This window comes from Bombina bombina, chromosome 6 (genome assembly GCF_027579735.1).
Source record: "Bombina bombina isolate aBomBom1 chromosome 6, aBomBom1.pri, whole genome shotgun sequence".
NCBI classification, from domain to species: Eukaryota; Metazoa; Chordata; class Amphibia; order Anura; family Bombinatoridae; genus Bombina; species Bombina bombina.
The window spans coordinates 201,139,549-201,211,637 of record NC_069504.1 but is presented as its reverse complement, the minus strand read 5'-3'; positions in this window follow the sequence as shown (position 1 = coordinate 201,211,637).

The window sequence follows — 72,089 nt, the reverse complement described above, 5'->3', positions numbered from 1 at the left end:
TTCAAGCAGTGGTACAGGAAGAAGTCTGCATCCTTCAAGAAAAACATGATTTTCATACAGGACAATGCTCCATCACACGCGTCCAAGTACTCCACAGCGTGGCTGGCAAGAAAGGGTATAAAAGAAGAAAATCTAATGACATGGCCTCCTTGTTCACCTGATCTGAACCCCATTGAGAACCTGTGGTCCATCATCAAATGTGAGATTTACAAGGAGGGAAAACAGTACACCTCTCTGAACAGTGTCTGGGAGGCTGTGGTTGCTGCTGCACGCAATGTTGATGGTGAACAGATCAAAACACTGACAGAATCCATGGATGGCAGGCTTTTGAGTGTCCTTGCAAAGAAAGGTGGCTATATTGGTCACTGATTTGTTTTTGTTTAGTTTTTGAATGTCAGAAATGTATATTTGTGAATGTTGAGATGTTATATTGGTTTCACTGGTAAAAAGAAATAATTGAAATGGGTATATATTTGTTTTTTGTTAAGTTGCCTAATAATTATGCACAGTAATAGTCACCTGCACACACAGATATCCCCCTAAAATAGCTAAAACTAAAAACAAACTAAAAACTACTTCCAAAAATATTCAGCTTTAATATGAATGAGTTTTTTGGGTTCATTGAGAACATGGTTGTTGTTCAATAATAAAATGAATCCTCAAAAATATAACTTGCCTAATAATTCTGCACTCCCTGTATATATATATACAGTGGGGCAAAAAAGTATTTAGTCAGCCACTTATTGTGCAAGTTCTCCAACTTAAGAAGATGAGAGAGGCCTGCAATTTTCACCATAGGTATACCTCAACTATGAGAGACAAAATGTGGAAACAAATCCAGAAAAACACATTGTCTGATTTGGAAAGAATTTATTTGCAAATTATGGTGGAAAAAAAGTATTTGGTCACCTACAAACAAGCAAGATTTCTGGCTCTCACAGACCTGTATCTTCTTCTTTAAGAGGCTCCTCTGTCCTCCACTCATTACCTGTATTAATGGAACCTGTTTGAACTTATCAGTATAAAAGACACCTATCCACAACCTCAAACAGTCACACTCCAAACTCCACTATGGTGAAGACCAAAGAGCTGTCGAAGGACACCAGAAACAAAATTGTAGACCTGCACCAGGCTGGGAAGACTGAATCTGCAATAGGCAAGCAGCTTGGTGTGAAGAAATCAACTGAGGAGCAATAATTAGAAAATGGAAGACATACAAGACCACTGATAATCTCCCTCGATCTGGGACTCCACACAAGATCTCAACCCGTGGGGTCAAAATGATTACAAGAATGGTGAGCAAACATACCAGAACCACATTGGGGGACCTAGTGAATGACCGGCAGAGCTGGACCAACATAACAAAGGCTACCATCAGTAACACACTACGCCGCCAGGGACTCAGATCCTGCAGTGCCAGAAATGTCCCCCTGCTTAAGCCAGTACATGTGCGGGCCTGTCTGAAGTATGCTAGAGAGCATTTGGATGATCCAGAAGCGGATTGGGAGAATGTCATATGGTCAGATGAAACCAAAGTAGAACTGTTTGGTAGAAACACAACTTGTCATGTTTGGAGAAGAGAGAACACCATACCTACTGTGAAGCATGGGGGTGGCAACATCATGCTTTGGGGCTGTTTCTGTGCAAAGGGAACAGGATGACTGATCCATTTACATGAAAGAATGAATGGGGCCATGTATTGTGAGATTTTGAGTGCAAACCTCCTTCCATCAGCAAGGGCATTGAAGATGAAATGTGGCTGGGTCTTTCAGCATGACAATGATCCCAAACACACTACCCAGGCAGTGAAGGAGTGGCTTCATAAGAAGCATTTCAAGGTCCTGGAGTGACCTAGCCAGTCTCCAGATCTCAACCCCATAGAAAACCTTTGGAGGTAGTTGAAAGTCCATGTTGCCCAGCGACAGCCCCAAAACATCACTGCTCTAGAGGAGATCTGCATGCAGGAATGGGCCAACATACCAACAACAGTGTGTGACAACCTTGTGAAGACTTACAGAAAATGTTTGACCTCTGTCATTGCCAACAAAGGAATATAAGTATTGAGATGAACTTTTGATATTGACCAAATACTTATTTTCAACCATAATTTGAAAATAAATTCTTTCCAAATCAGACAATGTGATTGTCTGGATTTGTTTCCACATTTTGTCTCTCATAGTTGAGGTATACCTATCTCTCTCTCGTCTTCTTAAGTGGGAGAACTTGCACAATTGGTGGCTGACTAAATACTTTTTTCCCCACTGTATAAGTGCATTGCAGTTAAGTAGATTAAAATATTTAAGATCATATTCATGCATTTATTTATTTTTATGTTGAGTTAGCACACTTAAAAAGTTGTGTTCGAGTTTGGCGAAACTGGTATGTTTTTTCCACTTATTTTCTCCATTGAGTTCTATGGGGGAATAGGTTATCGCACATGCAATATTCTAAGTTCAGGTTTATGCGGATGTCGCGTTTGTGACAGCGTGATAACTTTTTACTTTCAACTCATTTTACCAGCGCAAGCAAAAAGTTTACTTCTAGCGCAATTAGCGCTCTAGCAAAAGCATTGCAACATTGTTCAAAAATAAGAAGGCCAATACTTGCCACACTGCATATCAATAGGTCTCAATTAAATGATTTTCCTTTGTTCTTTGTGCATCTAAACAGTGTTATAATTCATATTTAAAGAATACATTGATCCAAAATGTGTCCTGGTGTAAATATGTAATTGAACTTTTAAAAAGTGATAGATTTTCTTATTTTTGTGCACTTAAGTACAATGGAAACTATAAACTAAAAATGTTAACCCACAGCGAAGAAAAAAACAAAACTATACACATTTACTCCCCACATAAAGACCTATAAGAGAATCATCAGGAGAAATAACTGCAATATTTACAATAAAGAGGACCAATAGTGCCCCAAGCATGCTTGTAAGCATCCCTGTTGAAACCCTAGTATATATAGTAAAGGTAAAGTAAGTTATAGGTAAGTATCAATTAATATATGATGTCAGGGGAGAGTACAAATTTATATTAATGAAATAGTATAAAGAAATGTTCAGTTCTTTGTAAAGGTCTGCAAACCTCATCTGACTTTTGTGGTATGCTAATCTTTTAATTGAGGATTGTGTCTTTCAAAAACAGGCTGTGGTAGTTCATCATGTTATGTGTTGATCTTATGAATTGGCCAGAAGCAAGGGCGGAACTACCAGGGGTGCAGCTGTCGGTCGTGGCCGGGCTCTGCAGGTCCCCTTTAAGGGTTGAGCCTGGGACTAGCAACATAGCAACACTGGCCCTGGTGAGTGCTGCAGCTAGGAGCAGATGACGATTAGAGGGCAGATGTTATGGTGCTGGAGTAGTTACAGGCCAAGGAGGGAAATCATGCTGGGTCCTAGGCAGCAGAGAACATACTGGTCTGTACAGATTTGTGTTTAGGGATTAGGTGGGTGAAGGTGTTGTACAGGTATTGTCACTTAAAGTACTATTTGTATATGTTTTAAACTGTGCTGGCTGCCATTCCATTTCCTCCTTATAACTAATTCCCACCATCACCCCTTCCTCGCTACCACTCTGCATTCCACGGCCACACAATGCCCAGTCCTGCTGATCATGCCGCTCTCAGACTAAGCATTAGCAGAAGAATGATACATGTGATTAAGGCCCCATAAAATCTTGTGTACATACAGTCAAAGAGACAGTGTTTTAACTTTAATAGAGACTTCTTTTTTTTTTTTTTTTTTTTTTTTTTTTTAATTTTTTATTTCAGTTTGTAACATACATAAGTCAGAAATGAAATAAACAGTAACATATCTGGAAACATGGTTATTGTTCACATAAGGGATATAAAGTCCATTTGCAGCATATAAGTCTGAGTCCATATGAAAATTCAAAAGAATGCTGGTTTTAGGGCTTCACCCTCCAGTAAGAATGTAAAGTCCCTTACAGTCTGGACCATCCATTTCCAGAAAAGAAGATTTTTTTTTCTTTTACAATAAACAAAACTAATAACAATAAACAGTGAACAAATATGGTTTCCATATTTTTTGGTCAAAATCTAAGTATGTACACATAGCTTTAGCTAAACAATATGTCTAGTGTTCGTGAGATATTGTCCCTTTTTTCTCTCTCTTCTTTTCCCTTCCTTTTTGTTCTTCTTTCATCGAAAAACATACAGCTACCAAGAATGCACAATACCAGCAATTACTTAGCAATTTGTTACATTAATTGGTTACTTAGAGTCTTCTATACAAACTCAAGTATACATATCCTATGCTACCAACAAAAAATGGATATGTATTTTAAAAAAAAAAGAAAAGACGAAACAAAAAGAAAAAGAAAAAGGATCAACAGGAAACAGCCACCAAAAAGTAGGTAAAAGTAAAATAGATAAGAAACCTAATCTCCATTGGTACTCTAGCATACATGAAATTTTTCCTTTCCCTTTCTTCTCACCTTTCTTGATTCTGCTTATCTTAATATACCCCTTGTCTCTTTCTTCTCCAGAAATTGTGTGGTGAGTTCGCTAACTTAGAGGATAGAAAACTTGGAATAAAAATCCGATCTGATATCTGGGTGGCGACTTGTGGGAAGCGAGGGGGGCCGGAAGAGAAAAAAAAAAAAAAAAAAAAAAGACTAATAGAAGGAGTTGGGGAGGACGACTCCCCTTATTCGTTCCTAAACCACGATCTAGGAAATATACCACGGTCTATTTGCTATTGTACCCAAATAGATGATTGATGTTGGAGGACCGCCTGTCTCTGCATCTCAACAGGGAGAGCAAGAATATAGTTCTTCCATTTGTTATAGAATCTAATAATCTGTTTCGGATTGGTAGCTCTTAAGTTACATTGTTCCATCACCATTTGATGTTGTGTTTCTTTCAGGAAGTCTGTAAATTTAGGGGGATTATGGTTTCTCCAATTTTTCAATATTAAATTCCGACCTGTCAATATGAGCAAATTAATGAATCTGTTGTTGGGAACAGCCACAGTATAATTACATAGGAAGAATATCTGATTTAGAGTCAGCTTAAACTTTACCCCCATTGTCTTGTTAGCCCAAAAATTAATCTTCTGCCAGAATTGGGTTATTTTCGGGCAATCCCAGAAACAATGTGTTAAGTCTGCCTTTTCCTTGGAACACTTAGGGCAATTACTTTTAGCCTGACTCCATTTTGCCAGCCTAGCTGGCGTGAGATAAACCCTATTTAATATTTTCAAATGCGATTCTTTCCATGCACTCATACATGTGGCTCCAGTAACAAGTTTAATACTTTGCTTTAAGGTCTCACTCTCTACCCTCAGATTTGCTTCGAGCCACTTATTCGTCAGAGCCTCGATATTCTTAATACCCAAAGACTTCATAATCATATCATAGAATTGGGAGATAGTGTTCACCCCCTCACGATAATGTGTTATGGCTTGCTTAACCTCGCTGTTGTTTATCTCAGGACCTGTTTCTTGTCTCAATTCCTCAAGCCAATGCCTGAGTTGCAAATATGCGTAAAAGCTTGACCTTGGGAGTCCAAACTGTTGAGAGATACTTTCAAACGAACGGAGCCTGAAATTATCATTTTCGCATAGCTGTGATACATAAATCACTCCTCTTTCCGCCCAAGCCCCAAATGTCGAAGGAATCAAGGCCGCTGGAAAACTTGGATTGCCTAAAATTGGTAGAACTTCTGATTTCCGATATTCTATTGCCAACTCCTTACAAATATTCTGCCAAGCCTGTATAATAAATTTAAAGGTAATTAACTGATTAATTTTGTCAGGTAATTTGCTAGCTGTATGATGTATGATAGCCTTTAGTGTGAAGGGTTTTATTAGGCAATTTTCCATCTCATAAAATGAGACGAGATTCTTTTCAGTGATCCAATCTAGAGCGAACTTAGCTACTGCTGCATAGTTATAAAACTTCAGATTGGGACAGGCCATCCCTCCAAAAGCTTTTGGTAGGGTTAACTTAAGTAAGGACATCCGAGGTTTCTTACGTTGCCAAATAAATTGATTGAAAGACTGGTTGAGGAAGATCAAGTCTTTCTTGTATAAGAGCAGTGGGAGATTCTGCAAAAAATACAAGAGTTTGGGAAATAATACCACTTTAATCAGCATAATTCGTGCTGTAAGTGAGAGTGGGAGGTTACTCCAACTCTGTAGTTTGGTAGCTAGGGCCTTGATGCATTGTTTGAAATTAAGCCCATACCAGAGATTAGGATCCCTAGTGAGCTTAATTCCTAAATAGGAAATCTGAGTGGATTCTATAAAAGGAAAGTTGTTTAGACTTGTAGGTTTACGTATCCATAGAATTTCTGATTTTGCATAGTTTATTTTGTACCCTGAAAATGAACTAAACAAGTTGCAAATATTTAATAATCGCGGGATAGACATTGCCGTATTACTAAAAAATAATAGAAGGTCGTCAGCAAAAAGAGATAGAACTAACTTATGCCTTCCTAACTGAATGCCCTGCAATTCTTGCCTTAGGTAAATTGCTAGTGGTTCAAGAGATAAATTAAAAAGAAAGGGCGACAAGGGACACCCTTGCCGGGTACCACGACCCAACGTTATCTTCTCGGTAGCTTCTCCATTAACTATAATTGAGGAAGATGGCTTATCGTATAGCTGCCTGATGAATTGATGGAAAGCGCCTGATATACCAAATTTACCCAATGCCGTGAGAAGATGGTCCCAAATAATGGAATCAAACGCTTTCTCAGCGTCGATTGTGAGAAGTGCAAGATCTGGCTTGGGAGAGTGTCTCTGTCTTTCAAAATTGTTCCAATAATAATCGAGGACCAACTGGACTTTCCTTAAATTTTTAACCGGATTTCTAGCCATCATGAACCCGGTTTGGTCAGGATGCACCATATATCCTAGAGGGACTTTCAATCTACTAGCCAGAATATATGTAAGAATTTTATAGTCCTGATTCAAAAGTGAGATAGGCCTATATGATAGAGGGAGTTCCAAGTCTTTGCCTTTCTTGGGTATCAGAACTACGCTAGATACTGCGAATATGGGGGATTGGGACTTGCTCCCAATAAAGTATTCATTAAATAAATTAACTAGAACTGTTGGAATCTGTTCAAGCAGGAGCTTATAAAACTCTGCGGGCAAGGAGTCTGGTCCAGGTGCTTTCCCCAGTTTTAATCTTTTTATAGCATTGACAACTTCTTGTACTGAAATCGGTTCGTTAAGCCTACGTAGATCTTCTGTCTCGATTTGGGGTAAAGTCACCCCTTGCCAAAACTGTTGCTTCGAAGAGAGATTGATCTGCTTAGCTGCATATAATTCTTGATATGTCTGAAAAAAAGCCTCTCTTATTTCTAGGGGGTCTGTTACTCTAGTATCTCGAAATTTGACCACTGGAATATAATTTTTCTGCTTCCTAATCTTAACAATTCTAGCTAAATATTTAGCTGAGACCCCTTGTGCTCCTGAATAGAGGGCCTTCAGTTTGGTTTCTTCTGAAACCGAGTGTTGTTTTAAGAATGTGTCATATACTGACTTACTGTCCTTGTAGATTTGCCATCGTTTGACCGAAGGGTTATTGAGATATCTCCTATAGTTATTAGCTAGGGTATTTGAGAGCTGCTCCTCTCTTTTCCCCCAAATAACCCGCATTTTTGCCATGTAGGCCTTAATTTCCCCTCTAAAAACTGCTTTGGCCGTTTCCCAGAAAATTTCTGGTTTGTTTAGATGTTCCTTATTATCTGCTTTAAATTGAAACCATCTATTTTGGATCCATTTTTTGAAGTGGAGATTGTTAAAAAGATGTTGGGGGAAATGTACTCTATGATTCCCTGAAGGGGTTCTATCGCTCAAACCTATCTCCAATGTAATCACTGCGTGGTCCGAGATCACAATGTCACAAATGTCTGCGCGTACCTTCATCTTCAACATATGTTTAGCTATTAAGAAGTAATCAATTCTAGAAAAAGAAGAATACACGCGGGAAACGCATGTGTATTCCCGGCGGTCCGGATTATGTGCCCGCCATACATCTTGTAGTGCTAATTTCTTACAAAATTTTTGGAGAATATCTGTTTCCCTAGCTTTCCTGGGTGCGTACCTGGATCTTGACCTATCTAGAACATATGAATAGGCCATATTGAAATCGCCAGCTACCACTAAATTTTTCCCTTCGTAAAGAAATAGTTTCAAACTAATATCTTCCCAGAATTTTTTATCTATCCGGTTTGGTCCATAGATATTACAAAGTACAAAGTTGAAACCATTGATTTCAATCTCAAGAATTTGATATCTCCCATTGAGGTCGTTATCCACTGTAATTATATTATAGCTCAGATGCTTGCTAATCAAGATAGCCAGTCCTCTTTTAGCTTTATCATATGGGGTAAACACTACCTCCCCCACCCACTTACTTTTGAGTTTAGCGGCTTCTTTAGGTTTAAGATGGGTCTCCTGTATAAGTGCTACATCTGGTTTTTGAAGACCAAGATGTCTAATTATCTGCTTCCTTTTACTTGGGCATGATATCCCACCAGTATTCCAGGAGAGAAATTTTAACTTAACCATTCAAACCAAGGAAAAATTAAAACATGGGGTAATCCAACCTTCATGGGAGAAGAAAAAAAAAAAAAAAAAAAAAAAAGAAAGAAAAAATGAATATTTATTACTGCTAAAAAATGGGCCTCCCGACCCCTCACCACATATTCCCACTCCTCTACCTTTCCCTCTCAACAGATCATGTGTTTCTTTAATCCTTTTCAGGGAGTCAAATGGGACTTTGTTATCTATCTTAGTTCCCAGTATCAAAGACAAAATAATTTCTGTTATTTTAATTTTTTTTTTTGAGATTGTTTTTGAGGCTATTTTGCCAACTATTGTGTATGTTGTTAAAGGCCTAAACTGTGGCAATATGTCTTTATCTCCTCAAGCTTAGTAAAGCTGTGAGATTCGCCATCTTTATCCAAAATTACCTTTGCCGGGTATACAAGTCTAGCCTTAAAATTGTCTTTTATTAATTGAGAGCAAAATGGGGCCATTTCCCTTCGCTTGTTTTGGGTCTCCATTGAGAAGTCTTGGAAAAGAAGAATTCTATTTGATCCTATAGTAATATTATTATTTTTCCGATAGAGTCTGAGAATGTGAAATTTGTCTTGGAAGTTATGGAATTTAATGATTACTACTCTAGGTCTTGTATGTCCATCTGGATTTCTTCTAGGTGTTCCTAGTCTATGCGCTCTCTCTATTGGTATTCTTATATTTTCAATGTTGCTCCCTACTAATTTCGGGAGCTGGATAGCTGCAAAACTTATCAGATCCTGAAACTCAGGAGTTTCTGGCAACCCAACAACCCTTAGGTTGTTGCATCTGGACCTATCCTCCAACTCTTCTATTTTGGCTTGGAGCTGAGAAAGTTTATCTTCGTGTGTATTACTCTTCTGCTCTTGTGTTACTGTTCTATCTTCAACCTCTGAAATTCGAGATTCTATCTCATTCATACGAGACGAGAATTGTTTTATTTCATTAGTAACTGATGCCATTTCTTGTTTTAGAGCTTCAAATTGTGGCATAATAAGCTCTGAGATCTGTTGTATTAAAATGGTGTTATCTGAAATGCTCGCACCAGATTCATTGTGAATCTGTAATTCTTGGCTATTCTCATTAGGTTTGAGCTTTTTATCCTTTGTTTTAGGTGGCATGTTGGGTGATGAAAGTCTAGAATGTGAGATATATCTTTCCATGTAGTTAATGAAAGAGTGAGAAAGTGAGAAGTGCAAACCCCTTGGTGAATGTTATGAAAGAAAGAAAATTGTCCGTTCACTGCTATTCTGTGTTTAGATCAGCCAAGTTAAAAGTGATTAATTCGAGGCCATAAATGATGCCTCAGAATAAAGTTGTGTAAATAGACACAGCAAGAAAAAGAAAAAAAATAAGGTGAGAGGACCAGCTTTCTATATTGCTGGATTGGAGCTTAATACGTGTAGCAAAATTAAAATGTATCAAATAGTCCACATAGGACTTGAACACAATATATAGTGAAAAACAAAACACTGTATGCAATATAATGAGCCTAAATTCAAACTACAACAAACAAAGTGAATAAACACAAAAAAAAACAAAATTTTACATACACACGCCACCTAAACAATGATACAGTGATCTCAGGTTGTTAACTTTTGAATTGGGGAAAAAAAGAAAAGAAAAAAAGCCCGCTAAATACAGATAGCTTTATCGGCTTCCACCTGGGAAATAGAGTTAGAGTTTTAAACTAAAACCTCTTGCTTTAACCTTCTATGATCTTAACCCTTGTTCAATCTTTCCTCTTCTACTTAAACTTTAAATTTATTATCTGAGATAAAAAAAAGAAGAAAAAATACATCTAAGCAGACTAAGCAGAAAAGAGGGGACTCCCACACGTTTAGGTAACAGAGGTTTTTTCTGACCCAGTATAAGTAACAGTAAGCTTTAATGGCCCCTCTAGGGGGTGAACTTAGGTTTAATTCCCCTCGTAAGGTTTGGGTGATTTGGGAGACCAAGCGGACAGTGTTAAGATTCTATAGCCCTTTTTACCCAGATTTATATGACAGTAACATAGTAAGGGCTAAATAGCAAAACCTACATCCATATGTTTGTCAGTACTCTAGTCAAACTTTTAGGTAGTTTAGTATTTGTTCAAGAAAAAAGTCCTGGGTTGCCCATAATGTCTCTCAAGTTGATCAGAATACAAATGCAGATGTCTCTTAGTTTCTCCCCAGCTTCTTTTAATAGGGTGTCCGAGTTATATTTGGATAAGGGCAATATCAGACCCACATGTAATATACAAGTCTAGGGTAGACTTCGGACCTTGCCCTTTCCTTAGGTGCCACCAATTATTAGACCAAAGTTATCATAGATTCCTTTATGCAGTGGGGTAACAACAGTCAATCCCAAATTATGGAGGAATAAACAGCCTTACCAGCCAGGGACAGCGTTACTCCTACCCCCAAGTCCGGCACAGCTCCGAGCCTCGCTCACTCAAGCAAACAGATCCGTCATTGTTTGGCGGTTCCGGGTCTGGAGTGCACACTTCCTGTGTCGTGGAACGGCAGGGACAGACTGTAGGTCTTCTAAGCGGGAGCTTCTCCAGCCGCGGTAAGTTGAAAGAGCGCCAATCCCGGACACCTCCGTGATCGCCACCCTGAGCTACCGCAGCCCTGTCTCAGTTCCACTTCAGACTGTGGTTGAATAAGATTTGTCTGGTATTCAGAATGGAGTAGATCCGTTTCAGAACGCCTTAGCGTAGCGACTCAGCTCCAGAGTCAATCTGCATAAGGGATACCGGTCTCTGCTGTGAAAGCATCCAGGTCAGGGTGATACCTCACTGGCCAAGGATAAACGCAGACGGGAGATGTATCTTGCCCTTCAAGTTAGAGCTTGGTGCTAGCGTTCAGCATGCTGCTAGCTCCTCCCCTTCCGGCTTCGGCCTAATAGAGACTTCTTATTGGTTCTTCCACTGACCTTAGTAGCTAGAAAAAAACAACTTCTATATTGTTTAACCCAGCTGCTATTTCAAAATTCTTATTACTAAAACGCAGCAAATGTGTGTGTGCATTTGTGTGTATATATATATATATATATATATATATATATATATTTATATATATATATATATATATATATATATATATATATATATATAAACTTATTTGCTGCTATATATATAGGAGAGGAATCACCCTGAGGAAATCTGTCTCCTATCTCACTGATCAGTGTCACTAAAGAGGTCTTGCTAATTGATGCAGTTCCTCCTGCTGTGAGAGTTCATTTGGAGTCTGTCAATAGAAGATCAATGCTTGAATTTCCTGCTGTTTTAGGATCTTACCTCTTCCCTCTAAGCATAATTCCCATGTTTTCTGCTGCAGTTCCAGAAAGCTATAGAGGGAGAGAGAGAAGGAATTGTACCATACCCAGGCAGAATTGAAGCAGGATCACTGATTGATTTGCACAAATACTTGTTGAATCCGTGTGTGGCACTTACCTCATAAGATTAAGGTAAAATTGTAAGTAGGACATCTATATGTGAATATCGTTTTAGAAGCACTCACTGGTCTTCAGTCAACAGTGACAATTCTTTATTTCAAACGTGACGTTTCGGGACTAGCAGCGTCCCTTCCTCTGACAAACAACATGTGTAAAAATGGTGACTTAAAAAGCCTGAGAACCCTCCCCTTCCTCTCAGGGCAACCAATGAAGCACTTCACTGCCACCAATCATTGGTTGCCCTGAGAGGAAGGGGAGGGGTCTCAGGCTTTATAAGTCACCATTTTTACACATGTTGTTTGTCAGAGGAAGGGACGCTGCTAGTCCCGAAATGTCAAGTTTGAAATAAAGAATTGTCACTGTTGACTGAAGACCAGTGAGTGCTTATTCTATTTGAACTTTTATACACCACGTTATAGCATCCTGGCAGATGACACTGATGGTATATATATATATATATATATATTTATATACACACACACAGAAAAGGTAGATCCAAGCATTCTCTGTTATATGAGTTGCCAGGGTACTCTCTATATAAGTTGCATCATATTTTCCAAAAGCGAAGAGGCACTCTCAGGACTTGTATTTGCTCAAAATTACAGTCACTTTACTTTCTTGTTTCAGGTCAATGTTTCAGTCCATACAGTCAGTGACCTTTTTCAAGACCAATTTTATCTCACTTAGATATCATCACTCTGCTGAGTATACTTAAAATTGGTCTTGAAAAAGGTCCCTGTATGGACCGAATAATTGAACTGAAACTGAAGCAAATACAAGTCCTGAGAGTGCCTCTTTATTTTGGGAATATATATATATATATATATTATATATATATATATATATATATATATATATATATATATATATATATATATATATATATATATATATATATATATATATATATAAATATATATTATAACAAAACATTATTTTGCCTCCTATGAAGTTTTATAAAATTAATTTTACAAAGATAAACATGTCTGGCTGGTTGAGAAAGTGAATGATATTAACATTGCTGCTTTTTAACTGCAAAATGTATGTGGCCTTAATACAATAAATACATTTTGATATGTTTTTACACACACACACACATATGTTGGTGTATACAGAACAGTCAGCTATATATATTTGTGTATACAGCGCAGTCAGTTATATATATATGTGTGTATATAGCACAGTCATATATATATATATATATATATATATATATATATATATACTGTGTTTGTATATATATATATATATATATATATATATATATATATATATATATACAGTACCTCAAAGTTTTGTAAATATTTTATTATAGTCTTTCATGTGACAACACTGAAGAAATGACACTGTGTTACAATGTAAAGTAGTGAGTATACAGCCTGTATAATAGTGTAAATTTGCTGTCCCCTCAAAATAACTCAACACACAGCCATTAATGTCTAAACCATTGGCAACAAAAGTGAGTACACCCCTAAGTGGAAATGTCCAAATTGGACCCAAAGTCCACCATTATTTTCCAGCACTGACTTAACCCTCTTGGGCATGGAGTTCACCAGAGCTTCACAGTTTTCCACTGGAGTCCTCTCCCACTCCTCCATGATGACATCACGGAGCTGGTGTATATTAGAGACCTTGCGCTCCCCCACCTTCCATTTGAGGATGCCCCACAGATGATCAATAGGGTTTAGATCTGGAGACATGCTTGGCCAGTCCATCACCTTTACCCTCAGCTTCTTTAACAAAGCAGTGGTCGTCTTCTAGTCGTGTTTGGGGTCGTTATGTTGGCAGTCATGTTGGAATACTGCCCTGCAGCCCAGTTTCCGAAGGGAGGGGGTCATGCTCAGTATGTCACAGTACATTTTGCCATTCATGGTTCCCTCAATGAACTGTAGCTCCCCAGTGCCGGCAGCACTCATGCAGACCCAGACCATGACAAACCCACCACCATGCTTGACTGTAGGCAAGACAACTGGTTGTTGCCACAAACGCTTGACACCATCTGAACCAAATAAGTTTATCTTGGTCTCATCGGACCACAGGACATGGTTCCAGTAATCCATGTCCTTAGTCTGCTTGTCTTCAGCAAACTGTTTGCTGGCTTTCTTGTGCATCATCTTTAGAAGAGATTTCCTTCTGGGATGACAGCCATGCAGACCAATTTGATACAGTGTGCAGCGTATGGTCTGAGAACTGACAGCACTTCACTGCCACCAATCATTGGTTGCCCTGAGAGGAAGGGGAGGGGTCTAAGGTTTTATAAGTCACCATTTTTACACATGTTGTTTGTCAGAGGAAGGGACGCTGCTAGTCCCGAAATGTCACAAGTTTGAAATAAAGAATTGCTTTTTATTGGTTGCTAAACCTCAAATAAAGATTTTTCACCTTTAAAAGAAGATTTTGTACTGTGGTGCTGTTACCTTGTTTTCTACATGGACTGTATATGCTGGAGTTTGGCTGATACTCCTTGGTAACGTGCACACAGGTGGGAAAGAAATCTTAGTAAAACCTATGGTGCTGGATTCAACTCACTTTTTATATATATATATTTTGCCTCCTATGAAGTTTTATAAAATTAATTTTACAAGGTCTTTATGATCCCTTCCCACGTTGCAAAGAACTCTGTCCAGAGAGGGTAATGGGAGATCTTTGTAGGTCTAGCCTTGGACGGCATCCATGCCAGCATACCCATATTATCTATGTGTAGAATTGCTCAGTCCAGCTGTACCCATCTTTTATCTAATGAGTTATGGCACCATTCTATCAAGTGTTGCAGAATTGTGGCCCTTCTATAGAGTTCATGTCAGGTTAGCAAATGTCCAGAAGAAGACCCAAATGCTAGGGCGAACTTAAACAACACCCTTGCACTCTGAGTTTAATCCAGGACGTGACCCCACGACAACCTCCAAAAAACAAAGTACTCACAATATGGAGCAGGGTTAGCCTGTGCCAAAGTAATTCATGATATCAGCCAGATAGACTTCTGAATAAGGAACTGGTTTCAGGAAATGTCTTCCACAGTATCAGGAGAGTAGGGATAGTCCACTTATACTCAGACAGAAGAAGGGTAAAACTGGAAACAGTTAATAATGCAGGAGTAGGTCATTTGTTATCAGGCAATCTGAAGGTTAACACTGTGTAGACAGTCTTTGCAGAGTATGCAACAGGTAATCAGGCAGTTTGAGGGTTAACACTGAGTAGACAGTCTTTGCAGAGTATGCAACAGGTAATCAGGCAGTTTGAGAGTTAACACTGTGTAGACAGTCTTTGCAGAGTATGCAACAGGTAATCAGGCAGTTTGAGGGTAAACACTGTGTAATTAACAACATGTAATCAGGTAGTTTGAAGGTTAACACTGTGTTGTCAGAACTTGCAGAGATAGCAACAGGTAAGCTGGTAGTTTGAAGGTTAACACAGATTAATCAGTACTTGTTGAGATTGGCAACAGGATATCAAGCAGTTTGAAGGTTTACACTGAATAATTGTATTTGCAGAGTTTGGAAACAGGTAAACATGCAGATTGAAGGTTTCACAGAAATAACAGTATTTGAATAGTTCGTCAGTACACAGAATAGTCTGAATATGCAGGGTTTGCAGCAGGTAAACAGGAAGTTTGAAAGTTTCACAAAACAAACAGTACTTGCATTGTTTGGAGACAGGTAATCAGGAGGTTGAAGGTTAATCCAGCATAGTAAATCCTTGAAGAGATTGGCAACAGAAAAGCAGCAGTAGAGAGATTCCTCAGCGAAATCCTATCAGAAGCCACAAAGTTAACAAACAAACTGGCACTGGAGAAACAGGAAGCCAAGAATAAAAAGCCTGGTTGTGACATCATCAGGAAGGGGTGGCTCAGACACCTGTCAATGAAGCACACAGAGAGGACCGCAGAGCTTCCCAGCAGCTGAGCGTGACAGTTCAATGTTAGGGACTCCCAGGCCTCCCCTAAGTCTGGGAAGGTATAATGTGTTTTTCGGGATACAAGGTTTGGTCTTCTGCCATATGTTTTGTCCTATAATATTTTGAAGGCTGGGAATGTATTGTCTTGGTAAGGGTATGGGGAGGGACTGAAATAGGTAAAGGATCCTTGGAAGGATATTCATTTTGACAACCTGTGTCCTACCAATCCAAGAGATTTGTTTATTACTCCAGCTGGAAAGATCTTTGGAGATGTCAACCTTCAGGGGTTCAAAGTTAGATTGAAACAGATCCTGAGGATTTGCAGTGAGGTATATCCCAAGATATTTCATTTTAAAGGGTTGAACCACCAACGATGTGTTAGTCTGCAAGGATGTCATGGCCTCCCGTGGCAAGTTAATGTTTAATATTTCCGATTTGGAAATGTTAAGGTGGAAGTTAGAGAGGACTCCATACTCTGTAAATTCTCTTAAAAGGGCTGTCAATGATTGAGAAGGGTCAGTCAGGGTGAAGATGACGTCATCAGCGTATAGTGCTAATTTGTGTTCGGTGTCTTTAATTATTATACCTGATATCTTAGGGTTAAGCCTAATCTTTTGGGCCAGGGCCTCGATGGAAAGGGCAAAGAGGATGAGAGATAGGGGGAAACCCTGCCTTGATCCGTTCATGATAGCAAAGGAGTCCGAGAGGGTGTCATTAATCCTTATTCTAGCAGTGGGATTCCTCACTGATGTTCATCTGTCTCAAAACTGCACCTAGGAATCTCCAGCTCACCCTATCGAAAACCTTTTTGGCATCTGTAGAGACTAAAATCATGGGGATGTTGTTATTACCTGCATAGGAAGTAAGTTGTAAAATTCTAAGGGTGTTATCCCTCACCTCCCCCCCACGGGACAAAACCAACTTGATCAGGAGCAATTAATTTAGTGAGGATTCTGTTAAGGCTGCCCGCCAAGATTTTGGCGTACAGCTTAACATCCACGTTTAACAGGGATATTGGTCTAAAATTCTCGGCTTTATTGGTGGTTTCCCCAGTTTGGGAAGGACTGTGATGTAAGCTTCCAAAATGTGTTTGAAGAACCCTCCGTTGTCTTCTATATTATTAAATAGTTGTGTAAGGCTAGGAATCAGTAGTGCGGCAAATGTCTTGTAATATTTAATCCCAAAGTCGTCTGGGCCCGGGCTCTTCCCGGATGTGGAGTTTTTAATAGCATGAAGGAGTTCCTCGTGTGTAATGGGATTGTCTAATGCTGTGGAATCAAAGACATCTAACCGTGGTAGGTCTAACTTGGACAGATAGTTATGTAACTCCTTAGGGTCATCGTCAGCACCACCATGCCTGGCAGGGTCTGTCAGGGTATGGAGGTTATATAAGGATTCATAATAGGTACGAAAGATTTCTGCGATAGCTGTGCTATCCGATTTAGAGGTACCCGATTTATCTTGGATTGAGTGAATGAAGGATTTCAAACGTTTATGGCGTAGGGCCCTTGCAAGAAGTTTGCCAGATTTATTACCATGTGTGTAGTAATGTTGTTTTAGCGCAAGAGCCTGTTTCTGATGATCTATTTGTAAAAAATCTCTTAGGTTAGTGCATGCTAAAGTCATTGAGCCCATGAGGATTGTGTCAGTCGGAGTTTGTTTATGTAAGTATTCCGCTTTTGAGAGTGTTGTGAGGAGGTCATCTTATCTCTCCATGTGTTGCTTATTAATTCTGGCCTGGTGTTTGATCATTAACCCCCTAATGACGCATTTGTGCGCTTCCCATACCATTAAGTCTGACGTATCCCCTGTGTCGTTAATGCTGAAGTATTCGGTTATGGCTGCCTCTAGGTCCAATTTGACCAGAGGGTCATCCAAGAGGTGGTCATTTAGTCGCCATTGGAAAGGGACCATAGGGAACTCTGACCATTCCACTAAGCAAACCACAGGAGCATGGTCTGACCATGTGATGGGCAATACTGTGGCCGATTTAATGGAAGACAAAAGTGTGGGGTCAGCGAAAAAATAGTCTAATTGTGAATAAGAGTGATGAGGATGGGAGAAGAAGGTGTAATCTCTCTTAGTCGGGTGCGTCAGGCACCATACGTCACCTCAAGCCCTTTTTCTCTTCGCCATATAGAGAAACATCACTGTACAGACCAGCGCCATCTATTTGCCATTTTTCCACTTGTATAAAACAGTCACAGAGGAGAGACTGTAAGAAGGCTGCGGTCTTATCTAAAAGGAGAGTATCAGTTCTTGTTGTTACATTTAAGTGTTATTTTCCATCTAGCACTGTATATTGTATCTTGTTGTATCTATATTGTTCTATCTCCTACATGTCCAGGAACACTCTTAATGATTGGAGGGCAGCACGACAAAATAGGTATAATAACAATTTTAAGGATAATCAATCTGAAGTTCCAAATTGGGAATCCATTATAAATAAATTACAAAAACTTTATTCTATAGAAACTAAAAAATGGTGGGAAACCACCTTTCTCAGTAGATATTTAAATGAAAATATTGTACCTAGAGGTTTAAGAGTATATAAAGTACCAGCTTTTGGAACCAATGATAAAGAATTTTTGGTTAAATGGAATGCAGCAATACATAAATGTCCTACTGAACTTGTGAGTTTACTTTATGAATATCAAGAGGTTAATTTAAAACATATAGAAAAAGAAATAACAGCTTTGGAAATTGAATTAGAGCCTTATTTGTCAAATAAAGCTTGTTGTGAAAAATTTGAGGATATTAAGAAAAAAGCAAAAGAATTAGATGAACAAATAGGAGATTCAAAATATAACAAATACCTTAGAGATAAGGATGACTTTACTAATGGAGCACAATATGTACAACTTCAACCAGATAATTCTCAAACACATACAATTAATAAACCCTCCAATGGCTTTACAAATAGAGGGAGACCACATTCCAGCATAAAACCATGGGAAAGGTCTAGAACTCAGTCATACACCTATATGCATTCAGGGGGTACACACCAACAAAAAGATAATGGCCCTTACTATGCACAATATAAAGAAGAACCACCACACCATTTCCAAACTAGAGCCAGCTTTACGAACCATTCTCATAACACAAGGGACAATCATAGGAACACAAGGGAAAACTATAGGAGCACCTTTGACTCAAGAAATACTAGAAATCACTTTGAACCATCAAATCAATACCATCGAGATAATAGACATTCCAATAGAGATGATTCAGAACATAGCCATCCTTTTCAAAATCAATCCAATCAAGACAGACACAAAACACAATCTATAAACACTCCGAGACATCAAGATTGCTTTCACCCAAACAGATATTCACCCATCAGACCAGACAGCCCAAACAACTATTATGCACAACAGACAGACAGATCCAATAAAAGAAAAGGGAGCGAACACCAGAACATCCAGGGGAGGGAGAGGAGGCAGGAGAAAGACACAGACAAAGGAGACAGATGGAATAGGGGTATATAATATATCAACTAAAATCATCTCAGAACAAGAAAAACAAATTTTAGCTAAAGGCCTCAAATTTATTCCCACACAAGGGGTTAATACCTTCTAATTGTTCATAGATGTGCAAAAATGTATCAGAAATTTAACAGTGAAACGTTTTTTTGCAAAAAAAGATACTACCAGTTATAATCCACCAGAACCTAGATCGAAATTTAAAAACCCATCTAAATTCTACCCAAGCCATTGCAAGGGATCTAGCATAGATGTTTTTGGTAAACTCATTCTAAAAGATATAGAAAATATAAAAGAACAACCGAAGTCTCATAATCTAACTAAAATAGAAACAGAAATTTTAAAAACACTTAACAAAAGGGAAGACATTGTCATTAAAGAAGCCGACAAGGGCGGAGGAGTAGTTGTGATGGATAAAGAATTTTATTTACAGGAAACATACAACATATTATCAGATAAAATAAAATATAAAATTTTGGATAAGTCTCCTAAAAAAGATTTCTGCCAAGAGCTACAAGAAGTGTTAACTCAGGCTTTAGATAAAAAGATCATATCTGAAAATGAATTTGAATTCATATTCAAAAAGGATTCTAAAACACCCATTTTTTATCTTTTGCCCAAACTACATAAAAATTCCACACATCCCCCAGGACGCCCTATCATCAGTGGTATTGACTCATTAACAGCCAATTTATCTTCCTTTATGGATTTTTTTACTCCAACCCTATGCAAAAAATTCACAATCCTATTTAAAAGACACCACACATGTCTTCAGTGTAATTAACAATATAAAATGGGAAACAGATTACTATTGGGTTACTTTAGACGTCACTTCCCTATACTCTATAAGTGACCACCAAAAAGGTATTGCAGCTATTGAATGGAAATTAAAACAAGACCCCAACCTCTCATCATTACTTTTAGAATTCATCATCACAGCTATAGATTTTATGTTGAATCACAACTTTTTTTGGTTTGATAATAAATATTTTCTACAAACATGCGGAACTGCCATGGGCACCAGGTTTGCCCCAAGTTACGCCAATAGATACATGGACCACTTTGAACATATATATGTTTGGTCCAGTATGGTGCCTGGGGCGAGCCTGGTGTCCTGGCGAAGGTACATAGATGTAATTAGAATGTCTTCCAGCGCCAAACCTAATTCCTTAAAACTCCTGGATAATAGGGTACCTAGCTTACCCTAATTAGAAATACAAATACAACAATAGTCCAAGATCGCCAAAGGCAAAAGGAATAGTCTGATAAATTAAGTAAAAATAAGTTAAAAATGGTCAAACATTTATTAACAAATCATAATTATTAACATGGATCCATGTGTACTACATATATACATATACAAACTAACAAGATTGAATTTTCGAATATAAAAACGATGTAAATGTAAAAGAAATATCATATGAGGTCTCTCCAAAATAGGGAGATCAACAGATACGGAGATCAACAATGGGAGTTAAAAAACTTGCAGTAAAGAAATATTGCATCTACTAAATGTGTCCAATAATTGTATTATATCCAATGGACGTATCCAATAGATGTGTCCTGGTAGTAAGACTTTCAATAAGGTAAATCCATAAGAAAAAATCCAGTACTGAAAACTAGTGAAGTCCAAACGAAAATTATGTGAATTCCGTGATTTTATATATATATATATATATATATATATATATATATATATATATATGGTGAAAAAATTAAAAATGTAAAAATTATGAAAAAAAACTGTAAAAAACAAAAATAAAAATATAAAAAATATATATATATAAAAATATATAAAAAAATATAAAAAATATAAAAAAATTGAAGAAGTGAAAAAATGTGGAAAAAAACAATGTGTTATAAATTTGTGAATAAGTACAATGAAATAAGAAATAGGTGTAATCCAAATTGAAATTGAATGTTAATAAGTGATCCTCCTTATAAGTGTTTCCTTATAGGTGAATGTCTTGTATATATCCGTGTGAGTAGTGGAAGTTTTTCCTTCTGGTATCCTTTCAATAATTTCTTAGTAGTTCATGCTCCAATTTTTCTTTCCTTCTCAGCCAGACGCTTGCACTATAATCCTGATGTTTCACAGTGCTGTAGAAGTTGCCACTTACTCTTGAGAAGCTCTGGGATGGCTCTCTAGGTCTACTCTTCAATTTTATCTGATCAAACCCCTCCTGGGAAAAAGACCAGGACACATCTATTGGATACGTCCATTGGATACGTCCATTGGATATAATACAATTATTGGACACATTTAGTAGATGCAATATTTCTTTACTGCAAGTTTTTTAACTCCCATTGTTGATCTCCGTATCTGTTGATCTCCCTATTTTGGAGAGACCTCATATGATATTTCTTTTACATTTACATCGTTTTTATATTCGAAAATTCAATCTTTTTAGTTTGTATATGTATATATGTAGTACACATGGATCCATGTTAATAATTATGATTTGTTAATAAATGTGTGACCATTTTTAACTTATTTTTACTTAATTTATCAAACTATTCCTTTTGCCTTTGGCGCTCTTGAAGGTACATAGATGATGTGCTATGTATTTGGAAGGGAGATTCACAATCCTTACAGGTCTTTATTGCCCTTTTAAATAATAATAATATGAATATCATACTTACCTCGACAGTAACAGGGAAATCTTTTATAATTAAAAATTTCATTACATGCAAAACTACTAATGTTATCTATCTTTTACAATGTAATCGTAAAATTCAATATTTAGGACAAACCTCCCGATTCCTAAAAACACGTATTTTAGAACATCTGAATAAAATAGAAAAAAAAACACGATAACCATGGGGTACCCATACATTGTAATTCTTGCCCAGTTTTCAACAAAGAGCATTTCCTTTGGTTAGGAATAGAGAAGGTGTCCACACATTGGAGAGGAGGCACAATAGAGAAACAACTAGACAAAAGAGAACTATGGTGGATTCACACCATGAGAACATATAACAATTGGGGTTTAAATAAAGATATCAAAATAGCGGGATTCATTTAATAATATCCCTAGAAATTCCTTCATTTACTCAATTTCAGGTTGTTATATTTTCAAGTCTTCCATATTATCATTCAACATAATTTTAACACACTAATATTTACTATATGTATTTTTCACTTAGCGTCTATATAAGACATTGAGCACTTTTATATTTCTTTCACTCATAAATAACCCTAAGCTATGGATACATTTAGTTTTTAATACGTATCCTCGTAAGAATACTTATGGATTATGTAATTGTTACAAATATCACAACTTCAATTTTCACGAGTCATTTAAATATTAAATTACATTACATTCTTCTAAATTAGACCAAGTGGGCACTATAACTCACAGTCTAAACACATATCCACAATAGTAATTACACACACAGGCCTAGATTTGGAGTTCGGCGGTAAAAGGGCTGTTAACGCTCCGCGGGCTTTTTTCTGGCCGCACCATAAATTTAACTCTGGTATCGAGAGTTAAAACAAATGCTGCGTTAGGCTCCAAAAAAGGAGCGTAGGGCATTTTTACCGCAAATGCAACTCTCGATACCAGAGCTGCTTACGGACGCGGCCAGCCTCAAAAACGTGCTCGTGCACGATTCTCCCATAGGAAACAATGGGACTGTTTGAGCTGAAAAAAAACCTAACACCTGCAAAAAAGCAGCGTTCAGCTCCTAACGCAGCCCCATTGTTTCCTATGGGGAAACACTTCCTACGTCTGCACCTAACACCCTAACATGAACCCCAAGTCTAAACACCCCTAACCTTACACTTATTAACCCCTAATCTGCCGCCCCCGCTATCGCTGACCCCTGCATTACAGTTTTAACCCCTAATCTTCCGCTCCGTAAACCGCCGCAACCTACGTTATCCCTATGTACCCCTAATCTGCTGCCCTAACATCGCCGACCCCTATGTTATATTTATTAACCCCTAATCTGCCCCCCACAACGTCGCCGACACCTGCCTACACTTATTAACCCCTAATCTGCCGAGCGGACCTGAGCGCTACTATAATAAAGTTATTAACCCCTAATCCGTCTCACTAACCCTATCATAAATAGTATTAACCCCTAATCTGCCCTCCCTAACATCGCCGACACCTACCTTCAATTATTAACCCCTAATCTTCCGATCGGAGCTCACCGCTATTCTAATAAATGTATTAACCCCTAAAGCTAAGTCTAACCCTAACACTAACACCCCCCTAACTTAAATATAATTTACATATAACGAAATAAATTAACTCTTATTAAATAAATTAATCCTATTTAAAGCTAAATACTTACCTGTAAAATAAACCCTAATATAGCTACAATATAAATTATAATTATATTTTAGCTATTTTAGGATTAATATTTATTTTACAGGCAACTTGGTATTTATTTTAACCAGGTACAATAGCTATTAAATAGTTAATACCTATTTAATAGTTACCTAGTTAAAATAAATACAAAATTACCTGTAAAATAAATCCTAACCTAAGATATAATTAAACCTAACACTACCCTATCAATAAAATAATTAAATAAACTACCTACAATTACCTACAATTAACCTAACACTACACTATCAATAAATAAATTAAATACAATTGCTACAAATAAATACAATTAAATAAACTAGCTAAAGTACAAAAAATAAAAAAGAACTAAGTTACAGAAAATAAAAAAATATTTACAAACATAAGAAAAATATTACAACAATTTTAAACTAATTACACCTACTCTAAGCCCCCTAATAAAATAACAAAGCCCCCCAAAATAAATAATTCCCTACCCTATTCTAAATTTAAAAAGTTACAAGCTCTTTTACCTTACCAGCCCTGAACAGAGCCCTTTGCGGGGCATGCCCCAAGAAGTTCAGCTCTTTTGCCTGTAAAAGAAAACATACAATACCCCCCCCCCAACATTACAACCCACCACCCACATACCCCTAATCTAACCCAAACCACCCTTAAATAAACCTAACACTAAGCCCCTGAAGATCTTCCTACCTTGTCTTCACCATACCAGGTTCACCGATCCGTCCTGGCTCCGATATCTTCATCCAACCCAAGCGGGGGCTAGACATCCACTGAAGAAGTCCAGAAGAGGGTCCAAAGTCTTCCTCCTATCCGGCAAGAAGAGGACATCCGGACCGGCAAACATCTTCTCCAAGCGGCATCTTCGATCTTCTTCCATCCGGTGCGGAGCGGGTCCATCTTGAAGCAGGCGACGCGGATCCATCCTCTTCTTCCGATGTCTCCCGACGAATGACGGTTCCTTTAAGGGACGTCATCCAAGATGGCGTCCCTCGAATTCCGATTGGCTGATAGGATTCTATCAGCCAATCGGAATTAAGGTAGGAATTTTCTGATTGGCTGATGGAATCAGCCAATCAGAATCAAGTTCAATCCGATTGGCTGATCCAATCAGCCAATCAGATTGAGCTCGCATTCTATTGGCTGTTCCGATCAGCCAATAGAATGCGAGCTCAATCTGATTGGCTGATTGGATCGGCCAATCGGATTGAACTAGATTCTGATTGGCTGATTCCATCAGCCAATCAGAAAATTCCTACCTTAATTCCGATTGGCTGATAGAATCCTATCAGCCAATCGGAATTCGAGGGACGCCATCTTGGATGACGTCCCTTAAAGGAACCGTCATTAGTCGGGAGACATCGGAAGAAGAGGATGGATCCGCGTCGCCTGCTTCAAGATGGACCCGCTCCGCACCGGATGGAAGAAGATAGAAGATGCGGCTTGGAGAAGATGTTTGCCGGTCCGGATGTCCTCTTCTTGCCGGATAGGATGAAGACTTTGGAGCCTCTTCTGGACCTCTTCAGCACCGGATTATGGATCGCCAACCCCCGCTTGGGTTGGATGAAGATCTTGGAGCCAGGACGGATCGGTGATACCTGGATGGTGAAGACAAGGTAGGAAGATCTTCAGGGGATTAGTGTTAGGTTTATTTAAGGGGGGTTTGGGTTAGATTAGGGGTATGTGGGTGGTGGGTTGTAATGTTGGGGGGGGGGTATTGTATGTTTTTTTTAACAGGCAAAAGAGCTGAACTTCTTGGGGCATGCCCCGCAAAGGGCCCTGTTCAGGGCTGGTAAGGTAAAAGAGCTTGTAACTTTTTTAATTTAGAATAGGGTAGGGAATTTATTATTTTGGGGGGCTTTGTTATTTTATTAGGGGGCTTAGAGTAGGTGTAATTAGTTTAAAATTGTTGTAATATTTTTCTTATGTTTGTAAATATTTTTTTATTTTCTGTAACTTAGTTCTTTTTTATTTTTTGTACTTTAGCTAGTTTATTTAATTGTATTTATTTGTAGCAATTGTGTTTATTTAATTTATTGATAGTGTAGTGTTAGGTTAATTGTAGGTAATTGTAGGTAGTTTATTTAATTATTTTATTGATAGGGTAGTGTTAGGTTTAATTATATCTTAGGTTAGGATTTATTTTACAGGTAAATTTGTTATTATTTTAACTAGGTAACTATTAAATAGTTTTTAACTATTTAATAGCTATTGTACCTAGTTAAAATAAATACCAAGTTGCCTGTAAAATAAATATTAATCCTAAAATAGCTATAATATAATTATAATTTATATTGTAGCTATATTAGGATTTATTTTACAGGTAAGTATTTAGCTTTAAATAGGATTAATTTATTTAATAAGAGTTAATTTATTTCGTTAGATTAAAATTATATTTAAGTTAGGGGGGTGTTAGTGTTAGGGTTAGACTTAGCTTTAGGGGTTAATACATTTATTAGAATAGCGGTGAGCTCCGATCGGAAGATTAGGGGTTAATAATTGAAGTTAGGTGTCGGCGATGTTAGGGAGGGCAGATTAGGGGTTAATACTATTTATGATAGGGTTAGTGAGGCGGGTTAGGGGTTAATAACTTTATTATAGTAGCGGTGCGGTCCGCTCGGCAGATTAGGGGTTAATAAGTGTAGGCAGGTGTCGGCGACGTTGAGGGGGGCAGATTAGGGGATAATAAATATAATATAGGGGTCGGCGGTGTTAGGGGTAGCAGATTAGGGGTACATAGGGATAACGTAGGTGGCGGCGCTTTGCGGTCGGAAGATTAGGGGTTAATTATTTTAAGTAGCTGGCGGCGATGTTGTGGGGGGCAGATTAGGGGTTATTAAATGTAATATAGGGGTCGGCGGGGTTAGGGGCAGCAGATTAGGGGTACATAAGTATAACGTAGGTGGCGGTCGGAAGATTAGGGGTTAAAATTTTTAATCGAGTGGCGGCGATGTGGGGGGACCTCGGTTTAGGGGTACATAGGTAGTTTATGGGTGTTAGTGTACTTTAGGGTACAGTAGTTAAGAGCTTTATAAACCGGCGTTAGCCAGAAAGCTCTTAACTCCTGCTATTTTCAGGCGGCTGGAATCTTGTCGTTAGAGCTCTAACGCTCACTGCAGAAACGACTCTAAATACCAGCGTTAGAAAGATCCCATTGAAAAGATAGGCTACGCAAATGGCGTAGGGGGATCTGCGGTATGGAAAAGTCGCGGCTGTAAAGTGAGCGTTAGACCCTTTAATCACTGACTCCAAATACCAGCGGGCGGCCAAAACCAGCGTTAGGAGCCTCTAACGCTGGTTTTGACGGCTACCGCCGAACTATAAATCTAGGCCACAATGTTTAAAGTTTTTATTCAACAAAAGTGCACTTTTTACTTTTTTATTATCTTTAGGTAAAATATTTGAAACGAAGTTCTTCATAACAAATTATTAAAAAAAAAAAAAATTTATTCAAACTATAGGGATTTGAATCATTTTTTGAAGCGAATGATCTTTGCTGTTACTGCAGTTGGAATATATACATCACAATGTCATATAGAGATATGTTGTTTTTCTATAAATGCTGTTCCTTTACGAATGTAATAAATCTAACGTAATGTAGATCAAAGTTATATATGATAACATATGATGAAAATCATCCTTATATTTTATATGCATGAGAAAGAACAAATACTGTTCATATCTTTTCCGCTTTTTTCTAGACAATTTAAATGCATTTAACTCCGATATAAAGGACACAATAAGCAAAAGTCAAAAGATCCTCCCCTCTCAAATATGGACCTATCAACAACTCCCTTGCAGACTGAAAAGTTTTGCAAACTCCATACAGATTGGCCGCCTTCATTTAGCACACAACTTTGCACGGATTGGCAGTTTGACTCACATGACTCCAACCGGACCTGAAAAGGAACACATGCACCATTGACTACCTGTTTGAGGACTGAATCTCGAGTCATTCCCAATTGGTCAACTTATAGATACCGTTTCTGATTGGTTAAAAATTGGATTGACGCCAGACTATGTATTTTAACTACAAATTTATCAAAAATATCGGCATTTGAAATTTTAATAACAGTTTAAGTATATAATTAATCTGCCACCAATCCATATTCTTTATTTTGTTTTGTTTTTTACATTGTATATTGTAAATCCAACTTCCTGTCTTACACAGGAAATTGGATAGCATCACCTCTGTATATAAACTGGCTTGTGAACACAGCAATCATACACAGCTACTTGCTTTTATTGATTTTATATTGCTCTTGAGAAAGACTTACTAAAAGTTGAAACGCGTTTAGCTTAAATAAATATCTTTTTATCAAAGTTGGAAGACTGTTGATATTCTTCTTTGCTGAGACAAGCCGGATTCTCTTATTTATGGAGTAAGTTACTATTTTGTTTTTTCTTGACTTACTGGACACCTTTGGTCATTTTGAGTCTTCATTTGCTTGCAGACCTATTAACAGGTTCTTGAGAGATTCTGAAACTATTCTGGGGAACTACATCACTCTGGAGACACATTACATCGCAGCTGAACTCCCACTACTTATGGAGTGAGTATACTGCACTTATATTAATTGGATCCTACACACACCTCAAGCCCTTTTTCTCTTCGCCATATAGAGAAACATCACTGTACAGACCAGCGCCATCTATTTGCCATTTTGCCATACGTCATGCATGGCCAAATCTCTTAATGTGGTATTAATGACTTTGAGGTCTTTTTTAGGCATACTGGATGTCCCTGTTGAGGTGTCTAGGGAAGGATCTAAGGGGGAATTGAAGTCTCCTCCTATAATGAGTGCACTTTTTCTGATGTCCAATATGTGGTTAGAGAGCTTTCTCATAAAGGCTCCCTGCAAACTATTTGGGAAGTAGGTGTTAACTATGGTAATGGGTCTGCCAAATAGTAAACCCTGTAAAATAATGTATCTGCCCTCCATGTCCCTTTCTGCTTGTAGTAACTGGAAGGGAGTGGTATGATTAAAAAGCACTCCCACTCCATTTTTCTTACTGGTGCCTGATGCAAAATAAGCTAGGGGGTAGTCCTTATAATTCCATGTTGGATCTCGCCCTTTCTTAAAGTGAGATTCCTGAATTAGTATGAAATCTCCCCCTAATCTTTTAAAGTCTTTTAAAATTAAGTTGCATTTAGCAGGGCTATTCATTCCTTTGGAATTTATAGTTATGAATTTGAGGGGTTTAGAAGGCATTGTGGATGAGAAAAAAAAAAAAGGGGGTGAAGAGAAGGGACGAATGAGAGAGGGGATAAGAGTGAGATCAAGAGTAGGGTGCGGGGGATAGAAAGTCGTATGAAATACTCTCTGTGTATAGTACCAGAAAGGAAAACCGGAAGATCTAGTAATAAAATACTAAAGTAGCGATATAGAAAAGTAAAAGAGAAAGTAGCGAGAAGAGGCAAGAGCTCCTCCTCCCTTTAGGGTTAAGAAAATATACACTGAAAGAAAAAACATAAAAAGAGTGAGAAACACTCCTAGACAGGCTCCTGGCCAGCTGAGTCAGCATGGGAGTTTAATTAGCTATAAAAACGGTATCACCCAGCAATGTACAATGGTAAAAATGTGAGGGTGCTTTATACTTCTACCTGTAAAAAAAAAAAAAAAAAAAAAACACTAACTCAAGTAAACAAATGTTATACTTATGGAATACTTATATCCCTAATGAACATACTGAAAACTCTACAAAAACATATTAAACTTCAACAGTGAGTGCGAAAAAGGCCAACCAACGCTCTGAAAAGCACCCTTAGCTTTTGGATATATTATAGCAAGATATGAGCAGGCAATATACCATCAATTAGCCATGTTTTTATTAACAAATGATGTGATCCTAACAAGGTAGATAGGTAAACTCCTTACTGAGAACAGCGAATGGAGCCTAAGTCTCCATCATTGTTCATCTTTTAACAGGATCCCATTGTAATGAAGAGGTTACATCCCCTTCTCTGTTGGGTAGATAAATAAGGGGCCTAGGAGGGGGCAAGTGAATGCATTAAACTTAGGAGAGAGGCCCAGTTAGACAGTTGCCTCTAATTGTAATATTTAGAGCCCTTGTCAAAGATCTCTAGTTGTATGGGGGCCCAATGGGTAAATTGTGTTTGCACTGTCAAAGGTTTACAATATTATTCAGAATAAAATATTTTGTGAGAAACATTCCAACAAAAACAAATTACATAATGGTAGTTATAATGTGAACATTATAGTCTATAATAAACATCCTCAAGATATGGCTCCGGTGTTAAAGAACCACAACTTCACAGTCTGTAGGTGTGTATACGATACCTCACGCAGTTGAACAGGAAGCATGTTGGATATCATCTACAGAGGTTTGGAGTTGGGAGCCCGCAAGGACAGGATCCTGTCATTAATTTTATAAAGATCCTCAGGTGTGCACTGCAGCTCCGTTTTTAGAAGCAACAATGCTTACCGGGAAGCCCCAACGGTATGGGATTCCGGCTACATGGAGAGAGTCTTAAATGAAGCGGAGGTCCCGTCTTTTTTGCAGGGTGGTGGGACTGATGTCCGAAAAAATCTGTATGGGGACCCCCGAGTGAGTTATAGGGGATTTGACTCTTGCATTTCTCAGCACATCTTCCTTGTCCAGGAAATTCAGAAAAAGCACAATTACATCCCTGGGAGGTGCCTTTGCTGATGGTCTGGGCCTCAACGCCCGGTGTGCCCTCTCAAGGATCACCTCTGGAGCTGTTGGTGTGCCCTTTATAGATCTGAATAAGTCTTGTAAGCATCCTTGTAAGGCAGATGGGGAAATAGATTCTGGAATGCCTCTAATTAAGAGGTTGTTCCTCCTATTTCGATTGTCAAGGTCTTCGACTTTATCCAGTAGAAAACCTATGGTCTCTTCTTGGTTGTGAAGCTGCTTGGAATGTTGTTGTACCTCATCACACATAGCTAGTTGAGTGCCTTTCCAGCTTAGATACTCTTTGCTTTACTAGCGTGATATCCTTGCGTAGCTCGCCGAACAGTCCACATTGCTGCTTTTTAACTGCAAAATGTATGTGGCCTTAATACAATAAATACATTTTGATATGTTTTTACACACACACACATATGTTGGTGTATACAGAACAGTCAGCTATATATATTTGTGTATACAGCACAGTCAGCTATATATATATATATATATATATATATATATATGTGTGTGTATATAGCACAACACAATATTTCCCTCTGAGTACAAGAGCAATGTCCCTTGAGAGTAGTAGGAATGGCAAAACAAAGCAAAGTTCATCAAAATAAACAGTCACCGTGATCCTGTTCATCAAAATAAACAGTCACAAGCTGACGCGTTTCGGCTGTTGCTGCAGCAGCTACGAATATGGCAACAGCCGAAACGCGTCAGCTTGTGCTTTCTATTTGCTGACCTAACATTTTGTACCTTTCGTGGGTCTGGGTTACAGACCTTTTTAAGTGAAGCTGAATAAAGTTTGACATTGTTTTAACCACCACTGGCTCCCGTTTGGTGCTCCTCATATGCACTTGTGCTTCCTACTGTATATATATATATATATATATATATATATATATATATATATTTATATATAGATATACTGTGTTTGTATATATATATATATATATATATATATATATATATATATATATATACAGTATCTCACAAAAGTGAGTACACCCCTCACAGTTTTGTAAATATTTTATTATAGCTTTTCATGTGACAACACTGAAGAAATGACACTGTGTTGCAATGTAAAGTAGTGAGTATACAGCCTGTATAATAGTGTAAATTTGTTGTCCCCTCAAAATAACTCAACACACAGCCATTAATGTCTAAATCATTGGCAACAAAAGTGAGTACACCCCTAAGTGGAAATGTCCAAATTGGACCCAAAGTGTCAATATTTTGTGTGTCCACCATTATTTTCCAGCACTGACTTAACCCTCTTCGGCATGGAGTTCACCAGAGCTTCACAGTTTTCCACTGGAGTCCTCTCCCACTCCTCCATGATGACATCACAGAGCTGGTGTATATTAGAGACCTTGCTCTCCCCCACTTTCCGTTTGAGGATGCCCCACAGATGATCAATAGGGTTTAGGTTTGGAGACATGCTTGGCCAGTCCATCACCTTTACCCTCAGCTTCTTTAGCAAGGCAGTGGTCGTCTTCTAGTCGTGTTTGGGGTTGTTATGTTGGGGGTCATGTTGGAATACTGCCCTGCGGCCCAGTCTCTGAAGAGAGGGGATCATGCTCAGTATGTCACAGTACATGTTGGCATTCATGGTTCCCTCAATGAACTGTAGCTCCCCAGTGCCGGCAGCACTCATGCAGGCCCAGACCATGACAAACCCACCACCATGCTTGACTGTAGGCAAGACAACTGGTTGTTGCCACACACGCTTGACACCATCTGAACCAAATAAATTTATCTTGGTCTCATCGGACCACAGGACATGGTTCCAGTAATCCATGTTCTTAGTCTGCTTGTCTTCAGCAAAGTGTTTGCTGGCTTTCTTGTGCATCATCTTTAGAAGAGATTTCCTTCTGGGATGACAGCCATGCAGACCAATTTGATACAGTGTGCAGCGTATGGTCTGAGCACTGACAGGCTGATCCCCCACCCCTTCAACCTCTGCAGCAATATTGGGAGCACTCATACATATATTTCCCAAAGACAACCTCTGGATATGACGCTGAGCATGTGCACTCAACTTCTTTGGTCAACGATAGTGAAGCCTGTTCTGAGTGGCACCTGCCCTGTGAAACCACTGTATGGTTTTGCCCACGGTGCTGCAGCTCAGTTTAAGGGTCTTGGCAGCCTAGCCTAGGCCATCTTTATGTAGAGCAACATTTCTTTTTTTCAGATCCTCAGAGAGTTATTTGCCATGAGGTGCCATGTTGAACTTCCAGTGACCAGTATGAGAGAGTGTGAGAGTGATAACACCAAATTTAACACACCTGCTCCCCATTCACACCTGAGACCTTGTAACACTAACGAGTCACAGGACATCGGGGAGGAAAAATGGCTAATTGGGCCCAATTTGGACATTTCCACTTAGGCGTGTGCTCACTTTTGTTGCCAATGGTTTAGGCGTGTTGAATTATTTTAAGGGGACAGCAAATTCACACTGTTATACAGGCTTTACCCTTACTACTTTACATTGTAGCAAAGTGTCATTTCTTCAGTGTTGTCACATGAAAAGATATAATAAAATATTTACAAAAATGTGAGGGGTATATTCACTTTTGTGAGATACTGAGATACTGTATATATATATATATATATATATATATATATATACAGGGAGTGCAGAATTATTAGGCAAGTTGTATTTTTGAGGATTAATTTATTATTGAACAACAACCATGTTCTCAATGAACCCAAAAAACTCATTAATATCAAAGCTGAATAGTTTTGGAAGTAGTTTTTAGTTTGTTTTTAGTTATAGCTATTTTAGGGGGATATCTGTGTGTGCAGGTGACTATTACTGTGCATAATTATTAGGCAACTTAACAAAAAACAAATATATACCCATTTCAATTATTTATTTTTACCAGTGAAACCAATATAACATCTCAACATTCACAAATATACATTTCTGACATTCAAAAACAAAACAAAAACAAATCAGTGACCAATATAGCCACCTTTCTTTGCAAGGACACTCAAATGCCTGTCATCCATGGATTCTGTCAGTGTTTTGATCTGTTCACCATCAACATTGCGTGCAGCAGCAACCACAGCCTCCCAGACACTGTTCGGAGAGGTGTACTGTTTTCCCTCCTTGTAAATCTCACATTTGATGATGGACCACAGGTTCTCAATGGGGTTCAGATCAGGTGAACAAGGAGGCCATGTCATTAGATTTTCTTCTTTTATACCCTTTCTTGCCAGCCACACTGTGGAGTACTTGGACGCGTGTGATGGAGCATTGTCCTGCATGAAAATCATGTTTTTCTTGAAGGATGCAGACTTCTTCCTGTACCACTGCTTGAAGAAGGTGTCTTCCAGAAACTGGCAGTAGGACTGGGAGTTGAGCTTGACTCCATCCTCAACCCGAAAAGGCCCCACAAGCTCATCTTTGATGATACCAGCCCAAACCAGTACTCCACCTCCACCTTGCTGGTGTCTGAGTCGGACTGGAGCTCTCTGCCCTTTACCAATCCAGCCACGGGCCCATCCATCTGGCCCATCAAGACTCACTCTCATTTCATCAGTCCATAAAACCTTAGAAAAATCAGTCTTGAGATATTTCTTGGCCCAGTCTTGAGGTTTCAGCTTGTGTGTCTTGTTCAGTGGTGGTCGTCTTTCAGCCTTTCTTACCTTGGCCATGTCTCTGAGTATTGCACACCTTGTGCTTTTGGGCACTCCAGTGATGTTGCAGCTCTGAAATATGGCCAAACTGGTGGCAAGTGGCATCTTGGCAGCTGCACGCTTGACTTTTCTCAGTTCATGGGCAGTTATTTTGCGCTTTGGTTTTTCCACACGCTTCTTGCGACCCTGTTGACTATTTTGAATGAAACGCTTGATTGTTCAATGATCAGGCTTCAGAAGCTTTGCAATTTTAAGAGTGCTGCATCCCTCTGCAAGATATCTCACTATTTTTTACTTTTCTGAGCCTGTCAAGTCCTTCTTTTGACCCATTTTGCCAAAGGAAAGGAAGTTGCCTAATAATTATGCACACCTGATATAGGGTGTTGATGTCATTAGACCACACCCCTTCTCATTACAGAGATGCACATCACCTAATAAGCTTAATTGGTAGTAGGCTTTCGAGCCTATACAGCTTGGAGTAAGACAACATGCATAAAGAGGATGATGTGGTCAAAATACTAATTTGCCTAATAATTCTGCACTCCCTGTATATATATATATATATATATATATATATATATATATATATATATATATATATATAAATATATATACAGTCGTATGCAAACGTATAGGCACCCCTGACAATTTCCATGGTTTTCATTTATAAATAATTGGGTGTTTGGATCAGCAATTTCATTTTTATCTATCAAATAACTGAAGGACACAGTAATATATCAGTAGTGAAATGAGTTTTATTGGATTAACAGAAAATGTGCAATATGCTTTAAAAACGAAATTAGACAGGTGCATAAATTTGGGCACCCTTGTCATTTTGTTGATTTGAATACCTGTAACAACCTAGCACTAATTAATTGGTAAACAATATTGGTTTGGTGGGCCCATTAAGCCTTGAACTTCATAGAGAGGTGCACCCAATCATGAGAAAAGGTATTTAAGGTTGCCAATTGCAAGTTGTTGTTCTCTTTAACTCTCCTCTGAAGAGTGGCAACATGGGGGACTCAAACCAAAACTCAAATGACCTGAAAACAAAGATTGTTCAACATTATGGTTTAGGGGAAGGCTACAAAAAGCTATCTCAGAGATTTAAGCTGTCAGTGTCCACTGTGAGGAACATAGTGAGGAAATGGAAGACCACATGCACAGTTCTTGTTAAGGCCAGAGAGGCAAAGGCAAAGGATGGTGAGAACAGTCAAAAACATCCCACAGACCACCTCCAAAGACCTACAACATCATCTTGCTGCAGATGGTGTCAAGGTGCATCGTTCAACAATTCAGCGCACTTTGCACAAGGAGAAGCTGATGCGGAAGTAGCCTTTTCTGCACACACGCCACAAACAGGGTCACTTGAGGTATGCAAACGCAAATTTGGACAAGCCGGCTTCATTTTAGAAGAAGGTGCTTTGGACTGATTGAGTTATTTGGTCATAACAAGGGACGTAATGCCTGGCAGCAAAAGAACACAGCGTTCCAAGACAAACACTTGCTACCCACAGTAAAATTTGGTGGATGTTCCATCATGCTGTGGGGCTGTGTGGCCAGTGCCAGTACTGGAACTGGGAATCTTGTTAAAGTTAAGGGTTGCATGGATTCCACTCAATATCGGCAGATACTTGAGAATAATGTTGAGGAATCAATCACAAAGTTGATGTTACGCCGGGGCTGGATATTTCAACAAGACAACTACCCAAAAGACTGCTCAAAATCTACTCTGGCATTTATGCAGAGGAACAAGTACAATGTACTGGAATGGCCATCCCAGTCCCCAGACCTGAATATCATTGAAAATGTGTGGGGTGATTTGAAGCGGGCTGTCTATGCTCAGCAACCATAACACCTAACTGAACTGGAGATGTTTTGCAAGGAGGAATGGTCCAAAATACCTTCATCTAGAATCCAGGCACTCATTACAGGCTATAGGAAGCATCTAGATGCTGTTATTTCTGCTAAAGGAGGCTCTACTAAATATTGATGCATTATTTCTGTTGGGGTACCCAAATTATTGCACTTGTCTAATTTACTTTAGATGCATATTGCACAATGTTCTGTTAATCCAATAAACCTCATTTCACTACTGAAATATTACTGTGTCCTTCAGTTATTTGATAGATGAAATTAAATTGCTGATGCAAACACCCACTTATTTATAAATGAAAATCATGGAAATTGTCAGTGGTGCCTAAACTTTTGCATACGACTGTAATATATATATATATGTGTGTGTGCATATACAGCACATTCAGCTATATATGTGTGTATACAGCACAGTCAGCTATATATTTGTGTGTATACAGCACACACAAAAATGTTTGTTTGTTTGTTTTTTCTAAATTAAATGTCAGGAAACAAAAAAAGTGTTAAATTCACATTTTCTTTTTGAGGGGGGGGGGGCTTGCTTGGATTTGTCAGTATATTTATAGAAATCTTAGCAATATTCTCCAAACAATGTGTGAGTATATGGCAGGGAATATATTTAACAATCTTTCTTTAGACTGAACCCACAATCGATATACTTCTACTAAGACAACAAAATGAATATGAATATCTGAATTCTTTATTATTAGTAAATAACTATGAGCATGTTGATACTTAAATATTTGTAATGATTAGAATATGATTCAATATTATATGCATTAGAACAAAAACTATTTAAAATATGCTATGCAAAGCTCATGCAAATTTTCTTTAAAACCAACTTTTCATTCAGAGCTGCTTTTAAAATATTACAATGAGACCTAAAATAGCAGCTAACAAACATTCAGCAATATGATTTACAGTGCTAATTTAAACAGTAGTACAATATACACTTCTATTAAAACATCAGAAATTGTATATATTATTTATGTATAAACCCAATTCTGAGTTATCACTCTATAGTTGTACAGATAAAATAATTTAGCAGCAAGGATTTGTTTAACCCTACACAGGCTGAATACTAGTAAAATGCAGACTTCTCTCTAAATCTATTGAATACAAATTGACTATGTTCTTACCAATAAGCTTTGTTTAAAGTTTTTTTAAAAATTAGAACAATTATACTTTACCAATTTGAACCAATTTGTAGCGGTCTTTAGGTCATCTCATTTAAAGGAAAGTCATTGCATAGATCAGGGATAAGCTTCCAGTTCCTTGCTGAAGTGAAATGTATTTCCAGGCAGCCAAAATTAAAAACACTTTTGTCTCAGCAAGTCACAAAAAAAACTGTCCCTTGTGCATTCACTACTCCTATTTTATAATCATTGAAGACCTAGTTCATTTACGCCCTTTTTGCTTGTCCCTTCTGATTGTCTCACCCTGTGAATGCAGGTTGCCAAGGAGATGGATTCTTTAACAGCCAATCATCTCCTGGCTGTAATACCTGTGTCACAACACCGTACCTTGTCCATCGGGTGGCAGTATTTCAAACAGACATAGCAATACATGTAGCATGACAAACACAGCCATACATTTACTACACCACATTGAAAGAAAATATTTCTTTAAAATGTGTAATAAATGCCATAATTTCCTTACATTAATAAGTTATATGTTTATATGTACTGTATTATATCATATTATATATTTTAATCAATTTGACATGAAACACAGTATGCCCTTAACATCATTATATTATATTATAATAATTTATACTGCCAATTATTCTGAAATCAATGGCATTTATACATTCTGTTATATATGTTTTCACGTAATATAATATGTTCTATGTCTCCGACAATTTCTGCATACATGAATTGATGCCTGCAATAGAAATGGAAACAATTGTTAGAAATTATTTAAGCATTCATATGTCTATGGTCCATCTGAAATAAGATTAAGTATTATTAATCATTTACTTTTAGGTCCACAAATATTCTTAAAAACACAGAGGCTAAGTAAGACCTTTTATGTTTTCAAAAACATATATATCATGAATCATTTTACATGGAAAACTGGCATTGTTCCCTTTGCAAAATGTATTTAATTCTATTTGTGTCACCTTCCCCCTAGCCGTATATCTGCAACGCATGTCTTTCTTTGAATCCACAAATATTTTGGTGACAAATTCCAGAGGGCTCCCAAGCATATTCTCCACCCAAAACACAGATCATTTATTCTAAATAATCAAAGCGTTTCCTGTAAGTACTATGCTTATCAAACTATTTTAGATTTTATCCTTTTAAGTGATTGTTTTAAATTGGGTAGACCAAATGTCTTAGAGTCATAAAACTCTGCATATAGTCAAATGAGCATGTTCACTGAGTTAGTTTTTTTTAGGAAAATGTTCGTGTATTTTACACAACAGGAGGGCGTGCTTCAAAGCTATGCTGATTTTCAATCCTGATAAACGTGTATTCACCCAGCTAACCCATCTGGTAGGGGGTTGGGACCCCCAGTGGATTAGAAACTGTTTTCAACAAACTCATGTTCAATTAATCCTGAGGTCTCATCTAACATATACAGTGTATAAAATATACATATATATATATATATATATATATATATATATATATATATACATACATATGTATACATATGTAATATTCATCATGCTATTCATATACTCTGACATAAATCCCCCTTTCAACTTCAAATAGATGTAGGACACATGTATTTGAATTGGCTTAAAGTCAGTGGTATTTGATGAGGATCAACCGTATACCTCATAGACCGTCTCTTATGTAGAAAGTTTGTTATTTTAAACCTTCATGTTTATCAGTTGGGCATCTTTAAACTACAGTATGTCTTTAGTTCATTTGGGGATATGACAATTCATTCTCCCTCTATGACTTGTAGTTGGGATCTGGGATGACATGCCCGTAATTGATTGATATGGACCCATTTATCTATGAAACTTTCATTTTTGGGGATCCTTATTTTATAGGCCACTGGAGATATTTTGTCAGTAATGACGAAAGGACCTTTCCATGAGGGAAGAAATTTCTTCTCCCTAACCTGATCTCTTCCAAAGTTATAAAGATAAACTTTATCATTTAATTCATATTCCTTTTTTGGACGTTTTGAGATCATAATAGGTTTTGGTGGCAGTTGCGGATCTTTCTAAATTCCTTTGAGCAAATGCAAAGGCATATTGCAGGTACTTTCTTAGGTTTTCCACATATTGATGTGTATTGGCAGCGTTTATCAAGTTTTGGTCTGATGTACGGTACAGTAGATGCTGAGGTAGAACCATTCTTCTTCCAGTCATCAGTTCAAAAGGTGACATCTTGGTAGCACTACTTGGAGTTGCTCTTAATGCCATTAAGACTAGTGGTAGTTTTACATACCAGTCTTTATCTGTTTCACTCACAAACTTTTTGAGGATTTTAACAATGGACTGGTTGTAACGCTCTACACCACCACTTGAGGCAGCTCTATAAGCAATATGGAGCTTTCTTTTTACCCCTAGTATTTTCCACATTTTGGTCATCACTTTGCTAGTGAAGTGGTCCCCCGATCTGACTCGATTCTTTGGGGTAAACCAAATCGGGAAAATACGTGGTTGATGAGCAACGCTGCACATGTTTCAGCACTGTTGTTAGGTGCACTAATGCACTCTACCCATTTAGTGAACAGGCATGTCACAGTTAACATGTATTTGTTACCTCTTGATGACCTTGTTACCGGACCAATAAAATCAATTTGTATATCTGACCATGGCATTACCATCCCCCTCTTCTGCAATGGCGCTCTATGTGTTGGTGCAGTGGGTTGGAACTGTGTGCAGATTAAACACCCTTGACAGTAGGTTTGAACATCTTTCAACATGTGTGGCCAAAAAGCGTAATCACGTAATATTTCATACGTGAGTTTGGCACCACGATGACCAGATGTGGGAGCATCATGGGCATGTTGAAGCATTAGACCTCTGAATTTGGTGGGTACTACCCACTGCTGGATGCCAGTTTTGGAGGTTCTAATTAACAAACCATCCTGTAACTTGAATTGTGATCTGGATTTCATTAAGATTCTAAGATCTTCTTTGCCAATACAATCATCTTTTGAGATGGGGTTGCTTTAAGGATTTTCTATGTGTTTATAGAAGATGCCTACAATGGGGTCTTCTTTTTGACTAGTGATCAGGTCCTCACTAGGAGAATCCTGACTCCATTGTACCAGGTTAGGCTCACTCTGTTGTTTTGCCTGGTTTCTAGTAATGGCTTCTACCTGAATTGCACCCATTAAGTTGTCAATATTAAGGAGTTCTCCAGTTATGGCTCCTTGTTTGGCTAATGAATCCGCAAGGTCATTGCCTTCCTTATCCGGACCTAGAACCCTGGAATGACCCTTGGTCTTTTTCCAGTGTATGGTTAAATCATTGGATACCACCAGATTATCAATCTCGCAGAACAACTTGCCATGCTTGACTGGTTTGTTATTGCTTTTCTGCATGCCATTTCTTTTCCAAGTTGGCAGGTATTCAACAAAACTGTCACACACATAATTTGAGTCAGTTATGATCACAAATTCATGAATACCATGTTCAATAGCCATTTCAATGGTTTTGAAAACAGCAGTTAGTTCTGCAACTTGGCTGGATCTTGGTCCAATGTTGAAACCTATAGATATATTTCAGAATCCATTTGCCCAAGTTATACCAATGCCAGCGACTAATCTGCACTCATTATCTATAGTGGCATGGTAAGAACAACCATCAACATACACCCAAGGTAATGTTTGGCAATTTTCCTCATTGTATATTTTATATGGGGAAAGCAATTGTTCCTCCAGAAAATCATCTTCTGATAATTCTTCCCCAGGATCTCTAGCAGTACAGTTGTGGAGCTCAGCAAGCCCTTGTGTGACTGGATTCTTTTTATTCTGCTTGTAGCGAATTTCTAATGGCCAGCCTTGTAAGGAAAGAGTCCACGCTGTTATGCGGCTATTTGACAAATTCCCATCTCTTATTCTCTCACTTCGCAAATATAGCAAAGGCTGGTGGGCCATTTCTACAATAATTTTCTCGCCCTGTATATAGCTGAAGAAATTTTGTAGAGTCCATACAGTAGATAAGAGGGCTTTTTCGCAATCGTTGAACTTTATTTCTACTGGGGATAGATTTTTGCTCACATAAGCAATGGATTTGTTTAAATTATCATGCTTTTGGTATAAAACAGCACTCATGCTTACATCTGTGTACCCTGTTTCTAAGTAGAAAGGTTTACCACCTTCAGGGTATGCTAGGCAAGGTGCTTGAGTGTGTTTTCTCTTCAGCTCTTTGATGGCTGTCTCTTGAGACTCACTCCAGTGCCATTTCACATCCTTCTTTAGAACAAGTAGTAATGATTTAGCTAACTCTGCATAATTATCAATGAATTTGCGAGAATAATTTGTCATACCCAGGAATGATCTAAATTCCTTTAAGTTAGTTGGGTTTTTAGAATTTACTATAGCTTCAACCTTTTTCTTCTGGGGATTTAATCCTTCAGAAGTAACTTCATGTCCCAAGACATTTACACGAGTGCGGCACCATTGAGCTTTTTGTAGGGATAATTTTACACCTGTCCTTTTAAGTTGGCTGAGGATGTGTTTAAGCTCTGCGATGTGTTTTTCAAAGTCTGTGCTTTTGATTAAAACATCATCAACATAAGATAAGGTCCCCCTTTCCAGTGCATCAGGCATAGCCTTATGCATGAATACAGCAAATTCATGTCCAGAATTTATGTATCCAAATGGAAGTCTCTGGAATGCATATTGAACCTTTTGGAATGAGAATGCCAGCTTATACTGGTCCTCCTCATGTACCTTGATGGTCCAATATCCCTGTGCACAGTCAATGGCAGTGAATATTTTGGATCCCTGCATTTGTGCTAAGCATTGGTCAATATATGGCACAGGCCAGCCAGACATGTATACTTGTTTGTTTAGCTGTCTTAAATCAGCACACAAACGCCATTGTCCATTGGGCTTGAGAACACCTAGAATAGGATTATTATATGAGCTGTGCACCTGTCTGATAATACCTCTTTCTTCCAAATTCCTTATGATCTCTGCAAGAGAATCATATGAGGCTAAGGGAAGTCTGTATTGTTTGACAAATACAGGTGGTGCATCGAGATCTGTTTGTATTCTTGCAATGTGCAGGTCTGTAGTACCACAGTCATAAGAATCCTTAGCAAAAATATCCTTGTGCTCCATCAGGAGTTCTCGCAGCTGTTGGCGTTCATCATCGCTGGAACAGCCATTAGCTAAGGATATTTGCTCTTCGACTATTTGCTGAAATCCTGGAAAGATTTCAGGCTGTCCTATTTCATAGGCTTCTTCCAACCTAGAGGTGAGATCCCCTTGATTATAATTTATATTGCTCCCATGACTCTGGGTATTGGGGTAATCTTGCTGTTTGATTGGCTGATCAAAAACTAGAGAGGCTTCTTCAATTTTACAGATGCCTTCCTCTGAGCTGAAGGGATAAATAGACTGAACATTAAATAGACCCTCTGGCATAGATGCAAAGGATTGTTCTATTAATTGTTCTTCCGTTAGGTATCCTTCAGGGATCAGCCCAATTACATTATTCTGGAATCCAAAGGTGTAATATCTTGATTCCAGTGCATATCCTATGGTAGTTCCCTTGGATAAGGTTATATCCTGTGGGGTCATGTTATGCACAATAATATGTATTGGAACAGTTCCAATATTCACCATAGGAGTGTAGGTTACTGTGACACCCAGATTTTGTATTCTATGGGAGAGGCAAATTAGTGTTTCAGAAGTTTTTAATTTCTGACCTCTCTTTACCTGTAAGGGTAAAATAAATTTATCAGCCCCAGCAGGAATCGCTAGATACCTGCATATTCACAGCATATGGCAATTGCTGGTTTGATTTCAGGGCTGCATTTTCATCCTGAAATACTTCAGGGTCCCCCTTTAACCTGCTCCAGAGGCAAGAGTTAATCAAATCTATTTGTATGGCATATCTATGCAAGATATCATTGCCAATGTATATTTGATTATGGGGAGTATTTAAAACTAAAAACAGGTGCTTCACTGACTTATTTCCTATAGAGATAGATAATAAGCACTTAGCTGTGATGTTATAGCTTTCAAACCTGTCATCCAGGTTGTGGACACAGTGGTCTTGAGGAGAAAGATATTTAATCACTTTAGGTTCAGCTATTTGCGCTAATAAACCTTCGCTTATATAGCTAGCTTCCTGTTTTAAGTTTAATTTAGCATACTTGATTTTACCAAGGTCATGCACTTGTATAGGGATAAATAGATCCTCTTTAACTCTCTCAATCCCTCTCAATCCCTGTGAGGTATTGAGCATGGCCTCCCCCTTAGGGATTTTATGATCCCCTTTGTGGAGTGATATGGTTAATACATCGCCATCTAGGGAAATATTCGCTATCTTTCCAGGCGAAATTTTAAAAATATTACCATCAGAGCCACTAAAAGGTGTCTGATCATCTTTTTGTAGAATAGTGATTTCAGGTACAGAGTTATTCCTGAAATGAATCTCCACAGCATCTGGTTTCTCTTCCACCACGTGACAGCTATGTCGGGTGCGAGATATACCAGATTTTTCATAATTGATAGGCCGTTTAACTTGTGACCAAATTACATTATTTATGCAATCAATTATGGTGCCTAATCGCTTCAGGAGATCACTACCAATAATTAAACGATCAGTAGGCAGATCCACTATAATGACAGGGTGTCTTATGACCCTGTTCCCCAATTTAAATTTTAACCAGGCCGTACAGTAGACTTTTAGATAAACACCCCAAACTCCTATTAGAGAACCATCAAATTCTTTTATTTTAGGTTTGTGGGGTGTTAGCTCATTTAGCTGTGTGTAGTACCTGTGGGATAAGATAGTTGCCTGAGATCCGGTGTCAATTAATCCCATGATAGGGTTGGAGACTGAATCTTGCAGCTCAACTAATACATAATACCTTCCTGCATTTTCTACCATTTTCTACCATTTCAAAGTTGGCGTTTTCATACATCTGTGGGCTTCGCCATGTGTTACCTGAATTCGCCACGTCATTCGATGCAGAGGAAACTTCATACCTACCTGTTTCCTCTATGACAGGGCCAGCTGTATTCTTTTGTACTGCATCTGTGGAAGTAAGGTTAAGAGAGTGCTGCAAATGAAGGGATTTGTTAATTTTTCCCAGATGAGATTGCTTGTCATCACGGATAAATTGTCCGTTTCCGGTCTGTGGGGAGAGAACATGGTTAGTATCATTTATATTTATTATTACATTTTGTATATCTCTCCCCTCCCTTTCAGGTGATACTGCAGTGTTTATGACTGTGCCTGTGGTCCACTGCTGACCACTGGCTGTACCCCTAAAAAAGTATTGTTCGGTTGCTGAGCCGTAAGTTTTTGACTCATATTAGCGACTTGTTCGCTTAACCGGATTAGCTGGGTACTAAGCTGATCTACTTGATTGTACAAGTTACCCCTACTCCTGGGCCTATCTCTTGATGCCCCATAATAATGATTCTTGGACCATTGGTTCCCCTCAGAATTAGAGCTGCTATTTATATCCTGGCGTGGTTGTTCCTGGGGTGCAATTTGTTCTGCATTATTATTTTGGGGAGCATTATTTACTTGGGGTGTCTGGTTATCCTGAGAATACCTTCGCCGTCTATTTTATCTACCTTTGCGGGGGTACCCATTATTCTGTTGGTATTCTCTTTGGGCATAATTATTCACCTGAGTATGTTTCCTGCTTTGGCTATAGTCTCTCTGCGCCTCATCCCGTGTTGGGGGAGGGGTAGAGTTAAACCTCTGTGGAGATGGCCTGTTTTTTCTGGCCACTTCCGCATAGGTTTTCTTTTTAGACTCCAAATTTTGGGGTTCAGGTGACACCCTAGTTTCGGCCACTATTTTAGGATTGGGCTTCTTTTCCCTTTTATCCCTTTTATTTAATTATTGTGGGGGTGTCATACACTTTATTTGGTACATCACTGGATCTTACTGGGGACTTATTGTTTGAGCTAGAGTGCCTTTCATCTGAAGCGTAATAATTTTCTGGTCCCCTAGAGTTATGTAATTGCCTAGAGGAAAAAGTTACCTCTGGGCCTGAATTAGGGCTATAGTTTGGGTATCTTTGTCTATCCTCCCGCCTGGGATCTTGACTCTCATTTCTGTCCCAGTCCTTATAGCTGCTAATTTGTCTCTGTAAATTATTTATTGCCTGTTCGTATGCTTTCTCAGCCTCATGATATCTAGCTTTAAAAGTTTCATTTTCATCTTGGCACTTTTTATATTCTTCTTCAAAAGTTTTAAAATCAGCCATTAATTCCTGATTATATTTATCTAAGTCAGAAGCCTTTTGGCTATCATGGAAAACCTCTGTCTTTGCCTGAATAAAGGCATCTTGAAATTCTCGTAATGAATTATTTTCATCCCTTAGCCGCCCTAATTGTCTGTTCTGTCCTGCCATTTGGTTAGACATTTCACAGCTCAAATACATTAGGATCGGCCAGGTTTCGAAAATTAATTAATCACGCCCCCTAAGTTCCGTGCATCTATTAAGTTGCAGTAACATTTGGTATAATTCCCCATCTTCAAACCACATATCTTTAACTAAATATTTGGCCTTATCTTTACACTCATTAATATACCTGGAGACATCGTTCCCAATATCAAGTCTAGTCATGATGTGATTCATGGCGTCTAATTTGAGCGTTTTTTTCTGAATCACTTCATTGACGGAGGACCTTGGGGAGGACACAATTTCATCTTGCACAGAAATGCTAGCATTACTTTTTGCTGAAAACATTGTTATTTTAGTGTTGTACTTAATAAGATAAAATGCTAATACAATTTTGACCAATAAGAGAGAGAGAAAGAAAAAAAAAATTATATCTTGAAAATATGACAAAATTAATATTTTTATGAATTTTGAAATATGAAAAATTTATATTTTTGATTAATTTTGAAATATGAAAAATTAATATTTTTATGAATTTTGAAATATGAAAAATTCATATTTTTATGAATTTTGAAATATGAAAAATTCATATTTTTGACTAATTTTTTTTTTATGAAAAATTAATATTTTTATTAATTTTTCCAAAAATTTATTTTTAATAATATTTCAAAATATTAATATTAATCTTGAACATGAAAATCAATATTTCACTTTTCAAAAAAAATTATTTATAATATCTCGCGCAATGCCTCCATACAATTTGTCAGTATATTTATAGAAATCTTAGCAATATTCTCCAAACAATGTGTGAGTATAAGGCAGGGAATATATTTAACTATCTTTCTTTAGACTGAACCTACAATCAATATACTTCTACTAAGACAACAAAATTAATATGAATATCTGAATTCTTTATTATTAGTAAATAACTATGAGCATGTTGATACTTAATGATTAGAATATGAGTCAATATTATATGCGTTAGAACAAAAACTATTTAAAATATGCTATGCAAAGCTCATGCAAATTTTCTTTAAAACCAACCTTTCATTCAGAGCTGCATTTAAAATATTACAATGAGACCTAAAATAGCAGCTAACAATATGATTTACAGTGCTAATTTAAACAGTAGTACAATATACACTTCTATTAAAACATCAGAAATTGTATATATTATTTATGTAAAAACCCAATTCTGAGTTATCACTCTATAGTTGTACAGATAAAATTATTTAGCAGCAAGGATTTGTTTAACCCTACACAGGCTGAATAATAGTAAATACAGACTGCTCTCTAAATCTATTGAATACAAATTGACTATGTTCTTACCAATAAGCTTTGTTTAAAGTGTTTTAAAAATTAGAACAATTATACTTTACCAATTTGAACCAATTTGTAGCGGTCTTTAGGTCATCTAATTTAAAGGAAAGTCATTGCATAGATCAGGGATAAGCTTCCAGTTCCTTGCTGAAGTGAAATGTATTTCCAGGCAGCCAAAATTAAAAACACTTTTGTCTCAGCAAGTCACAAAAAAAAACTGTCCCTTGTGCATTCACTACTCCTATTTTATAATCATTGAAGACCTAGTTCGTTTACGCCCTTTTTGCTTGTCCCTTCTGATTGGCTCACCCTGTGAATGCAGGTTGCCAAGGAGATGCATTCTTTAACAGCCAATCATCTCCTGGCTGTAATACCTGTGTCACAACACCGTACCTTGTCCATCGGGTGGCAGTATTACAAACAGACATAGCAATACATGTAGCATGACAAACACAGCCATACATTTACTACCCCACATTGAAAGAAAATATTTCTTTAAAATGTGTAATAAATGCAATAATTTCCTTACATTAATAAGTTATATGTTTATATGTACTGTATTATATCATATTATTTATTTTGATCAATTTGACATGAAACACAGTATGCCCTTAACATCATTATATTATATTATAATAATTTATACTGCCAATTATTCTGAAATCAATGGCATTTATACATTCTGTTATATATGTTTTCACGTAATATAATATGTTCTATGTCTCCGACAATTTCTGCATATATGAATTGATGCCTGCAATAGAAATGGAAACAATTGTTAGAAATGATTTAAGCATTCATATGTCTATGGTCCATCTGAAATAAGATTAAGTATTATTAATCATTTACTTTTAGGTCACCAAATATTCTTAAAAACACAGAAGCTTAGTAAAACCTTTTATGTTTTCAAAAACATATATATCATGAATCATTTTAAACATACATGGAAAACTGGCATTGTTCCCTTTGCAAAATGTATTTCATTCTATTTGTGTCACCTTCCCCCCAGCCGTATATCTGCAACGCATGTCTTTCTTTGAATCCACAAAGATTTAGGTGACAAATTCCAGAGGGCTCCCAAGCATATTCTCCACCCAAAACACAGATCATTTATTCTAAATAATCAAAGGGGTTTCCTGTAAGTACTATGCTTATCCAACTATTTTAGATTTTATCCTTTTAAGTGATTGTTTTAAATTGGGTAGACCAAATGTCTTACGCCTAGATTTAGAGTTGTGCGGCCAAAGGGGTGCGTTAGCTACGCGTGCTTTTTTTCCCACGCACCTTTTAAATACCGCTGGTATTTAGAGTTCACAGAATGGCTGGGTTTTCAGTGCGTTAGGCTCCAAAAAGGGAGCGTAGAGCATAATTTAACGCCACTACAACTCTAAATACTAGCGGTGCTTACGGAAGCGGCCAGCTTCAAAAACGTGCTCGTGCACGATTCCCCCATAGAAAATAATGGGTCTGCTTGAGCTGAAAAAAAACCTAACACCTGCAAAAAAGCCGCGTTCAGATCCGAAAGCAGCCCCATTGTTTTCTATGGGGAAACACTTCCTACATCTGCACCTAACACTCTAACATGTACCCCGAGTCTAAACACCCCTAACCTTACACTTATTAACCCCTATTCTGCCACCCCCGCTATCGCTGACACCTGCATTTTTTTTTTAACCCATAATCTGCCACTCCGTAAACCGCCGCTACTTACATTATCCCTATGTACCCCTAATCTGCTGCCCCTAACACCGCCGACCCCTATATTATATTTATTAACCCCTAATCTGCCCCCCACAACGTTGCCTCCACCTGCCTACACTTATTAACCCCTAATCTGTCGACCGGACCGCACCACTATTATAATAAAGTTATTAACCCCTAATCCGCCTCACTCCCGCCTCAATAACCCTATAATATATAGTATTAACCCCTAATCTGCCCTCCCTAACATCGCCAACACCTAACTTCAAACATTAACCCCTAATCTGAAGACTGGAGCTCACCGCTATTCTAATAAATGTATTAACCCCTAAAGCTAATTCTAACCCTAACCCTAACACCCCCCTAAATTAAATATAATTTTTATCTAACAAAATAAATTAACTCTTATTAAATAACTTATTCCTATTTAAAGCTAAATACTTACCTGTAAAATAAACCCTAATATAGCTACAATATAAATTATAATTATATTGTAGCTATTTTAGGATTAATATTTATTTTACAGGCAACTTTGTAATTATATTAACCAGGTACAATAGCTATTAAATAGTTAATAACTATTTAATAGTTACCTAGTTAAAATAATTACAAAATTACCTGTAAAATAAATCCTAACCTAAGTTACAATTAAACCTAACACTACACTATCAATAAATTAATTAAATACAATACCTACAAATAACTACAATGAAATAAACTAACTAAAGTACAAAAAATAAAAAAGAACTAGGTTACAAAAAATAAAAAAATATTTACAAACATTAGAAAAATATTACAACAATTTTAAACTAATTACACCTACTCTAAGCCCCCTAATAAAATAACAAAGCCCCCCAAAATAAAAAATGCCCTACCTATTCTAAATTAAAAAAGTTCAAAGCTCTTTTACCTTGCCAGCCCTGAACAGGGCCATTTGCGGGGCATGCCCCAAAGAATTCAGCTCTTTTGCCTGTAAAAAAACACATACAATACCCCCCCAATATTACAACCCACCACCCACATACCCCTAATCTAACCCACACCCCCCTTAAATAAACCTAACACTAAGCCCCTGAAGATCTCCCTACCTTGTCTACACCTCACCGGGTCCCGATCTGTCCAGAAGAGCCTCCGATGTCTTGATCCAAGCCCAAGCGGAGGGCTGAAGAGTGACGTCCATCCTCGGGCTGAAGTCTGGATCAAAGCGGCGTCTGAAGAAATCCATCATCGGCTGAAGTCAGAAGTCCATCATCGGGATGAAGTCTTCTATCAAGCCGCATCTTCAATCTTCTTTCTTCTGGAGCGGAGCGGAGCCATCTTCTTTCCAACCGAAGCGGATCCAACCTCTTCAACCGACGCCTACTCGCGGAATGACGGTTCCTTTAAATGATGTCATCCAAGATGGCATCCCTCGAATTCCGATTGGCTGATAGGATTCTATAAGCCAATCAGAATTAAGGTAGGAATATTCTGTTCCGATCAGCCAATAGAATGCGAGCTCAATCTGATTGGCTGATTGGATCAGCCAATTGGATTGAACTTGATTCTGACTGGCTGATTCCATCAGCCAATCAGAATATTCCTACCTTAATTCCAATTGGCTGATAGAATCCTATCAGCCAATCGGAATTCGAGGGATGCCATCTTGGATGACGTCATTTAAAGGAACCGTCATTCCACGAGTAGGCATCGGTTGAAGAGGTTGGATCCGTGTCGGTTGGAAAGTAGATGGCTTTGCTCCGCTCCAGAAGAAAGAAGATTGAAGATGCGGCTTGATAGAAGACTTCATCCCGATGATGGACTTCCGACTTCAGCCGATGATGGATTTCTTCAGCCGCCGCTTGGATCCAGACTTCAGCCCGAGGATGGACGTCACTCTTCAGCCCCCCGCTTGGGCTTGGATCAAGACATCGGAGGCTTTTCTGGACAGATCGGGACCCGGTGAGGTGAAGACAAGGTAGGGAGATCTTCAGGGGCTTAGTGTTTATTTAAGGGGGGTTTGGGTTAGATTAGGGGTATGTGGGTGGTGGGTTGTAATGTTGGGGGGGTATTGTATGTGTTTTTTTTACAGGCAAAAGAGCTGAATTCTTTGGGGCATGCCCCGCAAAGGGCCCTGTTCAGGGCTGGTAAGGTAAAAGAGCTTTGAACTTTTTTGATTTAGAATAGGGTAGGGCATTTTTTATTTTGGGGGACTTTGTTATTTTATTAGGGGGCTTAGAGTAGGTGTAATTAGTTTAAAATTGTTGTAATATTTTTCTTATGTTTGTAAATATTTTTTTATTTTTTGTAACTTAGTTAGTTTATTTCATTGTATTTATTTGTAGATATTTTATTTAAATAATTTATTGATAGTGTAGTGTTAGGTTTAATTGTAGATAATTGTAGGTATTGTATTTAATTAATTTATTGATAGTGTAGTGTTAGGTTTAATTGTAACTTAGGTTAGGATTTATTTTACAGGTAATTTTGTAATTAGTTTAACTATTTTAGCTATTAAATAGTTCTTAACTATTTAATAGCTATTGTACCTGGTAAAATAAATACAAAGTTGCCTGTAAAATAAATATTAATCCTAAAATATCTATAATATAATTATAATTTATATTGTAGCTATATTAGGGTTTATTTTACAGGTAAGTATTTAGATTTAAATAGGAATAATTTATTTAATAAGAGTTAATTTATTTCGTTAGAAAAAAATTATATTTAACTTAGGGGGGTGTTAGGGTTAGGGTTAAAATTAGCTTTAGGGGTTAAAAAATTTATTAGAGTAGCGGTGAGCTTCGATCGGCAGATTAGGGGTTAATACTTGAAGTTAAGTGTCGGCGATGTTAGGGAGGGCAGATTAGGGGTTAATACTATTTATTATAGGGTTATTGAGGCGGGAGTGAGGCGGATTAGGGGTTAATAACTTTATTATAATAGTGGTGCGGTCCGCTCGGCAGATTAGGGGATAATAAGTGTAGGCAGGTGGAGGCGACGTTGTGGGGGGCAGATTAGGGGTTAATAAATATAATATAGGGGTCGGCGGTGTTAGGGGCAGCAGATTAGGGGTACATAGGGATAACGTAGTTGGCGGCAGTGTACGGAGCGGAAGATTAGGGGTTAAAAATGTTATTATAGAGTGGCGGTGATGTGGGGGGCCTCTGTTTAGGGGTACATAGGTAGTTTATGGGTGTTAGTGTACTTTAGAGCACAGTAGTTAAGAGCTTTATAAACCAGCGTTAGCCCAGAAAGCTCTTAACTACTGACTTTTTTCTGCGGCTGGAGTTTTGTCGTTAGAATTCTAACGCTCACTTCAGCCACGACTCTAAATACCGGCGTTAGAAAGATCCCATTGAAAAGATAGGATACGCAATTGACGTAAGGGGATCTGCGGTATGGAAAAGTCGCGGCTGCAAAGTGAGCGTTAGACCCTTTCCTGACTGACTCCAAATACCGGCGGTAGCCTAAAAACAGCGTTAGGAGCCTCTAACGCTGATTTTGACGGCTACCGCCCAACTCTAAATCTAGGCCTTAGAGTCATAAAACTCTGCATATAGTCAAATGAGCATGGTCACTAAGTTAGTTTCTTTTAGGAAAATGTTTGTGTATTTTACACAACAGGAGGGCGTGCTTCAAAGCTATGCTGATTTTCAATCCTGATAAACATGTATTCACCCAGCTAACCCATCTGGTAGGGGTTTGGGACCCCCAGTGGATTAGAAGCTGTGTTCAACAAACTCATATTCAATTAATCCTGAGGTCTCATCTAACATATACAGTGTATAAAATATACATATATATATATACATATATATGTATACATATGTAATATTCATCATAATATTCATATACTCTGACAGATTCTTGCACCTGAGCCCTGTGGTTTCTAGTTACACCTCTGGCCAGGAGGAAATATCTGCCTGGGGAGTTGGTGATGGTGCAAAGGACCAAGTATGAACTCATTTGCCTGAGAAAAGAAATGGCTCCATGTATATAGCTGTAGCTACATATTTGGAGTGACTTTGTTGCAGGTTAGCCTAAATGTGCCTGCTGCCGATAGTTAACCTATATGCAACTTCTTATCTGGGGGATTGAATCAACTTGGACTAGTTTAACCAGGGTGACTGAAAACCCCTGAACGTACAAGATTGGCCAGGGGGTGGCATCGCACAAGCAGCCGATTGTTCAGTGTAAAATGTGGCAAACTATGTGCTGCCTACTATTCGATTTGCCAGGTTGACAGGCTCACAGAAGCGACCCTTGTCCTTCCAGATATTCTTAAGGGTGACCTATAGACAAAACTTTGAAAGTTAAAAAATGATTAAACTTTTATAATATTAACACGCATGCCATAACTTAAACATCATAAGGGATAAACAATATTGCAGATTCAGTAGGAAACAGGGTTGCCAGTTTTCCTTCACAAAAATTCTGGACAATCGTTGGGTGACAGGGCACAATGGTCTATGGGGTTACACAATTACAAAAAATTATAATTAATAAATGGATATTGGATAATTGCAAAATACAATAAAAAAAATTTGAAAAAGCATAAACCAGAGTTGAAAACATGTTTGTTTAAAGGGACACAAAATACATTTTCTTTCAAGATTCAGACAGAGCATAGAATTAAAAACCATTTTCCAATTTTCTTCTAATATATAATTTGTTTTGAACTCTTTGCGTCCTCTGTTGAAAAGCATACATAGGTAGGCTCAGCTGCTGTGAACTAGCTGCTGATTGGTAGCTGCACATTTATGCCTCTTTTCATTGGCTTACTTATGTTTTCAGCCAGCTCCCAGTAGTGCATTTTTGCTCTGTCAATAAAGAATACTAAGAGATTGAAGCAAAATTGATAATAGAGGTAAACTGAAAAGTTGTTTAAAAATGTATGCTCTATCTGAATCACAAAAGAGAAAAAAAGAGCGCAAAGCGAGAGAGAGAGATCCTATCCGTGAATGCTCTGCTAGAAGCTACAAGCTGTCATCCCCGAGCTCTCAGAAGAGTGTTTTCCAGTTTATATATACATAACTACAAAAAGATCAACAAGTAAACCTTATCCAGCAACCCCATATAAAGCGTATTAATAAAATACATATAGGGACCGTCATTCCTCCAAATAAACACTGCAAAGGATGTCTGGAGAATAATGTGTTATTTATTAATCAAAAATTATGTGTAAAAAAGTATACAAAAAGAAAAACCACACATTAATTGGTCCAAAAATTAAGCATATGCAATTAATTCATTACCCAGAGAACAGGGGTATCCAGAACAATATAGATTAAATCTATTAAGCTGGCAAATAGACAGATAAATATCTATATGTGAAAAGTTAATAAAGCAAATTTCCACATGAATCGTCCTTGTAACTAGACTGCCACTTGCAAATACACGGCAGCTGCATGCAAATATACAGCAACTGGATGGTCTCACAATAACTCCTTCATTCCCTATGTGGCCTGATAGAATCTGTCCCAGCGGGCTAGCAAACAACCATTATTGGGGGCATATATGAAAATTCACCTAACATCCAATATTTCGTCCCATACCCTTACTTGTTACCATAAAGTAAGTTGACTATCACATATTGCTTTTCCTTTCAGCGCCTCCTTCGTGTTACCTGTTCTGATGAGATAGCCGTGTTCACCCCCTAGGCAAAAAAGCTTCACTTACCGCTTCGCTTACAATCAAACCATCCATGGCTCACATAAGAAGACTTACAAAGGGCTCCTGGGTGTATTTTATTAATAGGCTTTATATGTGGTTGCTGGATAATTTTTACTTGTTGAGCTTTTTGTAGTTTATATATTATTTTCTAAACCTCCGTGCACCTTGGTGTCCACATTTATATTAAAATATTGTAGGCCTTTGTTCATAGCCATAATATCTAGGGACAGCTGGTACAAACTTTGTAAAATGTTATATATATATATATATATATATATATATATATATATATACACACACTCACACCTTTGAGCCCTTCCCAGTGCAGCAGCTGATTATTTACCATATCCCTTTAAACCACTTCTAAAAAATAAATCTTGATTTATATGTATTATATTTAAATATGAGTAAAATACTTTATTTGGATGTATCTATTTGTTCTGTTACGCATTTATTCAGGTATTAACACTTTGCTTCAGTTTTTCAAAAGCTCTACATTTTTCAGAGCTATTTTGTGTTGTGTTTGAGCTCAACAATTTAACTTACCACTGAGACATAAAGGCACATCCTGCACTATCTATTAAAAGTATATGTCTCGCTAAAACAATTTCAGACGCTTCAAGATTCTCTGAGAAACCTTTTTTGACCATCCACTTGTATAATTCAATTTTGCGCTATAATTCCCCCTCCAAAATCATTTGCGATTCACTTGTAAAAGAGAAATAAACCCCAATTGTTATTTTCATGAATCAAATAGAGTATGTGATTTTAAACAACTTTCAAATTTACTTCTGTTATCTAATTTGTTATGTTCTCTTGATATCCTTTGTTGCAAAAGATACCTAGGTAGACTCAGGAGCTGTTGAATAGTAACTGCAAATATATATCTCATGTTAATGGCTCAAATTGAACAAATAATATGTACCAGGATGTAGAGCCTGCTAGTATACCAAACCAACCCTAAAAATACTCCTGTGCCAAATGGAGTGTAAAAAGATACAATAAAAAACACAAACAAGGGGAGCCCCTTAAAAAAGGGTAAATGGTATATTGGGTCTAAAAAAGATTATTACATATTCAATACATCAACGTATGCATAAAAAACATATAAAATACAAGAACACAAATAGTCTAAGGTACCTCTAATATACCAGGATTAGAAATAGTAATGTGCTGGCACTAAAAGTTCAAAGAATAGTCCTAGTAACACCAAAAAAGTTCATGAAGAAAAGATGAAGATCCCAGAAATCCACAGAAGATAAAATTCAATGAGATAGGTCTAAAAAATCTTCTCTCTAAATAAGTACCTAAATGGAAAACAACAAAACACAAATAGTGCAACCCTGTAGATAAATGCATATAATACTGGGGATAAAAGTACTCACTGGATGGTTCAAACAGCTTACATGTTTGACTTATATTGGTCTTTCTCAAGGCTCTGTTTGACCATCTGGTGGGGCCCTTAAATAGTCCCTCTCTCCTAATCAGTCTCTATTCTTTTGGTGCTAAAATTTAGAAAATTCAGTTTCACTTCCGGTTCTGGTCAGCGTCTAATGACGCCACTTCTGGTCCATGGGAAAACATCACTTCCAGTGTGAAATATATTAACATCACTTCCGGTCCGCCTTCTTATTAATTGACGGGATGCATCATGGGACTTGTAGTTCATAGCTTCCTATATGCACAATTCACAATATATTTGTGAATTCCCTATCATAATGTATTTTATACAATTTAGTCAATCATCTAAGTGACAATAATATATTTATAAATGTTTTTGTAAATTCCAATCTGATTAAACCCCTTACTTACTGCTATAACTTAATCATGAAAGATGTAGTTGCAAGAGATGGCAACTGAAAGCCTGGGAAAAAGACCTGAAAACCAAAATATCTGACAAAATATGGGTGCAAGCCTTTTCAATCACAAAAAAACACTCCACTGCTCTAACTCTATAGAGCTTTATGTCAAGGTCACATTACGGTGGCACTATACCCTCCTACGACTTGCACAGACGTCTGCCTCCCACTCATCGATATGCTGGAGAGAATGTGGAAACATAGGTTCGGACCTCCATATTTGGTGGTCATGCCCTAAAGGAGCAGCATTGTGGGATAAGGTATTCTAACTGTGCAATTCTGTGGGGATCCAGATCCGGAAGGATCCTAAACTGGCCCTTCTTAACATTTTTCCACCGAACATTCCTAAAACTCTGAGACACCTAGCCACTTTCATATACGCATTTACTAAAATTTCAATTGCTAGAACCCCCCTTTCAGTAGTGTTTTGACAACAGTTGACTGATTTGCCACAATGGAAAGAGGGTTTTACCAAAAAATAGACAAACTAGACTTGTACTGGAGAATTTGGGACATATGGTTTCTTAGGCCAGAGATCAAGGTGAGGTCTTAAAACCCATAGTACTGCACTAGAATTACCTAAGATGCTCTTCCTAGGACCAGCTACTGTATGAGCCTATTTCTCCCCCCCGTTTGTTCTCTCTTCCCCCCTCCACTCCCCCTCTTCATCTGCCTTCCCCTACCTGGGTGTAGTGGAGGACATAATCACCTAGTATAAGATTGTAAATGTTACAATGATCAATGTTCTCTTCTCACACCATTGTTGCCAGCGACTTTAACTATGACTAATCTGGTAGTTAGACAGAAAACAAGATGTATTAGGTAATGAGGAGATACTTATAATGCATATATATGTTTGATTGCACTCTTCATTATAATGCCTAGAGATGTTTACTAAAGGACCTATAGTTGAGGGGGGAAAAAAGAAGGGAAAAGAAAAGAGAAGGAAAGAAGAAAAATCAAGGACTATGGATACGATCAGGAAAAAGGATAAGGTATAAAATGAGGCACAGTAAGCTACTGAAATCTAGGACACATGTTGTACATTATTGCGCTAAATGTCCTTGTTATTGATGATTATTTGGACTATTTATACATACGTAACATTTGATATGTCTGTATTTCACCTGGAATTTTCAGCAACCGTCTCATGTTTTATGTATGTAATATGTTTCCTGTTACCTCAATAAATATCTTTAAAAAAAAACCCCAGTTAAAAAATAATAAAACCAAATAATACATTAAATCTTAGTATAAACATTAAACCTAGACATAAACCTTAGAAACTTCTACTAAAAAATATTAGACATAAACTTTAAAAACTTCTACTAAAAAATATTTCTAAAAATATATAATACACATATATTAAATATATATTAAAATATTATTTCCATATATATAAAATATATTGTAGGAGTCAATGTAAAATCTTTGTTCAAGAGTTTTGGCATTGAGGCCTCTAGGTGTATCTGTATCCATCTGGAAAATCTATTTGGATTATGTAGAGAGGAGTCTTTTTTCATAGTTTCCTCGTCTCCAAACTTTAATTATTCTTTGGAGGCCACAAAACCACATATATCTAGAACTATTTTTGTGTTTCAGTTTAAAATGTCTATATATTGGAAAATCATTCTTAGGGTCCTTTATCTGTAGTAGATGTTTTCTAATTTGGTCCCTAAGGGGCCATGAGGTTTGGCCAATGTACTGTAGACCACATCCACATTCTATCATGTAAATTACACCTGATTCACAACATCTAATTGTGTCTCTAATAGTATATTCTTGTCCATTCACATGTGATGTGAATTTTTTTTATTTTTTTACCTAATTTACAGGCCTTACAGGATATGCACGGAAAGAAATTGATTAGCTTTTTACCTACAAGATCAACCTGTCTACTTTTGACATCTGTTGTGGGTAATTTACTTGGTGCCAAGTTGTTTTTAAGGTTTTTCATTTTCATAAAAGTAAATTTGGGTTTTACGCTTATTTTATGTCCCAAAATGGTGTCATTATGTAGAAAGTGCCAGTGCTTATAGTTCATTCTTCTTAAAATGTTGTTATTTGTACTGTACTCTGTAATGAAGGGGGCCTCTAATTTCTCCTCCATCACAGTACATGTTTTTTCAGGCTTAATCTTGTATGTGAGTAGTTGATTTCTATCTAATTAACTTTCCTTATGGTGTCATTAATAAGAGATTCATCATAACCCCCGATCTAAGAATCTGTCTCTTAGTATTAATGCTTGTTTATGATAGTTTTCATCCTGACTACAATTCTCGCGTATTCTTTGTATCTGGCGTTTTGGAATATTTGTGCGTATTCTTTGTATCTGGCCTTTCGGAATATTTGTTTTCCACATTTCTAGGTGGCAACTGTTATAGTGGATGTAATTGTTGCAATCTATTTTTTTTTTTTTTTAAAAAGTTTTAGATTCTATTCTTTGTTTCTGTAATATATAAGGATACATACAGAAAGTCATTCTGGGTCCTACTAACTCCAGAAGTGAATTTCAAATTGGCTTCATTAGGGTTCATTACATGTGAGATAAAATTTAAAGATTCCTCTGACCCCTTCCAAATCATAAAAATATCATTAATGTATCACTTATATAGGACCAGATTTGCACTTATGGGACAGGATTCCCCAAAAATATTTTCCCATTTTCCCATATATAAGTTTGCGTAACTTGGTGTGAATCTGGTCCCCATCGCAGTACCATAGATTTGTTTATAAAAAAACCCCATCAAAGTTAAAATATATAAAATACCATCCAAAATATAATCTTTCTTTTCTTTAGATAGTTGTTCGTCTTTTGAGAGAAAAGATCTAATAGTGTCAATACCCTTATCTTGTGGTATACAGGTGTATAAAGATGAGATATCGCAGGTGACAAACAGATAGTCATCTTGCCATTCTATATCTTTGGTTAGATTTAATAGTTGTGTGGAATAACTGAGATAAGAATCTAACTTATTGACATATTTTTGTAAGCAGATGTCTATATACTCAGATAGATTACTTGTCAGAGATTCTATACCAAATATTATCGGTTGACCTGGGAGGTTCTTTATATATTTATGTACCTTTGGTAGTTAATAAAATATTGGAATATATTGAAAGGTCGGAGATAAATATTTATATTCATTCTCGTTAAGAACCTTAAGTTCCTTGTTTTTATTAAGTAAAGTGATTATATATAACTCAGTCGGGTTTCTCTTCAGAGTTTCGTATGTTTCTCTGTCACCCAATATCCTATTGGACTTGTTCAAATAGTCTTCTCTACTAATAAGTACTATACTGTCACCCTTATCTTCCGGTTTGACCACTATGTTTTTGTTTCTCTCTAAGTTCCTCAAGCTTTTATTTGGTGCAGGGAAAGGTTCTGTTGATATTTATTGGCCTTTTTCATATTTAATCTCCTTAAGTCTTCACTAACAGCTTTTTCAAATGTTTTGATGGCTGGACCCTTACACCATGTAGGATAAAAGTCATATTTATTTTTCAATTTGTGTGTGAAGATCCATCTGTACTATCTCCTATCTGTGTATTATATGATATTTATTTGTTCAATCCTATTCTTTTATGGGTAATTTATCTTTCTGCATTGTCTTTGAGAAAATACCTCTTAAATGTGATCTTTATTACAAAGTCCTTTAAATGGACATATGTCTGAAACTTATTAAAGCTTCTAGATGGGGCAAAGGACAAACCATACCCTAAAACTTTTCTCTCCTCTGTTGTTAAGGGTACTGCACTAATATTAAAAATGCCTCTAGGTTCTAATTTATTCCCTCCATTTGTTTTCAGAGTGGAGATATTCTTATCTGGAACAATACCTATTTTAGGGTTAGCTTTTTTGTTCCTTTTCTGATCTTTATTTATTTTACCTCTTGAATATCTTTTTATTTATCTTTCTCTTTCTGGTTCTGTTCTCATTATCAGATATTAGGTCATCAGTTAGTCTCTTCCTCTTACATAAAGCTTATTTTTGCTGCCGTATCTTGAGTATCTGGAGTCTTTCTTTTATTTTACCTCCCTTTGTCTACAAATTCCCATTGATCCCCTAACCCCCCCCCCAAGCATTCATACTTTGGGGTATTGGTAAATTATGTTGACATATGTGCCATTGTTGCCTCTGCATAGGCTCAATTTTCATTAAAAAGTGGTGAAAATATGTTTCTTATCCCAATCCCTATTTATCTTTGACCCCATGTCTGTTTGAAATGGGGATGTTCAGATCTCCTATTTTGGGAGTGGAAATGTTCATATCTCCTATTTTGTCTATTATTCATATGTCTAAAATTATTATTGTTGAGTATATACAGTAATTGGAATTTGCTAAATTTTGTCTCTGATAGCCCATTTTGTTATATTGGGGCTTATCATTGGCAAAGGGCCTAGAATTTTGATTCCAATTGTGCATATTTCTTTGCCATTGATTGTACTGATAATAAGTCATTCTATTACCATTTTGAAATATAGAGTAGGGGATATTGTGTCTAAATGGAGCTCTCAGAGCATTTCGGAAGAAGTCTAGGAAGTTTCTCCTCCTTTTCATACTAGAGGTACTTTTCTGAGGACCTTGATCTCTGGTGGTATTATTGGCAGGGTTAATAGTGACACTTTTAGAGTCTATATTTTGTTGGTCTTTCTCTCCTTCTATTTTACTATCCCTTTTCAGTTTTTTCATTTTCTTTTTAAGAATTCTGTTTTTCATATTTACTTTCTTTTCTTTAATTAATGAAGTTTCTGTAATGATATCAAGGTGTTGTTCATCTGATGTAATTTTCTCATATGATGTCTTCAGACATTCTTCCCTTTATTTAATAATAGTTTTAATTAATTTCTTGGAAGCTTCTTTCAAAGTATCTTCCCAGAGTTTGACGAACACTCAACACTGTATTACCAAATTGAAAAGAACATGATTTAAAAAGTTGTAAGCCCTTAGGTACAATGTTTAATTCTAAACATTTCTTAAGAAATACAATCTCAGCTCTATATTTAATCTCAGAAGTTAACAACAATTTTTCTAATGATTTTAGAACTTTTTCAGCATAAAAATAAGGGGAAATGGAGGGTTCATCCTCACTGCCAAAAAATTCACCAAAATGGCTAATCATGTCTGACCTAATACCCTTGATGGAGATATTCTCAACCATCTTAAATCAAGATAATCACAATCTACAAAGTTATAACAAAAATAGTAAAAAAGTGAAAAAAGAGAAAGACATGAAACAGCACACTCTCAATCCTCGGTACTGGCAACTAAAAGAATCAAATTGAACAAAGAATATGTACCAGTATGTAGAGCCTGATAGTATATCAAACCACCCCTAAAATCACTCCTGTGCCAAACAGAGTGTAAGAAGATACAGTAAAAAACACAAATAAGGGGTATATTGTGTCTAAAAAAGTGAATTACGTATTCAATACATCAATGTATGCATAAAAAACATAAAATAAAAGAACACTAATAGTCTAATGTACCTCTGGTATACCAGGATTAGAAATAAGGTTTTAGATTAAATAGGGTGAAAAATATCCATCTATTCTAAATATATACTGTATAGATTTATTTAACTTTTGCACTTTATTTATGTCCTCTACTATTATGGGTTATATAAGACATATTCCAGTAGGGAATTTACAAATACATTAATATATATTTACATACATTAATTTACATACATTAATATATTATTGTCACTTAGATGATTCACTAAATTGTATAAAATACATTATGGTAGGGAATTCACAAATATATTATTGTCACTTAGATTATTCACTAAGAGTAAAAGACATTTTGAGTGTGTATATGTATGTATTAGAGTTATTTCTGTCGAACGTCCACTTTTTGTCAAGTGTAGTTAATTGTGCATTTGCATATAGGAAGCTATGAACTACAAGTCCCATGATGCATTCCGTCAATTAATAAGAAGGCAGACTGGAAGTGACGTTAATATATGTCTCACCAAAAGTGATGTTTTACCGTGTACCAGAAGTGACGCCATTAGACACCGACCTGAAGTGAAACAGTGTTTTCAAAATTTTGGCGCCAATAGAATAGAGACTGATTAGGAGAGAGGGGCTATTTAAGGGCTCCACCGCATGTTCAAACAGAGCCTTAAGAAAGACCAATATAGGTCAAAATGCTTAGGCTGTTTGAATCATCCGATGAGTACTTTTATCCCAAGTATTATATGCATTTATCTACAGGGTTGCACTATTTTTTGATTGTTGTTTTTCATTTAGGCACTTATTTAGAGAGATTTTTTTGGACATATCTCCATTGAATTTTATCGTCTGTAGATTTCTGGGATCTTCATCTTTTCTTCGTGAACTTTTTTGGTGTTACTAGGACTATTCTTTGAACTTTTAGTGCCGGCACATTACTATTTCTAATCCTGGTATACCAGAGGTACCTTAGACTATTAGTGTTCTTATATTTTATATTTTTCTCATGCATATGTTGATGTTTTGAATATGTAATAAACTTTTTTAGATAAAATATACCATTTTTTTAACTTTTTGTGCCCATCGGGTTGCGCTCATATTGAAAGAAAAAACACATTACTCTTGTGCTAACCCGACAAGCGCAAAAAGCTGAACTTGGAATATTGTACGCGCGATAAATTATTCTCCTTAGAAGTCAATGGAGAAAAAAATGGAAAAAACACCCTACTCGCGCGCTAACCCAAATGCATATTCTCATGTTCGCTAACCCATCAGGAAAATATGATTAATTCACATTCCAATGTTCTTCACATAGAAGAATATGTTCTATTTATTTATAAATACATATTTATTTTTATATGATGGTATTTTGGTACAGTATATATCTATTCAGAAACACATTGATCATATTCTGCTATGTGCAAAACATTGTAATGTCAAATATTTATAGAAAATACAGAGTTAAAGCCTTAATTTAGTATTAATACTACATATATATGTTTTTTCATGTTTTCATGTACTTAACTGCATGGCTCTAATGCACTTATTTATATGTCTATATATATGTACATATGTATTTATGTGTTTATATGTGTATATTTTCTGTAAATACATATATACACTTATAAATACATAAATTATTATTATTATTATCAGGTATTTGTAGAGCATACATATGAACACACACACACACACACACACACACATATATATATATATATGTATATATATACACACATCTTTAGAGATGTATATGTATGTATCTCTATGTTAAAGCCCTTTGTCTGCCTTTTTTGTTTGGACCTCGTATCTTTGAACCCTTATAACTTTTGTGTGCAATATTTTTTTTAAAATAATTTTTATTAAATTGTGTTATTATGAGTGTAACTGTACATTGTAATGTATTTTTGATGTGTTTTGTGACACTTTTTTGTTTCACAAAACAGTTAACCACCAAACTCTGAGGACTCGTTAATCATTCTAATGTAAATTGAAATTGTGCTCAAGCAGTCACATTTACTTTTAACTTGTTATACCACCAAAATTTAACATGCATGCAAACGATTATGAAATCTGGACACTAATGTATTCAACAATACTATTTCATACGTTTTGCATTATACAGTTTCATATACACAAATCTTCTACAGCCCAAATAATGTATATAATAATGTGCAACCTGAACTTCTAAACTATTTCTAAATATGTTACTTTCTCCCTTTATTGCATTATTTAAAAAAAAGACCTTTCAGAATACACTGAGACCACTAAACATTTACCTTTTGCTTGTTGAGTATGCAAAATTTCGTTTTGACTCCTCAAGAAATCAATGTTTATCTCACTAATATAATCCTCTAGCTATTCCTCATTACAGAACAGACACTGCATTTTGTTATCTTACCTTACATCTTCCGTTCTTGATGTCTTATTTTTGATATTATTTTTCTCATCCGGAACATAGTCCCAATTACAGCAATTTGGAGAATAGATGGCAGAGATCATGCAGAACTTATTAATGCTTTAAAACAATAATGCTGTTATTTTGTTTTTATGGCCATGGATTTGTACAAATTAGTTAATCATATACATAGAAATAACAAACAAACAAAAAAAAATCAGCATATATACTGTAAATTTAATTTTTCATTAGCTTGGATGGAAAAGACAAACAGGAAATGCTAAAAGGATTTTAAGGTAGCAGGGAACTTTGTTTAATTGTCCTTCATTCTAATTTGCTGTTATATTTTTAGCAGAACAAAGAATCAACTCACCTATAATTGTGTGTTTGATAAAAAAAAAAAAAAAATAATAATGCCAGTGTGGTCAAGCATATAAATAAGCTGCACGCTTGGTTATAATTGATAAATGAATCATATAATCTGTATTAATCAAAACATTACCCAACTATTACAATTATTTTAAAAAAAAGAGACATAAATGTTATTCTTGTTAATGAGCAAGATGACAATCAATCAAACGATTTTTAAGACATAATTAACATTAAAAAACAAAGTTAACAGGCTAAGGGGTAGATTTATCATAGTGCGAGCGAACATGATACGATGTAGCGTATCATGTCTGCTGCACATCGATAAATGCCGACAGCATACGCTGCCTGCATTTATCATTGCACCAGCAGTTCTTGTGAACTGCTGGTGCAATACCGCCCCCCCCCTGCAGATTCGCGGCCATTCGGCTGCTAGCAGGGGGGTGTCAATCAACCCAATCGTATTCGATTGGGTTGATTTCTGTCCGTGGCCTCAGAGCAGGCAGACAAGTTATAGAGCAGCGTTCTTTAGACCGCTGCTTCATAACTTCTGTTTCCGGCGAGCCTGAAGGCTCGCGCGGAAACAGGGGCATCAAGCTCCATTCAGAGCTTGATAATTCGGCCCCTAAATATCTTATTCTCCGATCAACAGTATGTGGTGCTGGTAAACAGGGTATAACATGATCTATTAATGTGGCATAGAGTTAGATAGACCAATAAATCTTTGAAGAAAGCTCTCAAGCTACTTATCAGGCAAGAAGCTTGGTCGTCATCCACTCAATGCCTTAAATGTGGATGACAACAATGTGTTGTCATCCGGGGTGGGGGGCACTTTCAGAACTGATCGCATCCCCCCGCTGCAGGTTATAGGTGCGTATGAGATGGCCAAGGTTTTAGCATCACCTGGACAATCAGACAATGCTGATGAGATCACATGCATGAGGTAACCCGGAAACCTGGAAGTGTTTCATAGGGCTTAAAAGAGCTGGTTGGGGGAGGGGGGGAAGTATTTAAACCCCTCAATTTCAAATCCCTCAAGCCCTAAAACCCTCAACACCCACCTTTTCATTTTTTTTATATATATAAAATGAGAATAGGTAATCAGTGCTATGTAAATATGGTCCCTGAGGGCAAGAAAGAGCTTACCAAAGACCCTTAGTATGCTTCCCCAAAAACCAAACAATAGAGCATACAAAGGCCCCCGCCTGAGTATGTCCAGTGATAATAGTAATAAAAAATGGATGCAAAAGATCAGAGATAAGGCTCAGGGAAAGGATATTTAGAATTTTATAATAGTCGATTCAATTATAAAAGCAATTAGAAAAGTGTTTTAGAACAACACTATCAAATATAAAAATTGTCCTTCAAAAACCCACTCTATTGTCTGAAAATGCAAATACAAAAATGCATTAACTGATATTTAATGCCAACAATGAAAAAAGTTCATAGATACAGGGTAAAATAGTCCCACACAAATTTTTTGTATAGATGTAAGTTAAAATAGTTTCACAGAAATTTGGGTGAAATGAGCATAAGATGATGATCCCAAAAGAATCCCACATGCAGAGAAACTGAATTTCAAAGTCCCAGTTGATGTACTTAAAATAAGTAGAAGGCCTACTTACTAGAATTACCCCAATCATATGAGGTAAGTGCTGCTTGTATAAATGATTTGTCAGCCTCTCAGCTGGTCTGTGATCCACTGCAAAGCCGTCTGACACCTTTCCACTCCTCACTCTCTCTTGTAATCCCCACAGTTGTAAATAAAGGGAAAAGACAAACACACGCAAGATAGTGCAATATTGTTTGATAAAAAGTAACTAAGTTTAATTAGACTCATAGGTAATACATGCTTACTCTTGAGGTATCAATTGTTTATTCAATAAAAATCAGGAAAACAATCCTTCAGTTAGCAGTTTACATCAATCAATGATAGTGTGTAAGAGAATTAACAATGGTTAAGACAGCTTGTATAACCTCACAAGAGTATTCCTTACGCGTTTCAAAGGCTTTAAAGTTCAGTGCCTTCTTCGTCAGAGGATTTCAATTGTAATGCAGCATTGGATCATTATTTAAAAGCAAAAGGGGTTGCAGCCCGGCCCTAAATTGTTAACATTCTATTGGTTGAATCAAGATCACGTGTAGGGGGTATGTATTGTTACATGAAAATCTATGAAGCTAAAAGAATGTTTAAAATGGTGTGTACTTATTGCTCTTTCCTTATTCGGTTAGTTTGATGGTCAAAAATTTGTGACATTACTAGTTAAAAACATAACTATTGTTCCCTTGGGAACGAATTATGCGGGCGTATGACTTTTACCTTAGCTCATTAGCCTATACAATGATCACATGTTCATGACACCGCAAAAATAGAATGCCAACATCGTTCACATAGTTGCGGCTTATCTAGAAAATGTTAGATGTTATGTTAACCATAAGCTACGTACAGTGTGTTTACTGCAAGGCTCTATTGGAATACATGTTTTTGTATTGAACTATAACAGGAGAAGAAAACATATATATATATATATATATATATATATATATATATATATATATATATATATATATATATACACAGTGGGGCAAAAAAGTATTTAGTCCACCAAATGTGCAAGTTCTCTCACTTAAGAAGATGAGAGAGGCCTGTAATTTTCATCATAGGTATACCTTAACTATGAGAGACAAAATGTGGAACCAAATCCAGACAATCACATTGTCTGATTTGGAAAGAATTTATTTGCAAATTATGGTGGAAAATAAGTATTTGGTCAATATCAAAAGTTCATCTCAATACTTTGTTATATATCCTTTGTTGGCAATGATAGAGGTCAAATGTTTTATGTAAGTCTTCACAAGGTTGTCACACACTGTTGCTGGTATGTTGGCCCATTCCTGCATGCAGATCTCTTCTAGAGCAATGATGTTTTGGGGCTGTCGCTGGGCAACACAGACTTTCAACTCCCTCCAAAGGTTTTCTATGGGGTTGAGATCAGGAGACTGGCTAGGCCACTACAGGACCTTGACATGCTTCTTACAAAGCCACTCCTTCATTGCCCAGGCGGTGTGTTTGGGATCATTGTCATGCTGAAAGACCCAGCCACATTTCATCTTCAATGCCCTTGCTGATGGAAGGAGGTTTGCACTCAAAATCTCACGATACATGGCCCCATTCATTCTTTCATGTGCATGGATCAGTCGTCCTGTTCCCTTTGCAGAGAAACAGACCCAAAGCATGATGTTGCCACCCCCATGCTTCACAGTAGGTATGGTGTTCTTTGGTTGTAACTCAGCATTCCCTCTCCTCCAAACACAACGAGTTGTGTTTCTATCAAACAGTTCTACTTTGGTTTCATCTGACCACATGACATTCTCCCAATCCGCTTCTGGATCATCCAAATGCTCTCTAGCATACTTCAGACGGGCCTGGACATGTACTGGCTTAAGCAGGGGGACACGTCTGGCACTGCAGGATTTGAGTCCTTTGCGCATAGTGTGTTACTGATGGTAGCCTTTGTTACGTTGGTCCCAGCTCTCTGCAGGTCATTCACTAGGTCCCCCCGTATGGTTCTGGGATCTTTGCTCACCGTTCTTGTGATCATTGATTTCTTTACACCAAGCTGCTTGCCTATTGCAGATTCAGTCTTCTCCGCCTGGTGCAGGTCTACAATTTTGTTTCTTGTGTCCTTCGACAGCTCTTTGGTCTTCACCATAGTGGAGTTTGGAGTGTGACTGTTTGAGGTTGTGGACGGGTGTCTTTTATACTGATAACAAGTTCAAACAGGTGCCATTAATACAGGTAATGAGTGGAGGACAGAGGAGTCTCTTAAAGAAGAAGATACAGGTCTGTGAGAGCTACAAATCTTGCTTGTTTGTAGGTGACCAAATACTTACTTTCCACCATAATATGCAAATAAATTCTTTCCAAATCAGACAATGTGATTGTCTGGATTTGTTTCCACATTTTGTCCCTCATAGTTGAGGTATACCTATGATGAAAATTACAGGCCTCACTTATCTTCTTAAGTGGGAGAACTTGCACAATTGGTGGCTGACTAAATACTTTTGGTGTCTGACTATATATATATATATATATATATATATATATATATATATATATATATATATATATATATATTATTGAAGGTGTTTCTATGCACTTATAACAGCCCAGCAAAAATGCCTAGGGACTTTTAAGACCCCTTGTTTTAAATACCAAAATCCCTTCTTTAAAATAAAGCCCCTATATAGGTTTTAAAAACCAGGTGATTACTGTATTAATAGTGATTAACTGGCATGAATAAATGTTAATGTATTTGAGCAGAGGCTCATGGGAGTCATTAGTTATATAACTATACCAAACGTCCTTAATTTATAAGGGGTTAACCCCTTCTTTTTGCTAGAGTTTACAAAAACACACACATTAGTGTTTACAATCTTGTTTATCAAAATTGTAATAAAAATATGCTCCTTCTTATACTCTTTGTTGTACAGTTCTCACATGTCTTGACTAAAACATAAAATAATGGTACGATTTGAATTTGCTGGGTCTGTTAAAAAAATTCAATATGTGTTGGTTTTTCAATTAAAATGGCCTACACTAATGGTTAAAAGTCAGCAGCATCTAGAAACTCCAAAACAACTCAGCACATGATTACAAATGGCTCAGCAGTTAAGTGGTTAAGTAGAGATGGTTATGAAAACCCACGTTTTAATTCCAATGTTTTTGCTCTTTAAGCTATACAGATCTTACCATATAGTCAAGCCATGTGTGTATGCATTATCAGTCTAACAACAATTCTGTGAAGTGAAGTAAACTTGAATCAAAAGTATATTGTTTATGTTTCCTGTCAAAAGCCTAAAATTTGCCCTTATCAATAAGATCAAACTACAAATGACTATTTTTAAGTTATGATATTTTAAATAATTGAAAATCCCAAACAATTCAACACAGCAAAAACTAATAAAGAATAGCGAAGGGTGTTTTTGAAAATATAAAAAATAGATGACTTTTAATTAATATTTTGTTTGACTGAAAAAAACGTATTCATATATATTTGCAAATATTCCTTAGATATCTTACAAGTGTATCTTTTTAATACCCACATAATTAATGTGAATAATATTAATTATTACATACAATGGAAAATGTTCTTTTATTAACATTTTGATAAGATTTTTAATTACTGGAATTTAAAGTGGTCATTACCAATTTGGCGCTGTGGGTGTGCATATTGGGCCCCATTTATCATTAGATTGAGGACAAGACTCGAAACAAGTAAACTTGTTGAACTGTTAATCATTCAGTCAGCGTTTTTGAGCTGTACATGTATATATATATATATATATATATATATATATATATATATATATATATATAATATATATATTTATTTTTTAAATAACTGTCAATAAATGTTAGATTTTGTAAACTTATATTAATTAAATAAACATTCATTGTTGCTGTTCAATAGAGCAACTGTTCCTACAGAAAAAAAAATGCTTTAATGAAACAGAAAAACTAGCCAAAAATTCACCTCAGTGGACATAACAGTATGTACCGTTGGCAGTCTATTTTTCTTCAGTTAATTACTGAATCACTCAAAAAGGTTTATAAATCAAGTTCCTGAAGACTGTAGCTGGTAGAACATAAAACATTTCTGCTAATAATGCACAAAAAAGTAATGCAAATATTGGCACTTTTGCATGTAAAACAAATACCATATATCCTGTTGTAGCTGTGTTCTTTTTAGGCTTTTTTATTATTATTTTTCTCCCAAGTAGTAAAGTTATTGTACAGTGGGCATCATGTTGATCTTTTCTCCACAACCTTCTGGCACTAATTTGGTTAAAAAAAAAGCATGTGCTTGTGAGGAGTGGGAAGATGTCTAGTTTTTCTGCTGGAAATACTACAGAATACTGGGGTTTTGTGATATATTGTCCTTAGATTGTTGACATCTGTAAGTATGTTGTAAGAAAGAATGGGGCTTAATTGGCAGAAGGGATGCAAAATGCTTCTTCTAATCATCTATCTTGCTTACAGTTTATGTGCAATTGAACTAATACCTGCATTTAACACCTTTTCTTAGCCCTAAAGGATGAGGATATAGCCTACCAACAAGTTCACTGCCTGCGGAATGTTTTTGAAGTATTGTCTTGTACTAATATTATTTGTGCAGGACAAATTCTTATAGTGTATTTTGCTGATTATGCAGTATATATTCAAGTGGAAAATACTAAGTGCTAATACTTTGTCTTCTTTTAAAGGCCACAAATGGTGTTATGTCTGTTTTAAGTTAGGAGCTTATTTATGTAACTTAGGTAACTGGAATTTTGAGATGCATTGTTTATTAAAATATTTGTATAGTAATAAAGAATTTTATATATTTTTAAAATAAAAAAATAAAAATATTTTTATTGAAAATCAATAATAAGAAAATACAGATAGACAGTACAATCTGTGTAGCAACACAGTGATCTGTCTCATTATCATATTAACAAGTAAAGTCAAGAAACAAAGCCTTTCATGTATTCCACTTCAGAAAAGAACAAAGTCCATAGTTATTGTCCATGAGGTGATATAGCAATGAGAGATACATTTCGACTAAATATACCATGGTTGCAGAGTCGATCAGTACTTTTTAGGTGTAAGGCTGTATAGGTAAATGCATAAGAGAGAGATGCAAACCAGTGACCTAGTGATCTTATGTCTTGACTCGCCCCTGTACATTGGAATGAGGTTAGAAATATTGCATTGAGGGCCGGGGGGGGATTTGTGGAAGGGAGGGGGTAGAAAATGAAAGGGGTGGATTTGTGGCTAGGTAAGCCATTGTGTACCACTCCAGGTGAACTTGTAAAAGTGTGTAGAATTACTTATTTTTAGTAGTGTTCCATCTCATGAGCATTATCTCATGGGTACCGATCTTGCCAGTTCTGTAGTAATGATACCTTTCTAACGCTAAGAGGTCCTCTACCTGAGTCTTACATTGTGCTAATTTAGGTACCTCTTGAGATCTCCATCTTTGTGGGATGAGTATTTTGGCGCTATTTATCATAACATATAGTAGAGCTAGTTTAATTTCATCCTTCAGGTTTGGTAGTGTATGAAAAAGTAGGACATTCTGGTTTATTGGTATTTGGGACTCCAAAGCTATGTTTATATGTGTTATTACATTTTCCCAGAAACTTCCCAGCCTGGGACTGGACCACCAGACATGTAAGACATTTGTGGTGCCGCCACAGGCCTTCTAGCATTGATCACTAACATGTCTATAGATTTTTTGTAATCTCAGGGGAGTTAGATACCATCTGGACAGTTATTTATAGTTCATTTCTTGGATTCTGGCAGAGGCCAAGGCTTTTTTATGGTGAGTGAATATCTTGCTCCATCTGCTTATTGATATATCTATTCCTAGGTCTTTCTGCCATTTATAACAGTACAAAGGGAGGGAGTCCGTGCCGGTGTCAATTAGGATCTCATACAGGGAGGAGATCCCATGTCTAGGGAGGTTGGATGTTGAACATAGGGTCTCAAATCTTGTCAACGTTGTAATAAGACTTTGAGAGTGTTTGTGGGTTTGTAAATATTGTGATAGTTGCATATAAGTGATCCAGGAGGAAGCTAATTCCTCCTCGTTCTCCAGTATTTTCTGTCTCAAGATTAGCGATCCCTGATACAGAATGTTCCTCCAGGTGTGTTTAGGAGTTTTTTGTGCATTGTTTGCAGAGTATTTCAGGGGCAAGATGAATGGGGTTTCGGGATTGTTTCTCAACGGATTCAGTGGGGATGGTCTAGACGAGACATGCATTCTCGTGGCTATTAGCTTGTCCCATTGGGTGAGAAATTCTGTAATAAGAGGGTAATTCCGTATGGTTGAGGGTCTGTGGTCTGGGTGTATCCACCCCAGCCAGCTCAAATTATGTACTTGGAATATCTCTCTATCCA